Source organism: Rattus norvegicus, chromosome 10, assembly GCF_036323735.1.
Source record: "Rattus norvegicus strain BN/NHsdMcwi chromosome 10, GRCr8, whole genome shotgun sequence".
NCBI classification, from domain to species: Eukaryota; Metazoa; Chordata; class Mammalia; order Rodentia; family Muridae; genus Rattus; species Rattus norvegicus.
Window position 1 is genome coordinate 55434205 of NC_086028.1, and position 67849 is coordinate 55502053.

General features: G+C 48.3%; 5 protein-coding genes, 2 long non-coding RNA genes and 2 other non-coding genes across 26 annotated transcripts in view; 4 read left to right on the forward strand and 5 right to left on the reverse strand.

The window, feature by feature from the left end:
• Window positions 1–2351, reverse strand: part of Slc16a13 (solute carrier family 16, member 13) — an 11923-nt gene extending 9572 nt beyond the window's left edge. For 3 of the 4 annotated variants that reach the window (XM_063268655.1, XM_039085473.2, XM_063268654.1), the window contains exons 1-3: window positions 1758–2351; window positions 1474–1617; window positions 1–636 (exon numbers count right to left, since the gene is read on the reverse strand). The exon at window positions 1–636 is cut by the window's left edge and continues 102 nt beyond it. In XM_063268655.1, the coding sequence (XP_063124725.1) occupies window positions 1–636; window positions 1474–1617; window positions 1758–1956 (979 nt within the window). In that variant the 5' untranslated portion in view covers window positions 1957–2351. The remainder of the gene's footprint in view (window positions 637–1473; window positions 1618–1757) is intronic. The other variant, NM_001005530.1, reaches the window with a different exon arrangement.
• Window positions 2352–5361: 3010 nt separating this feature from the next.
• Window positions 5362–10427, reverse strand: Bcl6b (BCL6B, transcription repressor). The gene is made up of 8 exons (NM_001108279.1): window positions 10234–10427; window positions 9725–9946; window positions 9268–9621; window positions 8867–8979; window positions 8160–8324; window positions 7958–8088; window positions 7736–7873; window positions 5362–7382 (listed from the first exon to the last, which is right to left on the reverse strand). The coding sequence occupies exons 1-8, from the start codon at window positions 10410–10412 to the stop codon at window positions 7266–7268; spliced, it is 1419 nt and encodes a 472-aa protein (NP_001101749.1). The 5' UTR covers window positions 10413–10427; the 3' UTR covers window positions 5362–7265.
• Window positions 8586–9825, forward strand: LOC120095129 (uncharacterized). Its single transcript, XR_005490324.2, has 3 exons — window positions 8586–8918; window positions 9445–9511; window positions 9697–9825. It is a non-coding gene; the product is annotated as an uncharacterized LOC120095129 (long non-coding RNA).
• Window positions 10428–15966: 5539 nt separating the features above from the next.
• Mir497 (microRNA 497) lies at window positions 15967–16035 on the forward strand. The gene has a single exon (NR_032144.1). It is a non-coding gene; the product is annotated as a microRNA 497 (primary transcript).
• A 255-nt stretch (window positions 16036–16290) lies between these two features.
• Window positions 16291–16377, forward strand: Mir195 (microRNA 195). The gene has a single exon (NR_031912.1). It is a non-coding gene; the product is annotated as a microRNA 195 (primary transcript).
• A 66-nt stretch (window positions 16378–16443) lies between these two features.
• Window positions 16444–19205, reverse strand: C10h17orf49 (similar to human chromosome 17 open reading frame 49). 9 transcript variants are annotated; one of them, NR_174343.1, is made up of 6 exons: window positions 19022–19107; window positions 18769–18863; window positions 18118–18219; window positions 17614–17741; window positions 17259–17446; window positions 16444–16703 (listed from the first exon to the last, which is right to left on the reverse strand). NR_174343.1 is itself a non-coding variant. In NM_001127521.3 (6 exons), the coding sequence occupies exons 1-6, from the start codon at window positions 19040–19042 to the stop codon at window positions 16695–16697; spliced, it is 516 nt and encodes a 171-aa protein (NP_001120993.1). In that variant the 5' UTR covers window positions 19043–19107; the 3' UTR covers window positions 16444–16694. The 9 variants fall into 9 exon arrangements, 8 of the variants coding, with proteins under 8 accessions (NP_001120993.1, NP_001386647.1, XP_063124727.1 ...); NM_001127521.3 differs by lacking the exon at window positions 17614–17741 and adding an exon at window positions 16931–17035 and having other exon boundaries at window positions 16444–16699; NM_001399718.1 differs by lacking the exon at window positions 17614–17741 and adding an exon at window positions 16931–17035.
• LOC134480816 (uncharacterized) lies at window positions 17741–19617 on the forward strand. The gene is made up of 2 exons (XR_010055668.1): window positions 17741–18301; window positions 18654–19617. It is a non-coding gene; the product is annotated as an uncharacterized LOC134480816 (long non-coding RNA).
• On the reverse strand, window positions 19357–21075 carry Rnasek (ribonuclease K). Its single transcript, NM_001137561.2, has 3 exons — window positions 20906–21075; window positions 20172–20248; window positions 19357–19699 (listed from the first exon to the last, which is right to left on the reverse strand). The coding sequence occupies exons 1-3, from the start codon at window positions 20981–20983 to the stop codon at window positions 19558–19560; spliced, it is 297 nt and encodes a 98-aa protein (NP_001131033.2). The 5' UTR covers window positions 20984–21075; the 3' UTR covers window positions 19357–19557.
• Window positions 21076–22718: 1643 nt separating this feature from the next.
• On the reverse strand, window positions 22719–35035 carry Alox12 (arachidonate 12-lipoxygenase, 12S type). Of its 7 annotated transcripts, NM_001105798.2 has the most exons (14): window positions 34814–34995; window positions 34116–34317; window positions 32923–33004; window positions 32696–32818; window positions 32481–32584; window positions 32067–32227; window positions 31072–31215; window positions 29750–29959; window positions 27321–27407; window positions 26929–27098; window positions 26310–26431; window positions 24059–24159; window positions 23812–23982; window positions 22724–23702 (listed from the first exon to the last, which is right to left on the reverse strand). In NM_001105798.2, the coding sequence occupies exons 1-14, from the start codon at window positions 34946–34948 to the stop codon at window positions 23523–23525; spliced, it is 1992 nt and encodes a 663-aa protein (NP_001099268.2). In that variant the 5' UTR covers window positions 34949–34995; the 3' UTR covers window positions 22724–23522. The 7 variants fall into 7 exon arrangements, 6 of the variants coding, with proteins under 6 accessions (XP_063124729.1, XP_038941407.1, XP_038941408.1 ...); XM_063268659.1 differs by lacking the exon at window positions 29750–29959 and having other exon boundaries at window positions 22719–23702; window positions 34814–35035; XM_039085479.2 differs by lacking the exons at window positions 34116–34317; window positions 34814–34995 and having other exon boundaries at window positions 22719–23702; window positions 32696–32837; window positions 32923–32987.
• Between the last annotated feature and the right edge of the window lie 32814 nt (window positions 35036–67849).

The window sequence follows — 67849 nt, forward strand, 5'->3', positions numbered from 1 at the left end:
AGAAGGCCACTGGGGTCAGGGCTCCCGAGGTGAAGCCATAGGCCACAGCCAGAACCACCAGGGTTGTGGAAGCCTGGGCAACAGGGAACAGAGCTAGTGACACCCCAGTCAGGGTGGTCCAAAGCATCAAAAGTCTTGCCACAGGTCCTGGGACTGCATCTCCCAGCCAACCAGATGCCACACGCCCCACAAGGTCAGAAATAGCAGCCACTGAAAGCAGGAAGGCAGCAGGCAGGGGGTCCCAACCCAGGTCCTGCAGATGAGCCACCAGATGGACGTAGGGAATGAAGTAGCCAGTGTTGATCAGGGTGAGGGCAACAGTGTATCGGAGGAAGGGACCATGACAGAGGAGGGAGGTGATCTGGGCCCAAGGGCCACCCACAGCAGTGTCTTCAGTCAGGGAGAGTGGGCGGAGGAGAGCACCACAGGCCACCAGGTGTAGGGAGAGGGCAGACACTAACAGGAGTGCTCCCCTCCAAGCGTAGTTGTTGAGCAGCCACTGGAAGAGGGGGGCGAACGCAAAAGAGGAGATGCCCACTCCAGTCAGGGCCAGCCCCATGGCCAGAGATCGTCGCTGAGAGAAGTAACGGGAAAGGCAGGCCAGGGTCGGAGTGAAGGTCAGGGCCCAGCCAGAGCCTGTGGAAAGGAAAACAAGGTGGGAGGCTGTGGGCTTTGGAGGTGTTTAGAGCACCCAGCAATCCCAACACTACTTAGTGGCAGACTAGCCCCTGCTTTGGACTCCCTCAGACCTGGGTCCTCATAGTGCTGGCTTTAACATTTTCTAGCTGTGTGACGTTCTGTGTTCTGCTTATTCTCCCAGGCTCAACCACCTCATCTGCAAAATGGGGTTAACACACTTTATGGCACTGGTGTCTGTCCTTCTTGATGTATTGACTCTTCAGTACAGTTCCTCATGCTGTGGTGACCCCCAACCATAAGATTATTTTCATCACTACTTCCTAACTGTATTTTTGCTACTGTTATGAATCGTGAATGTAAATATCTGATGTCAGGGTGTATCTGCTATGCGACCCCCATGAAGGGATCGTTTGACTCTCTCAGAGGGGTCGCTCCCCACATGTTGAGAATCTGGGAAGACAAGAGATAGTGGTCCTAAAGTAATTAACACAAAACTTTGGCATTAAGAGCCCCATTTCTACTGTTTCTGGCTACATTAATCTTCCTTTGCCCAGGTGTGTAAGCATGGAAAGCTTCATTGTTATTTTTTAAGTAGGCAATGATATCTATTTCAGCCCATACGTAGCACAATCTTAAAGAAATTCTCCCTTCTACACTCCAGCCTGATGGGTTTGGGCTTGTGCTTTCTGGATTATCTCTGACTTAGTCATTCAGCTTAAGAATTTCCTTCAGGGCATAGGTTCTCCCTAAGCCTTTTTGGAAAGAGGAAAGAAGGTGAAAATCCAAACGCTTAAAATCCAGGCCTTGGACTTCTGCCCTTGCCCAGGGTCTCACCTGACAGCAGCCCAATACTCAGGTATAGGTGGGTCAAGGAGGTAGCAAATGAGGCAAGCAGCATCCCCAGCGCAGCCAAGATGCCCCCAGTCATCACCACAGGCCTGGGCCCCAACTTCGTGCTCAGGGCACTGCCTATTGGGCCTGGGGAATTGGAATGGGTTCTGCGAGGTGGTCTCCGCCATCCTCCCTCAGCATCCTCCCGACACTTTTCCCTTTCTGGTCCCCAAACTCCCTCTTTTCTCCGAGGGTGGCAGACCACCGCACCCGAACGCAGCACTCACTCCCAAACTGCTGCACCGCGATCCCTATGGAAGCGATCCAGGAGACTCTGGCTGCCTGCTCCTCAAACGCCGCCACAAATTCCACGAAGAAGACACCAAAGGAACGGAGCACCCCAAACACGAGCGCCGACTGGAAGAACGCTGAGAGCACCACCATCCATCCCCAGCCCCCATCGGGGGGCTCAGTCCTATGCACCATTCCGGAAGGAACAAAGGGGTAGCTCCTAAGAGCCCCTGCTTGATCTGGGCTTTAAACCGCTCACTTTGGCCCTCCCACCAACCCTGCAGGACGCTTGGCGCTAAGCTGGGGCTGGTCGCCAGGAAGTTACTGATAAAGCATGTGGCGCCTGCGCCTTTCCCCAAGAGAAAGGAGGCCTATGAACCGGGACCTGCCACCGACACAGGGCCGGGTTAGCCCGCAGCTGAGACCCAGACGCCAGCCAGATGATTTCTTTAGAGGCCAAAAAGCAAAACCAGGTTCGAGCCACAACCCTAACGAGAGGTAATCTGGTTGTGGATTATGTTATCTTTGAAGAATCACCACCTGCCTAAGTGGGCCACATCCAACACTTGGCTCGCCAATTAGGATGCAGTTCTTCAGAGCAGGGGGTGGGTCCGGAGGGGCTGGGCGGGGTTTACAGCATTGTTCTGGACCTGCAGTGAGAGAGGGGCGCATGCGTAGGGCGGGGCATGAGGAGGCTAGGTCTCACGTGACAAGGGACCTACCGCGAGGGTTCTGCGGGTGCTGGGTCAATCACATTTCCAGACTTGCATCAAAGGGTTGGTTCTGGATAAACTGGTCCTGACCAGGCAGAAACTCACTTGCTTAGTGAGGGATCCAAGAATTGCCAGGCAGCGTGGGTACGAAGGGATAGGTTATGAGGTAAGAGTCAAACTGATAGAGCACTTGAGGCGACTAGAAATGCCCTGAAAAATTCTAGACGACTGAATCGAGGGGTAGGGGGCGAGGAAGAGAGAAGACTGGAAAGCACAGACTGTGATTCCAGCTGCTCTGGAACCAGGGGCAAGATCATGGTCAACGTGGGCAGTTTATCTAGACCCTGTCTCAATTTTTAAAAATTAATTAAGAGGGGGTATACGGAACTATTGAATAGTAGGTCCTGGTTCAATTCCCCGTATTGCTCCCCACCCCACCCCCACCCCCGTTATAAAGCGGGGAGGCAGGGAACTGAAGAACGAAGCCGGTGACGTGTTGGAGTCCTGGCATTCGTTTCTGTAATGAGAATTTTTTTTCCTGCCGTTTCTGACCCCACTAGCAGGAAACTTGCAGGTCACTGAGACCAAAAATAACTGGGGAGAGGAAGGGCGGCTGTCACACCATCCGAGTCCCCCATTCCTACCTACTTTTCCCTCAGCGCTGCTGGAAGCTTTCTCTAAGCCTTCTAGTACTGGCCATTTCCTGAGCAGTTGTTTTGGTTTTTTGATCTTATGCTGAACTACTTAAGAGAGACCATCTATGACCCTGGTCACTGGAGCAATCAGCCTCTTATCTAACCAGGGCTCTAGCAGGAACTTCCCCCTCACCTCGTGAGAGCAATGACTTGGGCTTTTCTTTTACTATACCTCAGGCTCCCCAGGACTCTGACCTTGAAACCTTGGGTTTGAATTCATACGCAGACCAATGGGGAATGAGGCAAACAAGAGGGGGATGGGATAAGAATCTATGCTGTTAAGAAATCATACTGTAGGGGCTGGAGAGATGGCTCAGCAGTTAAGAGCACTTGCTGTTCTTGCAGAGGACCAGGGCTCAGGTCTTGTCAGCTCCCACGGTGTGGTCTGTAACTCCTGTCCCAGGGGATCTGACACCCTCTTCTGGCCTCCACAGGCACTGTACCCATGTGGGTCACGTACATACATGTAGGCAAAACACTACACATTAACATAAATATATAAACCAAGTTTGACTGCACAGACCTGTCTGCAACCCCAGCTATTTAAGAGACTGGGGTAAGAGGGCAGCAAGCTTGAGGCATGTCGGGATTACAGACTGAAATGAAGGCCAGTCTGGGCAATTTAGTGTGATCCTATTTTAAGGGAATAAATGGTGAACTTGGCCGTGTTAGCATGCCCCAGTTACTCTGGTACTTAGGAGGCAGAGTCAAGTTTGAAACCAGCCTGAGCTACATATTAGACCCTGCCTCAAAAGCTCGAGGGGCTAGAGAGATGGTGTAGCAGGTGAAGTGCTTGCTTTGAGGGCCTGGTAACCCGAGTTCAATCCCTGAAACTCAGGAACTCGGAAGGAGAGACCTGACTCCACAAAGTCATCCTCTAACTTTCACACGTATACACGCCATGGTGTGTGCACACGAAAATACCACACATGCATGCGACCATAATAAATTAGTTAGGTTTATAAAATGAAAAGCCCTGTTCTCTAAACCCAAAGGGTTTTGGCCTCTCGTGGAAGTCCCTGGGTTCAATCCCTTGCACCAAGCAAATCCAAACCAACTTATGTTGCATTTCTCAGTGCATATGTGGAAAATGAAATGCTGAAATCCTTTGGGTCTGCAGTTTTGTTATCCGTAGACTCATGAACAGGGATATGTCAATGGTGTAGAAAATACTTGAGTCTCAAAAGAGCCTGGTCTTTAGAACTTTAGAATCAGATCACAGTCCCAATCTTGTCTTTACCACGTTTTACTTGGTCAAGAGACTTAACTTCTCAATTGGTTTCATCTGGGAACTGGGGAGAATACTCCCTACTTTTTTAGAGTTGCTGGGGGTTAAAGATAAGTCTATGCATTTAACATATGGTAAGTAATGATAGCTGGTCCTATTTTTGATAGGGGCCAAGCTGTAACTTCTGCTTAGTTTCTGTATTTTGCTTTTTTAAATAACCTAGGTTATGGACTTTGGGAAAGAATGAAGAAATACAAGCAGCCACTAAAATGAGATTACCAGGGAGAGCATTAGACTAAAGAAGGAAAACAAAAAACCCACAGCCTGTAGTTGGTGCAGGCACTTCAGAGATGGAATTTGTCTTTCCAACATCTGAGGAAAGTCCAGAGGGAGGGACCCTTAGACTTAGTGACCTTTGGCCTTGGGCTGGGACACACCTGTGCACCCTGGACCCACAAGTCATGGGGAAAGACACAAGCATTGAATGTTTAGATAGACGCCAAGATACTACAAATGGGAGGTGGATCGGGCACACAGACACTCAGCTTTCTCCTTGTGGCTGCCACAGCCAGCCTCTCTTGTTCTTATGGGACCCACATCCTACCTATCTTTGGTGATGGTTGCGTGTGAGGAGGTGGGGGTAGGCTGGTCACATGCATTAAGAACCCTGGGCTAGCACAGATGCACTTCCCAGGTTCTTTCCTACTTTCTCCCGGAAGCCTCCCCACCTCGGTCAGGAAGTGACTTCAGACCGGCAGGATGCAGGTGGCTCCGGATAAACTTCATGAAGTCACCGGTTCCTAGACAATGAGCCGGAAGGCTGGGGCAGGGAAGGACCATCGAAGAGGACTAGTGGGATGGAACAGTGCAACGAACCCAGGATCCAAGTCATTAGTTTCCAGAGTCGCTTTCCAAGTCTCCACCCCCAACACATACAAACAAACAGACCTAGGACACAACAGATGGCACAAAGTAGGGCTTCTTTATTCCAAGGATCTGATCTTGCAGAATCTAACCTCTCACCCCGGCACTTCCCATGTGCCTGTCCAGTCTGCTAAAAAGAAATCATCACCTTCTCAATCTCTCCCCTGTCGTTGCCCCAACCCACACACAAGTCTGCATTCATTCAGGTGGTAGGAGAGTTAAATGGGAACTGGAAGAATGGATGGCTTTCTCACCTGTCCCCAGCTGCTGGCCACAAGAACTGCCTTAATTCAGGAGTCTCTGCCCTACAAATTCAAGTCCTTTTACCGTTTACCCAAGTACTATAATCAGATAGGTCCCAAGGCAACGAGAGCAGAACTGTAAATCAAGGCTCCCAAATACTATCTAACATCCCAGACACTCCATCTAACCATGGCACTCCGTCCCTAACATCTTTATCTACATGTTCCCCACCAGAAACTGCAGCCCTCAACCAACCTTGTAACACTTCTGGTAACTTGTTCAAGTGGAAGGAGCCTTTGGCCAATCCATCAGCCAGGTTTTGAAGGGTTTGAAGTATGTAATTCCCTCAATCATTCCCAATGACAACAAATGCAGCGTAGAAAACAGCCCCCCCTTTCCTTCCCATGTAAAGTCCTAGTACATTCACCGGTCCCAGACAGGAATGTAATGATGGGCAGTCTGAGTCTCAGACCCAGATTTTCTAAGGTAAGAAAGCTACCAAGCACCCATGAAAGAGGACACTTGCCAGAAGCTGTCCCAACACAAAACAACAACAAGAAAAAAAAAAACATTCAAAGAAGAAGGGCATATTGAGTCCCAGGGGACATAATCAACCCCAGCTGTCCGTGCAGTAAAGGATTCCTCAGACTCATCGTCAAGGAATGGTATTAATTCTCTCTACATCAGAGCAGTCTCAGAAACCAGACAGATAAGAGATAAGAAAAGGTCCTATAGGTCTCTCCCCATGAGATACTAAGTCAGCCCTGGTCAGAGGATTGTGGGGTGAGTGCAAACCCTTAGGCAGGCTTGGTCTGATAGATGAGCATAGTACATTTGAACCCAGGCAAATAGATCAATGGAATCGTTAATGCTGGGCTTTCTTGCAGGAGGACTCCAGCCCCCCACCTTCCCAGCGTTCAGAAGGAGGAATTTATTATCTACATTCAGAGTTCATCAAAACAAGGTTCCCGTCGTCCTCAAAGAGCTGAGAGTTCTCTTGCCATGTATGGCCTGCCACAGGACTTGCACCACAAAATACCAGAGGACTCCTTACCCAACCTCACATGTTCTCAGGGCCTGGCCCAGGAAAACTAAAGGTTCCAGTTCTAGAACTGGAGGGATAAACTGACAGGCAAACAAAGAGAGGAAAAGAAGGAACGAGTCCAGAGAGAAAAGCTACAAAAGGAAAAAAACCAAACCAAAGAGCCACTGCATGATGCTCAAGTCAAAAGAGAGAGCCAGGCACTCAGTATCTCTGCCAGCAGAGTGGTGCCCTCGCCTTCTGTGTTTCCAGTCTCTTTTGATCACACAGAAGAAGAAAGTCAGAAATGCAAACAGAATAAAGGCCCTGGAACCAACCACAGGCCTCAATAAATTATATTTACAGACAAACCATTTGAAATGGAGGGGGAAGTTCCTATAAAGAGAGCAAGTCCCTTGTGTCTGTCTCTCCTTTCTCCCCCAGCCACTAGCTACCCAATCTGGATTGTGAGGAAGAGGTTTTGACCAGCAAAACAGAGGCAGATCTAGCCAGGATCTGCCACCCCCGCTCTCCCTCAGTACAAGATTAAGGTGTCAGCAGTTTCTGATACCAGGGTGGCCCAGCACACTCTATATCAAGACCATCAAGGAAACCAAGCCTGGGCCTGTAGCTTTCACAGCCCCTAGGGAGCGAATGGAGTTTAGATGGTGGGGACTCAGCTAAGGTCCCCCCAGGATGTGGTAGCGCACTTTAGTGTTGGTAGCAGCACCGTGTTTCTGACGCAGATGCAGCCGTAGTTGACTCTTGTGCCGAAAATGCAGGCCGCAGGGGTCACACTGTGGGAGGAGAGGTCTGTCAGGTCCCAACCCTTCCACAACCACCTTTTAGTTGGGCCGGGAAGAGGAACTGTCCAACTCTCCGCTGCAATCAGCCTTTTGGCACTCATGCCTTTCTGTTTCCTCTGGGGTCACCCAGGAGATGGGCCTTGCCTTACTTAAAAGCATCAACACCTGTTAGGTCCTTGGAATTATGCACCTAGTCCAGGTACATCGTTACCCCCACCCCTCTCCCGGTGCAAGCCTCTGATTCTAGGCTGTCGCTCATTTCCAAAAAACCTAGCACTTCTGGCAAGACTCATCCCTGCGTATATGAGGGATAATTCCAAGATTAGGCTGTGTAGGGTACTCACGTGGTATGGCTTCTCCCCGGTGTGGATGCGAACGTGGCTTTTGAGGGTCTGTAGATGGCGGAAGCGGGTTCCGCAGGTGGGACACGGATAGGGCTTCTCTCCAGTGTGGATGAGCACGTGTGCGCGTAGGTGTGCTACCTGAGGGGCAGAGCCTTGAGATCGCCTCGGGGAGGGGCGGAACCCTCTTCGCTCCTCCCACTTGCGGTCTAGACCGCTCCTTACCTGAACAAAACGCGAGCCACAGGTCTCACACTTGTACGGTTTCTCTCCAGAATGGATGCGGCTGTGTGTTTTTAGGTTAGCAGGTCGGTTAAAACGTGCTCCGCAGACGGAGCAGCGGTAGGGCTTTTCCCCTGGAAGTGAAGATGACAGTCAGAATGCCTCCAAGACGGCGGTGGGCACGAAGACCAAGACCCCCTTCTACCTGTGTGCACCGTGCGGTGACTAGCCAAGTTGCCCTTATAACGGAAGGCAGATCGGCACAGCTGGCATTTATAGGGCTTGTCCTCATCTCCTGGAGCTAAGGGCTCGATACCCGATGAGCACCCAGCCACAGCCTCACAGTTCTGGCAGCTCAAACACTCACTTCCTGAGAAGGGTGGGGAACAATGACGATCTTAGTTATTTACTGAGGACTCTCCAGGTAACCATAAATCTACAGCAGTACACTAGTAGGGTCCGTTGGCCTTTTTAACCCCTACATTATTGTGGAGGCTCTGGGGATCATTCGGCTTACTCACAGCCATACAGTAAAATACATCTGATTTAGTAGCAGGCTTCTAATTTCAATGGTGCTGACAGTATGTGGGGGTTCTTACAAGTGGGTGGAGGTTTCTGTTTCTCTCCTCTCTTGCCTCATTCTGGGTGACAGCCTGCCAGAGAGGCCCTGCCAAACTCTGGGCAGATCGTTCGGTCCTGGATTGGGCTAGGCCAGACATTTCCAAACTGTGCTGTTCTTTGGAAGTACATGGAGAGCTTAAAAACATTCTGACTGACGAGGTGAAAGTTTCCCAGAGGGGCTCTGACTGCAGTCAAGTTTGAGGACTATTAAATAGGTCTTTTCTGAGGTCTTTTGGTCCAGATTGACCTGGATCAGCTACAGAAGAGAAGCCAGAAGTGAAAGCCTTTTACCTGGTGGCGGATGAGCCTGCTTAGAAGTCTCTTGAGCCGGGGGTGTGAAGAGGTAGGAGTTATTCGCTAGAGCTCCACATTTAAATCGTGCAGTGGTAGTGGCTAGGGATAGTCTAGGCAGATGGTAAGAGCCGTGGAAAATGTTAGGGATTGGGAGTGGGCGCTGGCTCCCCACCCCACTGCCCCATTTTCTGGAAAATACAGACTTCAAGGTCTATCTTCTAGAAGTGAGCCACTATTGATCATTAAGTCCCACTGCACTCTGGCCTTTGGCCAACTCCCTAAGGTGGGTTAGTATCTCTGAAACCTGGCCCTAGATGGTGGCACAGTGTCCCACCCAATGGCTCTGTCTCCTAGAGTTGGCCAGATTCTAAGACTCTTGGGAGTTATAGATTCTATACCTGCTCTGAAGACCGGGAGTGGCTCCTTCTTCGCTGCTGCTGCTGCTGCTGCTGCTGCAGGCTTCATCTCCACTAGGGAGCCTGGCTTGGGGGCAAGGTTGACCAGAACTCTCCCCAGCCAGGCTTCCTGCTTGTGAGCTCTGAGAATTTAGCACAATAAATTTGTATTTTTTCCAGTTGCAGGCCTTAGGGTCTGGGCTGGCTGGACTTGGGGAACCTTGACTGCAGCTTCGAGACTCAGTAGGTGGGTCCGGGTGTCCTTCTGAGCGCCTGGGACTGCCTGGTGGAGGGACTGTTGGGGGTCTTGGGGGTTCTGCCTCCATGGGTCGCAGGGAGATGCCTAGAGGTTCATAGCTAGAAAAAGTACGAGGATCATTAACACGATTTCCTAACTGTTGCCTTTGCCCTCATCCCGGGCACTACTTCCAGAGGGAACACAAACCCATGGTTCCTTCACCTGGCTTGGATGAAACGGTGACATGCCTGAACTACGTGTTCCATCTGCAAATAGGTGGCAGCTGCCAGGACAGCTGGTGCAGTGGCTGGAGAAAGGCGAAGCCTTGAAGTATACATGAAGTCCAGAAGAGGAGCGAAGCCTCTGGCTTCCGGTCCCCCAGGCAGAGAGAGTACATCCACTCCGACTCCCGCTCGGCCCCGGAAAATTGAATAGAAGAAGCCACTGGAGAGAGGACACATGGGTCATGTTAGGAGCTGGGTGACCAAAAAGAGTCTTGCCTCTCCACTAGCACTGCTGCCCCAATTTTTGGATGCTCTCCCAAGCTTTTCTCCAACCTCCCCTTCCCCTCCCGCTTCTACTTTCCAGTTCTGGGATTACAGGTGTGGACCACTATACCCAGTTTTCCTTCATGATTATCTCTCAATGGCCACGTTACTCTTTACCCAGTTAGTTCTTTTCCCAGTTAGTTCTTTTCCCAGTTAGTTCCCGGGAGCCCTACCCCCTCGAACCTGCAAGCAATAAGAACTGCCTTGTGCGCTCTTAGGGGTTGCCCGCCAACCAGCAGCGTGACGTCAGTGAGGATCCCGCGCAGGCGCAACTCATTCAGATTGCTAAGCACGTCGGAGGAGTGGCGGGTGAACTCTCGGACGTAGCCCAGAGCTCCCTCTGGGGCCGCTGTGGAACCCATAGCGACCCAGGCCTGCGCCAGCTACTGAAAAAGTTAGAGGATTCAAGCATTACTAATACAGATCCCCCTCTTCTCTGCTGTTTTATTCCTGGTATACCCCTAAAGCCAACGCCATTAGATAGCGGGCCCAGCGTCACCAGCCCCACTTAATTCCTCTCGTTCATTCTGCCCTCAACGGTCGCTTCCTTCCCTTTGCTAGATCGCAGAGCTCTTGGAGCAAGTTAGAAATTCTCCTACCTCCGCCTGAAGGGCGAGCGTGAGGAATCCCGCACTCCCGCGCGCGGTGCGTTGGTTCGACTCTAGTTACCTCATCCACTACCTTCCTTTCCTCTGCTTCCCGGGCGCCTGGCTCACAGGTACCAGACCTTGCCTGGGGACCAAATATGACCAGCAGCCCACGCCCATCTACGCGACTCCTATCACTAGACCCAGTACTCCCCATCTCTTTTTAGCACAATTTCTGGGATTCAAATCTTATTACTATCAACAAAACCCAAGCCCCCTTTGGAGACTCAGAAGTCTGATTCCCCTGTCAAGGTCTGGTTCTTACCCCTGTCCTGCAGGGGCTGCGGCTTCTCTTCTCGAGGGGGGCGGGGTCTCTCTCCTCTTTCGGTCTCTGCTCCTTTATCTGGCCGGGATGGCGGGGGCGGGGGTGGAGGTGGGGTGAACCCGTGGGTCCGTATCCTTCCTTCCTCTGACTCTGCAGATGGTGAGCTCGGGGCGGGGTCTCTGTCTCAAACTGTATCTCAGAATCTCAGGGTGCTCATATCGTGGATGGCTTTGGTCCATCAAATAAGCACCCCAGGATGAGAATATTAGAATTGGGGAGGAGGTTAGTGGTGCGGAGGGTGGTAACATGGGAGGGAGCCTTGTGTCGTCGGAGGACCTGGGACAGCGAGAATTGGAGTGTTGGGTTTTGGAGGCGGGTGCCAACAGCCAGTTGAGGGAACTCCCCCTTTCCAATGTATTGGATTCAGGAAGAAAATAGACAGTCTAAGTGATAACGGGTTTGGGGAAGCATTAGTGGGCTCCCACGGGGTCTCAGGTAGTAGGAGAAGGAGGCGTGATTGACAGGCAGGGTCCAGAAAAGGGATGGGGTGGGGCTCTGACCAGGCGGGATAAGGAGAGGGCGGATATGATTTCTAGTTCGTTTCCTTCCATTGTCCTGAGACCGGACGGCTCCTGCAGCTGCTTCCCCTCGAGGAGGTGGGGAAAACCCCGGGTGGGGACTGAGAGACGCTCGGGAGACCTAGGCGTCCGGCCTTTTACTCTCGACTCTCTTCTCAACCCTTATAGGGATCCAGAGAGACAGACTCCCACCTAAAGCCCTGACGCTCTCCATCAGTCCTAGTTCACTAGGGCTTCGAGCACACCCGCCCGTCGGCTGCGCTTAAGAGTCTGGCGGGACGCCGGGGTCCAGCGCGGCAAGTAGGCAAAGCTCGGCAATGTCTGCATCCTTCCACGAGGGGGCGGACGAGCACCAACCTCGCTTCGCCCCTAGGTCTCCTCCCGCTGGGGATGTGTTCAGACCAGCAAGCTGGATGCATTCAGTTCAGGCTACAGGAAACCTTCAGCTGCCTTCTCTTTCTGATAGTTTCTTCTGCAACTCTGTCTCTTAGTGGGGCAACAGGTAGAAGACAGAAGAGTTAGGGTCTCCGCAGGAAACTCAGGCTAGAACCCCTATGGAATTGGTTTGGGAATGAAAATAGTGGTTAGGATGAGGTGGGGTCTTGAGCCTGGGAACATAGAGCTTTGGGTTGTTTCTTTATTTCTAAAGTGATGGACACTGCTACCCAGTTGAAGAACATTAATATGAGCGTTGGTCGGAGTAAACAGGACAGAGGGGGAAGGGCAGAGGGAACCTGGTAACTAAGACTCAATCCAGAAGCTAGGCAGGGACTACACCCTTAGATTTTGTTTAGGGAGCCTTGGGGTAGGAGAACAAGGTTCCTTTGAAGAAGAGGGGCATTGCTGGACCCAGGTACAAAGCAGGAGCTCTTTGAGTATGGGGTTAGGAGCATAGCAGTTGAGACAGAATGGACCTGTGTGTCTAGGCCTGAGGCCTCTCCCTTCTTGTGTGTGTGTGTGTGTGTGTGTGTGTGTGTGTGTGTGTGTGCCCATTTTGTTTATTTTATTGGCTTTGATATTTTTTCAGCAGACACACAGCAAAACCTCAGACTGACTGGTGATTGGGGATAGCTAGGGTCTCTGGATGATGGTGTGGCTTTACTTTGTGAATTATTTTGGTCTCTATCCAATTTTCATCTCCCAATTTTGAGGTGAAAATGTTAAGGGCTCCCTTTGATGTCAGGACGGAGTTAGCTATTCGGAGTTTTGGGGTGTCACTTGCCATAGACGTTTTTATACTCAGTGAGGCCTGTTTTTAGTCTCCAGAGCTGATAGCAAATTGGAAGTGCAGGGCTGGTTTTAAAGATGCGGAGGGGATCTGATGCTCACATTTGAGACTGCCCATCTCTTATTTTGGTCTACTGGGAGAGCATGGGTACTCAGAATAATTTGGGGGATATCGTCTCTTTCCAAGTGCTGTTCCAAGGTTTGGATGAGATCGTTTTGGGACATAAAGGTCAATATGGGGCTTTACACATGGAGCACAATTACATCGAGTTGGAGGCAGAGCAGAGCTAGGAGTGAGTGCAAAGGCTTTCTGTAGTTGGGGGGGGGCAACGTTTTGTATTTGAATCTTGTGGAAACTCATTTTGAGGGTATGGTATTCCTGTGTTCATGTTTAGCTGTGAAACTCCCACAGAGGAGAAACTGTGAGAAACCCCCCCCCAGGTAGAAGGATAGTTTGGGGGTGCCCAATTTCTGGGTGTTTTGTCACTGGCGACATTTAGTGAAGCTGAGAGATGAATCATAAATTGAAATTGATTTGGAGGTTCACCTACTCTAGAGCACACTTCTGATTTAGGTTATCTTTTACTGATAGTCCCTTCACCCCAGATTGTAAAAAAAATTGTGAACCCCCAAATAAGGCCAGAATTTGAAGGGCAAAGCCTGGAAAAAAAAAGCAGTATGTGTTACATCATAGACTTATTAGTTTATGGCCCATCGAGCTGAGGGGAAAAGGTAGTTTCATACTCTGAACCCCTATTTCTTATGGAAGAAAAAAAATCCACTTGGAGGAGATGGGGTGTCTCTTGTTAAAGTGGGTGCTTCCTGACCAACACAGTACTGCTGAAACTGGCAAGGAGGGACTGTAGTGGTCAACAAGGGGGTGAATTTTGCACCCTGATTTTTTAGGATAAGAGCCCCAAAGAGAAAGCAGACAGAGGATTGAGAATGAGGGTGAACTGAGGGGGGAGGGGTTCCCAACGGCAGCAGGGGCTAGAGGGTAAGCCAGGCCAGATATTCCCGCCTAGGTCCCTGTTCTCTTCGGCTCTCCTCCCCTCTCTCCCTCCCACCGCCCACCCCCCCAACTCAAGGAAAAAAACTGCCTGTGCAATAGCAATGGCAGATTCCAGTCCTCCAGGCTTCCCTAAACCACCACCGAGACCAGCCAGGGGGGAGGGGAGGGGAGGGGAGGATCGGGCTTTCCTGCTTCCTTGAGACAGGGGCAATGAGCTTGACCTCTTGGCCCCTAGCCCTCTAAAGAGTGTCCCCCGGTCTGGAAGCCAGGTGTCCTGGACCCTAGCCCCCAAGCGGGGGGGCCTGGAGAAACGGGGAGGAGGAAGGAGGGAGTGACTTCCAAAATTGGCATCGGGACAGAGCAGGGCTGGCGGGAGGCAGGAGAAAGACAGAATTTTCCTGAAAAAACGGGGGTATCTAAGAACCCCAAATTTGGGTAGCTAGTTCAGGACCGTCTTCCCAACATCCTAGATTTTTTTGGGATTTTTTGAGGGCCCCGGGACCCCTCTAGATGGGGTGAGGAATGTAGTGTTGGGGGAATCTGACTGGGGCATTGCAGCTGCCTCTCCCGCCGAGTTGGAGACGGATGGGCTGGGACGGGTTTTGGGGGGGTGTCCCCAGTTCTGACTGGGAGTGGAGGAACCCCTCCAGAGCTCTCTTGTGGGGGTCCCCCTCCCCAGGGCACTCCCCAGTCCTTGAGCCAGCTGAGAGGAAGGAGGCCAGCGATGCGACTGGGGCGTCTCTTTTCTCCTGCACCCCAAATGTGAGGGATGCACCCCAAAATTTGCTCCTTTCAAAATAGGGGACCAGGATCTCAGGGGAGAGTAGCTGAGGTAAGTGGGGAGGAAAGTGTCCCCTGATTTCAGGAGAGACGTGGCGGCTGGGGGGAGGTTTGGAGGTGCGTGCTGGGGTGGGGTTGCGCCTTGTAACTCTTGGAATTGGGGAGATGACCAAAGAAGCTTTCTCTTGTACCCCTAAGATGTAGCGCCTCATATAGAAACCAAAGCCTGAGAGTCGAGAGCCCCCCAATATCCCCAGACATTAGGATAGTGTTTGATTTTTTTTTTTTTTACCTCCACAAAAGCTTTGCTGGGATGGGACCTGGGGGCAGCAGTTGTTTTGGGGGACCCTGAAGGGTGTAAAGAGCAGGAGGCCTTGGCAAGGCTTGATGTAGGAGATTTGGTAGTCTTGGAGAGGGTCTGGCATACTAGGGGGGCCTAAAAAGACTGCTTACACACACCATCTTAGATCTTTTGATTGCTAAGAGTTTTGGGGGGGGTGTGTCGGAAGCTTGGTGGTGCTAAAAGGTGGAATGAGATACGGGAGGTTAATATCTTGAGTTTTACAGACTTCTGTTTTGTTTTGAAATTTCCAGAAGAAACTTTTGCCTTCTGGGAGGTTCTTTTTAAAATCAAGTCTTGGACAGGAGGAAAGGGCTAAGGGAAGGCCTAAGGTTGGGGGTGGGGAAAGGCATGTTTGTCTTTGCTTAAACGTGGCTCTCAGGGGTGGGCCTGCCTGCCTGGGCCTGGTGAATGGGCTAATGAGTGTTCTGTGTGGGTGGGGCGTGAATCTTGGGGGACCATGGGGAATGGGAGCAGCACTTGGGGTTGAATACTTTGCCCTCTGGTCCAGAAGAGCCTCTTCTTGGGCTCTGCTGCTCCCCTTTCTCCCTGGCCTCCATTTCCTGCCTTTGGCCTCCATCTTGTGGCAGGCCCAGGGCCCAGGGCGACTTCCGGCCCCCCTCTCTCAACCGTGTTCCAGCCCCACCACCTCTGGACTGCCAACTCCCAACCCTGCTGTCCTTGGCCCTGTCTCTTGTAGCATTTCTCTTGGGTTCTGACCTAGGGAGGGAGGAATGGACACAGGAAGCCTTAGGTCCCTGCCTCTGTCGGGAGGCAGTTGGTCTTCCCCAGCCATCCTGTTTCCTCTGCCATTATCCTAAGGATCCCCAGAGCTGAGTCCCTACAGAGGTGAAGAATGTCCCAAGCTTATCACATTGGACTCATCTTCCAAGGTCCTATCCCCCTGATGCCTGCTAAACTACTTTTGCTGGTTCCCGATTTTGTTGTTCCCAATGTTTTTGGGGGCCATGTTTGCCACTCACACCTCCATGTCACTCTTGGTGGGGGTCTTCATGGCACTGTCTTGTGCTGTCTTCCTCTCGACACACCCCAGTCCTGCTCCCGCCCCAGCAGCACACTGTGGTTTGTACGGCACTGTGGCCACGTCCAAACCACACTGTGGTGTTAGAGCGAGGGTATGGGAGGCACCGCTGAGGCCTGGCCCTGGGAGGCCACCATGGAGAACACACACACACACACACACACACACACACACACACACCATCATCATCATCATCTACGGTATTGTGATGAAGCTCTTGCAAGGTGGGACAGGAGACACTGGAAAGAGCCCCTCTAAAATCCCCAGGTAGTCTGATACTAGTTGTCAGGAACTCTGATAATGAGTTCTGGTCCCACAGAGCAAAGTAGAGTCTTTGTTGCCCACACCCAACTCTCCTGGCTCTAGCAGCACAGAAATATTGGCACGGGTAAGTGAGTCTGCCAATATTGGCTGTGCTGCTCCAGGCAGGGTGGTGAGAGCTACTGAAGGGGCTGAACTCCCGAGGGCGAAGGAGAAGAGGAAACAGCAGCTGGCAGCACCATGCTGAGAGAATTATTTTTAATTATAATTTTCTGTATAAAAACGTCCATCAGACAGAAGTCAAAGGGTGAGGTGGTTATCAGGAACAGGGCGGGTAGCTCCAGCAGCCCTCTGACCCTCTCTCGTGCAGTCCTTGCTTAGAGTCCCAGGCGATCCACAGGTCCAGGGTGAACAATGAGGGTCAGAGGTGGAAGGCTCAGCAGGAGAGTAGAGGAGCATCAGCAGAGGTCGAGAGAAGGCCAGAGTCCAGGGTCAGGCTGTCTGGAACAGGAAGTACAATGGACAGAGATGGAGCAAGCACGGAGGATTTTTTTCCAAGAAAACCCTCACCTCCTCGATCGTCGTATTACTGACTGGCCCAGTCCCCTGTGCTGAGTCTTCCTTTTGAGGCCCCTGCACCAAAAAAGGGCTTCTGCTAGGGCCGTCCCCTACCATCCAGGTGAGTACTTTCCCCACCCCAGCCAGTGTGGGAGGAGGAGGACTCCTACCCTGGTCAAAGTTGAGTTTCTTGGCTGGAGGAGTTTCTCCTAGCCCTTCGACATCCACCAGGTCACTGTTGGCGTCGGAGTCGTTCAGAGCACTGAGTGTCACATCTGGGAGGGGGCATAGGCTAGGTTCTAGGTTTCCCTGACTGCTGTCTTCCCCTCCTCCCAGTTAGCCAAAGCTTCATGCCTTACACAACCCTCTACCCGCTTTGGAATCATCGGAGTACAGAAGAGAGAGGTCTCTCCTTCTTAGATCCAGGCCCAATTCTCTCAATGAATCTCAGATAGGACCTTTAACCCCTACCCTAGGCAGCAACTCCACAGCCCTCACCAGCCTTCTGTTTCTTTATGGGAGGACCCCCAGCTTCAGGGACACTGGAGCTGCTGGGCGGAGGGGCGTTTGGAGGTGAGAGGACACCGGATGTCATCTTCTTGGGACCTTTCTTGGGTGACTCAGCTGGAAGGGGGATACCGGAGTCTTCGTATACTTTTCTCTTCACAGTGGTCTTTATCTGAGCCCTGAAGATAAGAGAGAGACCAGATTAGGGAGTCATCAGAGAAGCGGAGGGAAGAGGGGAGGGAAGGGAATAATGGGCCACTCTGAAGGAATTCTAGTTCCTTCATAAATATCCAGGTCAAGGCCTTAATTCATGAGTCATCAGGGTCCCCCACCCACCCCCACACACCTTCAGAACCTTTGCATCCACTTAGGGATAACTGGTTATGAAGAATGGAGTTCCTGAACTGAGTGGCCAGAAAGGCCCTTTTCATGATTCTCTGGGAGATGTATGGATTTGTAGGGCCACCAGGTACGCTGTGGTGACAGAGAGGCAGACTGAGACTTTCTCATAGAACCTGTCCAGCTAATTAGTTCAGAATGCATCCCTGGACATGCGAGTCTCAAAGGATTTATATAAATAGCCAAGGAACCCTCACCATCAAACACACCCATTGTGTATCTGGGGCACCCTGAAAATAAAATTCTCTGCAGGTCCTTCCTAGTGACCACTGCATTTCCTGAACTTCCAACCAACTGCCACATTTATGGTCTTTCAGTCTTCAAGGAAATGCTAACAAAACTAGGAACAAAGTAGGAAAGATGCTGAGCTGGGAGTTCTGAGAAAGAACAATGGGTAAGGAGGAAGAAAGTTGCCCACCCTCCCCTTTCTCTGCCAACCACCCTCCCTCACACTGTCCGTTCCTTGATGACACAGCTGATGTGATTAAGATCGTCCCCAAATCGCTTCACAGCAGCCCTCAGCATCTCTATCTCCGTCTCCGTCCACTTGGCACTGTCGGAAGGGGAGAAGGGTGATAGCAAAAATGGCAGAGGAGTGTGTGGAACCAGCCCACAGGCTATTCCGTCCACAGCCAGTAAGTAGCCTCTTCCCTCTAGTCTCTAGGGGCACCTTTCAAAGATTCATAAAAAGAACCTCCTTAAGAAAAGCCCTGGGGACAAACCGCTAGCCACATGAAATTGCATCCAGGGCCACTTGAAAACATCTCTTCATCATGTAACAGCTTCTATAAACAACCCATGGAAACCAATGCAACAAGTAGGGGCTTTACAAATAGAACCCTTGAACGATGTGTGGCAGCAGTTTGAGGGAGTCCACAAGGCTTGGGGTAGGTGGCAGACAGTATGTCGGTTTGCAGCGGAGGGTTGTGGACCGGTAGTATCTTTACCTGTCATTCACTAATTCAACAACAATTTACACCTACACAGCGCTGGGCCAGGCACAGAGGAATTAGTAAATCTCCCTGCTCTAGAAAGGGTCGTGACTGTGACTGAGTCCAAACGTCTGCTCTCGGCGTCCAAGTCTTAGTCTGGTCTCACGTACCCGGCAGGGGAAGAGTCCGATACTGGATGCAGCTGCATCGTCAACTCCCCGAGCTTCGTGAAGGCGGCGCCGGCCGCGGAAAAGATCTCTCCAACCTGGGGGCGGAGCAGCATTACGGGGGGCCGGCATCGCGCCGTCCCACCCCAGCCTCGGATCCGCCCGCCCCCCGCCCAGCGCGCACCAGCCGGGAGCCAGGCAGGGGGCCCACCCTCCCGTGGCCGCCAGGGAGCGCAGTCCGCGAGGGAGGTCGAACCTTGGTGGACGCTGACGTCATGGCCCCGCGCACCTCCTCACGGAGACGCTCCGCCGCCACCACCACGCGAGCTGGAAACCACGGAGAGCCCGGCAGCCGGCCGCTCTGGCTCCCGCGCAGGAAGTCCCGCCCTTCTTGCAGCTGATTGGCTGAGACACGACCTCTCCCCAGTCACTCAAACTGCCTCGCTGCGCGGAGGAAGACGAGGTGGAAGACGTCGCTTCATTTCCGGCTGGCTTCATTCCACTTCCGTCGAAGGGTTCGGGTTCCTCGTCGAGGCCGGTCTGTCCTTCAAGCCCAGGCCCGCCCCCTCCTTGAAAGCACAGACACCAAACTTAGGAGAACCGCTTCTTTTTATTGTAGTTCAGGACAGGGCGCGGTCACCCCCGGTCCCCTCCAGGGGTTGGGCAGCAGTTTTGCAGGGCCAGGGATGACGTCTCGCCAGGGTAACAGTCCCAAAGGACACCAGATGAGTGGAACAGATGGACTGAGGAGTCTTTAAATAAGGAGGGGAATGGGGAGAGTCGGACTGCGCTCTAGCGCACCATGTATTCCTTGCGCTTATTGAGACGAACTTGGCAGAAGGAGAAGCCCCCGAGGAGGAGGTAGAGGCCCGCGGCGATGAAACAGTTGTAGCTGACTTGCTCGTACAGGTTGTATATGTTCTGAGGGCCGTTCCTGAAGGTGGCGAGTGAGCAGGGAAATGTAAACCATTCAGAGCATCCAATATGCAAGTTCTATGTATCAGACGCCATGCTAAAGCACTTTGACTTCTACTAGTCTTTCCGAGAATCATACCAGCTGAGTTCTATCATGGTGTCCATTTTACAGAGGTAGACTAAGGAGCAGGAAGGCAAAATATTGGAAGAGACCACATCTAAGCTGGTGGGCTGGGGGTAACCAAGGAAACCTGACTTGCAAGACTGCTCCTAAGTCCCCCTCCACCCCTCCTGCCCTCATCCTGGGGTTTGAAAGTAGGACCCTGCGTGTGAAGCACACGTTTGCCATTAAACTTATTTTGTAAAGAGCAGCCCTTGAAGTCCCCAGCCTAGGGCCATAAATGTCCAGTCTTCAGAAGTGTCCTCCACATAAACCCAAACCATGCTACTTCTCATCTACGCCCAACTCGCCCAAGTACCCGACCACTTACTCAAAATCTTTCTCTGTGAAGGGGACATCCTCAATTAACACAGCAGAATGGACATTGAAAAATATCCCGAGCATTATCTGGAAGAGTAAGGGGATAGGTAGGTTGTCAAATTCTTACCTTACGGCTTTGGTTACTCCCTAGGCTCCTCCCATTTCTAATGTTGGCCCAACACTTGCACCAGAGATTAACTAGAAAGGGCTAGGAGCAGGGTGGTTGTATCTGGAATCGGACTCAGCCATCTGTAACAGGGAGCGAGGTAGGACACTGGGAAGAGTGACTGGGTATAAGGAGGTATATAGCAATCAGCTCTCCAAGACGCGTCATTATCATGGGAGCAGATGGAAGAGATGAGGGAAACACACTTCATATTTCTGGAAGTGGCGGTCATTAGAGCCTTGGGGAATCAAGGCCTCAGCTACCGTTTTCGAAGGCAACACACTCCCCCTCGCCCCCACGCAACTCACGCAAGTCTCAGGGACCGTAGCTCTTGTTTACCTTGAGGGGTCCGCAAATTTGCCAGAGCTGGCTCCCATTCCCAGGGTCCTGCCCCAGCACCCTTTCGCTCCAGTTCCCCAGTTGTTTCGATCTGAGTTCTGTCTCGTTTTCCAGCAGCTATTTAGCCAGCCCCTTAATCAGTCTGCTGATTCCTAAGGCCTGCGGGTTCCTCGGGTCCCTGCCCTTCAACCCCAGAACCCCTCAGATCCGCTCCGATTCTCGCAGGTTAGTCCCCTCACCAACATGATCACTCCCCAGGCGCTGAGGACGATGCCACAGGCGGCCAGCTTAGGCCCACAGCACAGGAGCGACGCCATGGAGGAGGAAGGGAGGGATCGCTAGAGACTGTGCGGAGTGCGGCGTAGAAGCAGCAAAAGGGAACCCTGGAGAAGCCGGGACCGGAGCTGGGTTTGGGGACTTGAGCGGCGCAGAGCGACGGGGGCGTGGCCTCAGGCGCGGACCACTCTGAGGGGTGACTTTCAGAAAAGGATGCTGTGACGTGTGGTGAACCAAGCTGGGGAGGGAGAACGCGGTGACGGAAACCAAAGCAGAAACTGTACAAGTCCTCCTTGAACAGTGTGGCAGGGGCGTGAGTGATGCAATAACTAGGGCCTGAGGGTTCTCGCTCATCGCCTACCCCTGCTTGGAATGGAAGGAACAGGCTTCTCACGTGACCTACTTTGGCAGATCACATGACCAGGAACCAGCTGTAACTTGGTGTCAGGAAAGAGTTCAGGAAACCGTTGAGTTGAGTTGTGTTAGGATTGTTGTGTCAGGACGAGAGGCTTGGGGTCGTCTGGATCCTCACATACATTCTTAGTCTTGGGTGGTCTTCTGTGATGGGAAAAACGGTAAGCGAGTCCGGGAAATTCGATGTGCGGGCCTATTGCTTCTATCCAGGTCTCCCTTTTGAAAGATGCTTTGACACTTTGAAAAGAAAGAGTTCCCTCCTGGGGCTGAGCATCCTGCTTTGAGGGACGCTTTTTAAATAGTTGACTTCTTGATCCTGAAATGCTTTACTTGAAACGCTGTATCGTTATAAATGCCACATTGAGGAAAAACAAGGGACTAGGAAAAGCAGACTCACTGAACACATGAAGGAAAGCAGCCTTACTAAGTGTACTGGAGAAAGGAGAAAATAACAGAAATATTGCTGTTGCTTCTTTCTCCACAAAAAAAGCTGCTGCTACTTTGAGTAAGACAGGACACAAGCTGTGACTAGGTTACAGTTCCAGTGCTGTAAGGAGACACCATGATCACGGCAACTCTTATAAAACAAAGGATTTAACTGGGGGCTGGCTTACAGTTTCAGAAGTCTAGTCCATTATCATGGTGGGTAACGTGGCAGCATACACGCCATGGCCTGGAGCAATAGCTGAGGGCTATATCCTGATTGAGGGTGGGGGTGGAGGGGTCAGGACTGACTGGCATGAGTTTTTGAAACCTCAAAGCCCACCCCTAGTGACACACTTTCTCTGACAAGGCCACACCTCCTAGCCCTTGTAATCCTTTCAAAAGGTTCCATTCCTGTTGTTGATCAAGCATTCACCTATATGATCCTATGGGGCTATTCTCATCCAAAGCCACACAAGATGTAAAGATAAGACTAGGTCTTCCTGTCCAGCACAGAAATTTGGTAACTCCGCTAGTAAGAAACATTTGTAGTAAGTATGTGGGGTAGAGATGTTTAAAGAACACTCTCTCCCCTCCAGGGCTGGGGTTCCAGCTTAGGGCCAATGATGAAAAAGAATTTTGCACTTGAGATTGGTGTACCCATCCTAGTACGGACGGCACAGAACTATTGAGAAAATACATTTTAATCTCAAAACCCCAGCACCAAACAGAAGAACACTGTCATGGACTGGAATCTTGTGCCATTTTTTTTCTCTTCATTTTGTGGATATTGTTCTTCAAAGGGTTGGGGAAGAGAACCTTGTGAAGCAGACAGTTGTTACTGGGTGTAAGTGAGCTGGGAGTACTGGATTGAAACAAGGATTTCCTGCCTCTCTTCTGTCTGTGACTGTTGGGCAAGGAAGCAACTTGGTGAAATGGTTTTTATTTGGGACCAGCAACACCTTTATTTAGATCTATTTAGGGTATGTGTTCAAAGTGGGTTCAAAATGGGAAAGTAGGGGGTGGAGGGGAAGAGTCTGGAATTTACACGTTGGCCATCAAGCATGAGGTCTGGTTCCTGGCGAAGGAGAATTAGCTGAAGTAGCTGACTTCATCCAGAAATATAATTTTCCTCTCCTCAGCCATGGCTCTTGGGTGTTTTGAAAATGGGGTCTGAGGCTTGTTTGAGGTTAGACCAAATCTAACCTGAACTCATGCAAAGCACTTTTGTTTTTGTACTTGTTTTGTTTTGTTTGTAAAGACAGGGTTTCAGCCCTGGCTGTCCTGGAGCTCACTCTGTAGGTCAGGCTCTTCTTGAACTCAGATCTGCTGCATCTGCCTCCCAAGTGCTGAGATTAAAGGAGTGCATCACTACGCCTGGCTTTGTTTTGTTTTTAAATGGCAGAACAAGGCGGAAAGACTACCCGGTGACTTGCAAAGTTCATATCTTAGTGTCCATACCTAAAGCTTTATTGGAACGTAGTCACACACACACATAATGTTGGTGGCTGCCTTAGTGGTACAGTGAGAGAGCTAAGTAATTGTGGTAGAAAGTGGGTGGTCCTCCAAAGACTAAACTGTTCCTCTTAACAGCAAAACATTCAGTGCCCCGTAGTAGAATGCTGATGTGTTCGGTCAGAAGAGGAATTTGAGTCTCAGCAGCAGACATAAGAAGGCACATAATCAAGTGGGTAGTGGCGGTCCTAGAGCTGACGAAGTCTTCTGGGTCCCAGTGGCTCTGCCTCAGATGGTGATGCTGTTCTCTATACGGCTAGGCTTGAGGTATTCGTAGGGCAGGTCAAGCTGCTGGTTCCGGGCTGTAATCTCTTTCTCCAAATTTTCCAGATCTGCTTGAAATTGGCTGAGCACAGCTTTGGTCCTTGGGTCTGAGAAATACTTTTCTTTGTGGTGTCCTAGAGGTACCTGAGACAGAAAGGACCGTTCAGGCCCCTGTCGGAAGACAGAGCTCCTGATGCCCAGCCCCTTGCACCGACCCCCCAGTGTTACTTCCCACTCCTTGATCATTACTCACCATGTCTGGCTGGAGGCGGCCCAGGTGCCATGTGATGGTCATCTGCAGACAGGACTTCTGAACATCAGGGAGTGAGCCCATGATGGTCTCCATCGTCACATCGTCCTTGCTGGTTGGTGGAGGCATCCTCATTGTGCATGGAGCATTAGGTACCCAACCGTACCAGTCCAGCTGCAGAAGGAAGCCTTGGCTTTAGGACCCACTCGTTAGGGTTTGAATTCCCGCCTCTCCCTTCAGCTCTCCTCACCTGGCCCTGGTTGATGGCAGCATGCTGGGAAGTACATGTGAAAACACACATGGTAAGGAAATGGCAGAGCTGTGCCCGGGACTGGAAGGAGACAGGGAATCCTTGACAGGGAAAGAGCAGGATTTAAAGAGGAATGAAATAAAGACGGTTTAGCGGGTCTGTATTTTATAACGGGTGTGTATCTGTTTGTGTAGACGTATTTGTATCAGATATGGGTTTCAATACCCGCCTCATCCTTCATCTTGATTACTTTAGACCCATTGCCTAACCTCTCCACACTCTAACTTTTCCATCTGCACAGTGGATGCAGTGGTGCATGCATGTAGCCCCAGCTGAGACAGGAGGATTGGGGTCCCTGGCCAGCCCAGCCTGCACCATTGTCTGGGGCCACACAGTGAGGTCTTCAATTTAAAAAAAAAAGACACCCAAAAATTTTAAATAGTGCTCCACAAATATAGATATTGTTATTATGAAAGGATTAGGGGCTGGGTGATCAGTTATCCCTAGTCGGTGAAGAATTTCTTGATTCTTTCTAGACAGTCTCTCTGTTATAAAATAAAGAATAAGAGATGTCCTGTTGCATGCCTGTAACCCCAGCACTTGGGAGGTTGAGGCAGGAAGAGCATGTGTTCAAGGCCAGCCTCCGGTACATAGTAGGTTTGAGGCCCAGCTAGATAACCCTGTCTAAAAATAAAGTCCTGAATCACCTCAAGCAACTTTATTTCCAGTGCACATGGGAACTTGGGACTTGAGCTGGTACATATACAATTACACCTGGGGAGATCAAACTGCTAGTCAAGATTACCCTGTGGAGGGAAAGCAGAGGCTAGCTTTGAACTCGGGTTCCTGGCTGCTACTCCATTACCCATTTCAATTTTAGCATACTTTCTCTAAGTCCATTAAAGTTAGGCAAAAATGAGCTCTGAGCCTTGAGAGAGAACAGCGAGGAGGGGCCGAGAGCTATTTTGTGAGGGTCAAAGTCAAGGTTTACACTGTGGAATGAATGCTGGCTCCTCTTCCACCCCCGCATTAGGACTTTGAGATCAGCCACTAGTGTGGCTGTGAGGGGTCTTTGGAACGTTATAAGGTTATGAGGGTGGAGCTCTCATGAGCAATGGCAGTGTCCTTATGAGAGAGATGTGATGACACGAAAGTCACCTGTGCAACCTGGAAGAATGTCCCCCAGAGCCCAAACACGCTGGCACCCAACCTCAGACTTTCAGCGTCCAGAACGGTGAGAAATACACCTCTGATACTTAAGCCCCGTCTGTCTCACTTCATTATTTCAATTCAAACAGATTGAAAAACTGAATATTTATTGTAAATTTCAGGACATAGAGACTGCTTGAGGAAACAGCCAGGGAGAAGAAGGGTCTTTTTGGACACATGAAGCCTAAAAGTGAGGACCGAGAAACACTAGAGAAAGCTTGGTCCTAGAAGGGTTGGGGTGGTGAACCCTTTGCAGATTTCTCAAGGAGACGATCTCTCCAGGATATTCCTGCATTGCAGGGTCTGGCCATGATGGTGTCCCTACCCTATAAAGAAGCAGTGGATGGGATGCAAGGTGGTAGTCTTGAGATGGAGGGACCCTCAAAGCCAAGAGGAGGACACCCTGCTTAGATAACCCATCTAGGGCTAGTTCTCTCAGTGTGTAAAGGAGAAAATGGGTAGAAGTTGACTGAAAATAATGGTTGCACCCTCAGTGCTGGTAAGGGAGGTAGAAATGGAGGGCCAGGTTAACCAGAGGATTGACCTGAGCCCCAAGGATCAGGGTGCTGAGTTCAGATTTGAGCATAGCATGTAGATACCGTTGAGATGGCACCTAGAAATGACCTTGCAGCTTGGCAAACGTGCAGCATGCCAGAACCCTCCATGTGTGGACAGTGACAGGCAAGAAGAAAACAGGAAGAAATAGTAGGACCTGAAGGGCTTTTCCCCATTTATGTCTTCAGGCAGGGAACCGTGAGTGCTGGCCATCAACCTCAGCAGGGACTGGGTAGAACTTGCTGGCCATGGCTCTGGACTAGTTGAGCCTCATGCTGTAGCATGTTAGGGACATGATTGACGACCAGAGTGTGAGCGGCAGGCGGGTCTCTTTATGAGCACAACCTGGGCATATAGGATGCTCCTGGGTGTTCACAGGCTTGGCAGATACTTTCATGAACGGAAGGGAAGGTGTGACTGGGGAGTTCGGTCCCTGGGGTCTGGGGAGGGGCACTTGCTGGGTCTCTGTCTCTGGGACAGATCTTACCTCTGTCCTGGGCATGGCACAGCCCCACCTCAGTGATCTCCCGACACCAGGCCTGCAGCTCTGGGTCTCCCCTCACAATATCGTCACTCTGGTAGAAGAGATGGACCATCCCGTTCACATACCTGCCCAGAGAAGGAAGCTGAGCTGAGAGCAGAAGGCTCCTCCTCTCACCTCTGCACCCCTTTCCATGGCTGCCTCTCATCTGCCTCTCACTGTGCCTGGGCCAGATGCTATCAGACTTGTGTTTCGAGGTTTTAATTCTCATGTAAATATCCAATTAGTTTATTGCAGTATCGTCAAAATGAAGGCCTTGCTCATCCTACAAGCATCTGTGATTTACACCCCAGGGCTTGTCTAGGCTGATGTAAGGAGATAAAAGTAATTCTACGACTCTACACCTGGCTGCTATCACTCCTGACAAACCCCTGACTCCTCCAGATCCCCTAGCCTCCCCTCTGACAGCCCTCCTGGTCTGGATCCCTCCCCTGCCCTAGTCCCTTTGTTTCTAAGCCTTACAGCTGACTCACCTGGTCCTTAAGTTTCTCTCTCTGGGGAGATGCTCTTTGCCCCAACCCAGATTTCATCCGTTTTCCTTTGAGTCGCTGGTTCCCTCACTCACCTGGCAGTGACCTCCCAGAGCTGCAAAGCATCCTGAGCGTAGAGGGCACTTGGGACTCTCAGCAGGCCTCGGGTAGCCAGATCATCGGGAGGACAGAGGGAGCAGTACGTCAGCTGAGCCACTGCCCGAGTGAGCAACTGAACATGGCCGCCTCCACCTGTGCTCACTACCTGGGACAAGAGAGTTGACACTTCTTGGTGGGTGGAACCCAGGGTAGAGAACCAGGGCCATAGTGGGCTCAGAGGTGGAGTTTTCAGATTTGTCGTCATGCATGCGAGGGACAGGACTCATAGGCCAAGGTTTGAGATTGTTACGGGCATTAGTCTAGCATCCCCAAGTGTTCAGACTGTCAACGGGAGCTGGAAGATTAGGTGGCTCCGTACCTCCCTTACCTGATCAAATATCCCTCCATCTGAGATGAGCTGGGTCCGGCTCCGTGTGTTAATTTCCATAGTGTAACGGATGTGCGGAACTAGGAGCTGGGTGGAGAGTAGAGGGGCTGTACTCAAGACCTTCCTTGTAGGACTTGATGCCAAGGTGACACCCAGCACCAAGCATAATGTCCTCCTGTCCCTCTGGTGCTTTCATTCAGGTTGAACTCTTGCTTCTCTGGTCACTCATTCATATTCTCTAAATTCCTCAGGAGTTGTCCACTTAGAGCCAATAGTGACCAGGATTTCAACCCACACCTTACTACACAGACACTTGGCCAAGATAATCAACGTCTAATCTGCAATACCCACATCTGCCAACAGGGGGCAATACTAGGCTCTTATCTGGGGGAGCTGTAGCAATGTGTGTGACCTGTGAAGTGTTTGTCTACATAAAGGATCCCCACTAATACTGTTGTTCATTCCCTTCCACCTTGAGTGTGGGTGTCTTGTAGGGGCTCTCAGCCCCTTTTGATTTCCTTATTATAGTCTATCATTTATATCTGCATAGTTTAAATTAGCCTGTATATTCCTTACCAAAACTGTACCGCCAGTCTTTGGTTATTTGACTCTTGGGTTTCTTCAGGAGTGCCTGGAGGGGAGGGTATATGAAGCTGTCTGCTTACACGGCAGAGGTGTTGCCATCCATCCTGTCCCCGGCCTTGTTGGTGCGGTTGGCCTCCCCTCTCCTTTTCCTTGGCTGTTTCAAAATGCCACCTCATTCTCACATACTTTCTTCTGTCTTCCCTCTTCACACAGCTAATATTCATGCTTCGTCTAATCTTGGTATTTATCTAAATTGCTTATGCTAAACATAGGCGTGACTCAGCGCGCTCTCCGATTTTGAGATATCAAAGTAGTTCACACTGATCTGATATTTCTTGAAAAATTCACACAAGATTCAGAATGACAAAGCCCCAAGTCCACATGAGGAGAAAAGATGCCTGGAAAGAACCCCTAACAACAATTGCTAGAACTTTTTAGATAGCATTTAGTGTGTGTCACGTTATAATTTATGTCATTTATCCCTTAACAAACCCACCAGAGACCTCTCATCATTTTAAAAATGTTCACATCTAGGCTGGAGATGCAGCTCAGTTGGGAAAATGCTAGGATAGCATATATAAAGCCCCCAGGTTCAAGTCCCAGCACCCCATAAGCTGGGACACAGGAGGACCAGAGAAGTTCAAGGAAATCTTTGGGTATAGAGAATTTGAGGCCAGCCTGGGTTGTAGGAGCCCACCGTCCCCAAAGCAAAACAAAATGAAAAGAGTAGACATTTGGGAAATGTCCAGGTAAGATTTGAAATTTAGACTCTGACAATCATAAAGACCAAATTAGTCACAGTAAGGAGGCCCTTGGGACATTTGCACATTTAGCCCTCCTGTGTGTCCTGAGAGATGAAGCCATTTGCCATGGATGTAGTTGTTAGGATGGGTGGAGGCAGGAGGCTGGGCCAGAAAGGAGAACTTCATGTGTGGCTAGCGGCTGTGACTGTACACATCGGCTAGGACGCAGATGGCCTCATGCAGTAAATAAAGTCCAAGTTACTATTACTCAGACTGTGTTACCCAAAGGGGTCATAGCTATGTTGGCCAGGCTTGGGCAGTCAGAAGCATCCAGCTGGAGCGATTTAATTGTCCTTGCCACACACCTCACTTGATACCTGCCAACACTTTATATACACCATGTGGCTAAAACTAGACACCTTTGGCCCTTGAACTAGCTCTGGCATATTCTCTAGGTATGAAATGTCAAGATTTTTCAGATCATTTTTATTGTTTTATTTGCTTGTGAGTATGTGGGGATGTGTGAGTCATGGTGCCCACGTGGAAGCCAAAGGAAGTTGGTTTCCTCCTCTCTCTCCTCCCTCCATCACCCTGCTGGGGCTACAGATGTGCCACATTTGGACTTGGCATGGGTGCTGGGGATCCAAACTCAGGTCCTCAGGCCTGAGCAGCAAGCATTTGATCCACCAGCCACCACCTCCATCCCCAGTTGGTTCTTACCCACCTGTCTTCCTTGCTAAATACTAAATTTTCTTAGGTAGGAATAAAACCCCCTCCACTCCCATCTGACAATAGTTCAGCTATGTTGTAAACCCTTGTGAAACTGCCAGATATTTGAGATTTTCAGAGATCTCACTTATAATATTCCCAAAGAGATGTTAAAATAATTTCCAAGGTGTCGATACAGTTTTCTGTGCCCAGCTTCTCTCACAGATAACTATGAGGATTTTTGATGTTGTATCTACCTCCTTTGAGTTGTGGGGGTGTGGAGACAGGTGGATTCCAGGGACTTGCTGGCCAGCCAGTCTAGACAAAATGGTGAGTTCTAGGTCCAGTTAGATACTCTATTTCCAAATAGCTCATTTGGGACTAAGTCTGTACCTTAAAGATAGGGTGTAGTCCTGGGAGGCACCTCATGGTGGCAACAGCAATGACCTCAGCCACCAGATGAGTGTTCAGCAAATGGAATTGGAGCTCCTGCAGTTGGAAATCTGAATTTCGGACCCAGATCTTAGCCAAGAGCCAGGCAAGTGGAGGATCTGAGGGCAGGAACAATGTTGGAGCTGGGGAGCTGGGATTGGGAGGCTGAATCTGGGAAAAATAGAAATTGAGTAGTGACTGATCTCCTACTCTGTGTGTGACATAGTCACAGTTCCTGGGGCGTTGATGACTCAACAGAACCATCTCCTTCCAGAGGCTGACACTCAAGCGGAAGTGATGAGAGACCTGTCCCTCCGCTTTTCTAGGCATAGTACCACGAGGGGCAGGCTGGGTTCTGGAGATGGGAAGCAGGGCGTCCAGGAAGGAGGTCCTAGGAGTGGGTGTGTGGGGTCGTGAGGCTGTGAGGTAAGTGGTGAGAGAGAGCAAGGGCTGACGGTGTGAGCTGGTGTGGTATACAGTGCTTTAACATTCAGGAAGCAAAGGCAGGTGGGTCTCCGTGGGTTCAAGGCTAGCCTGGTTTACATGGTGAATTCCAGGCCAGTCAAGCCACACAGTGAGACCCTGTCTCAAAGGACAAAAAACAGGGCAGAGATGGATGTGTAAGACTACTGACAGTGCTCATCCATGTTTGGTGGGAGCAGTGGGTGAAGAGACAGTCAGGTGACCGTGGAAGTTTAGGAGCAGAGGATGCCGAGATTAAACGTGTGGTCCTCAGCCACTTAATTTGGAACGTGTAAAGAAAGCACTTTCTTAGGCCCCATTTCAGACACACTGAATGAGAAAGTCTTGGGGTAGGACTTAACAGACTTCCTTCCCTCTACCGCGCCACCCAGGGCCTTGTGCATGTTAGGTAAGCGCTGAGCGCTGAGCTACACCCCCGACCCAGAAGCCTGTTTTTAACAAGCACTTGAGGTGATTCAGAAGCACAGTAACATTCTAGAGCTGCTGATAATGGAATGAGGACTCCAGAGGATGTTTGGTTTTGTTTGGTCTAAGATCTTCCTATATCGCTCAGGCTGGCCTGAAACTTGTCAGGTATCCTCGGGTAGTCTTGAACTCAAGATCCTCCTGCCTCCAGAGTGTTGGGATGACGAGTGTGTACCACCACACCCAGCTGCTTCTGTGACTCATGATTAGACACTTTTATTTGGATGAGTCAGGGGGACTGGACTGTGAAATGAGGGTGGGTCTCAGTAGAGACGGGGCCTGGGAGCCAAGCACCCAGAAGCAGCATCAGGAGAGAGACACCTAGGAAGCCTTACCTGGATAGCCATGGGGAGCAGCTTCCCACTGGGGTCCATCCTCAACATGACAAGAGGGGCAGCCAGGTACTGCTGTTCTCCTCGGATCACATTAGCTGGAATTCCATCCAGCAGGATAAAGTCAGCCTCAAACAGGCATCCATCCTGGAGAAAGGAACACATCCAGTGTTAGAGTCAAAGTTCACACAGAAACAGAGACAAAGGTTAAGGCATTTAGTTTAAAGAAGTTGATTTCAGCTTCATTCACCGTCCTCCCACCAGTCCCAGAGTCCTCTTGCAGAGTTATTGTTCCTGGTTGGTTAGGTTCTTCCAATCTTAAGTCAAAACCAAACCAAACCCAGCCTGATGAGATATCGTGTAGCTATCTCATGTGGGGATACATGTACATCCGGGTACAGAATGGGCCTGCTCAATCCAGTTTATATCACAGGCACTATCTACCTGACTCAGTGTCCAGATGGCCAGTCCCCCGTCTTCTCCTTCCTAAGTGGTCTCTCTGCCGTCAGCTTCCACCGCCTCAGCAATCCCTCATCAGCTCCGTAAGAATCTCACCCACCCTGAGGAATATTCCACCGAGCCTCCAGAGCTGCCACTGCCACTGAATACAGTGTGCAGTTACCCTCCTGGTGGCTACTCCTCATACTCCTTTCTCTAAACATTTCCCAGAAAACCTCCTGCATCTCCTACAGCACAGGGTTTCCTGTTTCATCTGCCACGGCCACTAGAGTCCAGAAAAAAACTTCAGCAAGAATGTCATTGTTCCAGCTAACGTCTCTGAACCCAGCCTCTGCCCTCGGACTCCATGTTTTTCCCCTGTGCATACAGGAGTTCCTTGTAGCTTTTACACAACAGTGCCGTTTTTCAGGACCTTTTCTCACTAGATGGAGCATGCACTGAGGGATACTTCTTTTTCCTCACTCAGTGTCACGTCTCAGCCTCCCCAGGAGCTCTTACACACCAGTAACAAGAGAATGATGCCGGCAGGAGGAAGTTACCTTGAGTTCTTTCTCCAGCTGCGCTTGAAGCTCCTCTGTCCCAGGGGGCAGTACCAGTCTGGAGGGCAGAGAGGTGGAGCGTCTCAACAGCATGGGGTTGGCGCCATTGAGAAACTGGTAGCCAAAGAGCTCATCTTCCTGCCAACACCGGTGAACCTTCTCTGGGGTGGGGTCAGGGGACAGAGAAAGAACAAGATTTACCACAGCTTAGATGTTTCTGTTCTTTGCATTGAACCCCAGGGATTTAGACGCTATCCTATGCTCAGCCCTTTTTTTTTTTTTTTTTTGTCACTTTCGAGGCCTCTGAGAATATCAGACATAGTATATCTTAATGTGGCAAGGACCCATGGGGACCATTGTTTGTAATGAAAAGGGGCCACTAGGAGGTTATGGTGATCTGGGGAAGCCACTGACCAGCCAAGGCACTCTTCTGGCCCCAGAAGATCTGATCAAAGTCTTCCAGACGGTTCCAGCTTCTCAGGAGGGTATAAACACGTTTGAGGCCCATTTCCAGAACCCTAGGATGGGTGTTAAGACATGAACCCATCACCTGACCCTCAACTCCTCACGTAGACCTCCATGCTTGGATCTCCCAGCCCCTATCCCATGAGCATCAACCCTCTCCTTACCCCGCCTTCAGCGTCCATTCAAAGTCCAGTCTCTTCTCCTCATGGAATCTCATGTTTGGAGGGAGGTCATCCTTACAGTCTGCTGCTATTGTCTGAGGTAAGCCTTGCTTCCAGGTGGCCCAGCTACAAGTTGGGGACAACACTTCAGAGAGAGTGTTGAGATCAGTGATGGGTGTGGGGTGGGAAGAGGGGGTGGACAGTCGAGAGGTCTGTGGGTAGATGGTTACCGGTAGGTCTGTTGTCTTTCCTTCAGTTCCTTCTCTCGATGCTTCTGGAAGACATCCAAGGCATTGTCTCCTGCCAGACGGGCTGGGGAAGGTTAGAATTAGCTGCACACCTTGTCTTGTTCTGAGCACTCTTCCGCTTCGCTTGTCCCTCTCTCTCTGTCTCTCTCTGTAGCCGAAGTCCATGTTTTCTGCTGGGCTCAGTGGGCTTATCTTTGGCTTTGCCTCCCTTTACTGATCCCCAGACACATTCATCCGGTTCTGGCTGGTTTGAGCTCACAATTTCACTTACTTCAACCCTCATCTTTCTCTTCCGGACCAGAATCCTTTATCTGCCATGTTTCCCTGTTCCTTAAACTCATACTCTCCTACCTGACTCTATCAATCTCTAAAGTGTGTGTGGGGATGGGGTGGGGGGAGAATCACAATAATTAAGGTGATGAAAGCTTTGTCACCGACACCACACCTATTGCTACTTGTTGCTTTGGCTAATCTCACACCCTAAACTTCATCCGCTCATGGTCAGCCATACTTAAATCGCCAGCTTCACTTCTGGAGCTGATCACCACTCTACAGCTACTGACCTGTCTCAGGTGTCACCTCATCTGGATCCAGCTGTCTCCAGGTGTTCCCTCCTGCCCTTACAACCCGGCTTTCACTTGCCTCTGGACATCTCTTTTTCATTTCCCACGGTAAAAATGTGAAGTTTTACAGCTCTTTTGCATGCCAGGTGGTCCTCACAAGCCAATCAAATTAGCTGCCCGTCAGCCCTTCCTCCTTGACCGTCGCTCATTGGCCAGCCCTTGTTCTGTAGCCCTTCACCCGTCCCTGTCCTCACTAGTAATGAATCACAGAACTCCTGTTTTTCTTTGCTTCCCCGTGTGTGTGTGTGTGTGTGTGTGTGTGTGTGTGTGTGTGTGTGTGTGTGTGTGTCCCCGGCTCCATGACCTACTTCCTATCTAGGAGAACAGTCTTCGGATCTCTTACCCCCCTCTAGAATTAAAGAGGGAACATAACTTCAGTTCCTCACTTGTGCCCTGGGCACTCACTGTACGGTGCGTGGGTGCTGACCTTCCTCCATGTTCTTTCCCTCTCCTCTTCTTTAGTCCTATTCCCCCACCCCATCGTCGCCAGCATTCCCCCCCACCCCTCCCCTGCTCTGTCCACTTCCCCAGGGTAGGATGCTGCCTGCTCACCTGTCCCCTCCGGCAGTCTCAGGATTCCTTCTCCCTGCACCCAGCGGTAGCAGGGGAAGACGGCCTCTGCGCTCATCCCGGGCCCCTGAACTGTGATGAGGTTGCAGAACCAGGCGTCGTCCACAACTGTGTGCTCTTTGTGCAGTTTCACGAACTGCAGTGGCCCCAAGTCCTCGGCAACATCGAAATCAAACTCCTCCTCCTGCGGGGACCACAATTAGTAGAAGGGATTGGGAGAAGACTTTCGGTGGCGGAGCCTCCCCTTTGTGGAGCCTCAGTTTACCGCAGCCGTCAAAGAACACACCTTGCCCCTGCTCTCCTCCCCTCTTCCACCCGCAACCTGTCTGGTAGGTCTAAGGTGTTCCATTTCTGAGGGAAGACCAGAGTCTACAGAGCGCTGACCAGAGATTTGAGCTGATGATACGATCATCACCCGTTTCATTCCGTTCACTAAGCTCCCACTGGAGCTGGAGGAGCTTCGTTTGACCACAAGTCCTGTATTTATACCGACTCAGAAGCTGCCTGGGTCGGGGTCTGGGAAAGGAGACCATCCTGGCCCGTAATTGACATCCCTCCGGACGTTCCACCTCCACAAAACGCCACCGTGGTCGTACTATCACAGTCCCTAGCCTCCTGTCCCTTGCCAACCTCCTACTTCCAACTCGGACACTGGAGAGCCCCAGCTCTTGCTCACTGACCTTGCCCCGCGCTGGCCGCAGCTGCAGCTCCAGCCTCGCCTCCCTGTGCGCCCCGACCAGCCACAGACGCACCAGGTTGACGGATCCCGAGAAGAGCCAGGCCCCAGTGACCACGCGGACGCGGTAGCGGCCCATGGCGCCCTCTGGCCTCAGGAGGCGATCCAAGTCAAGTTCAATGCGAAGACCGCCCAGGGCCACCGTCGCCTCAGGGCCAGGTCCAGGGCTTTAAAAAGATGGACCTGTGTCCCCGCCCTCACAACTCAAAGGCACTCCCAAGTCCCCGCCCCAGACGAGCCTGAACCTGCTAGCCCAGCCCAAGAGCAGGGTTTACTTTTGGATCTGCTACAGCGTGAGGGAGAGGCTTAGAGCTTAGATAAGGAAGGGGACTCTCTAGACTTATAGAGAATCCCTCATGCAAGAGCCTCCAGGCCGGAGCTAAGGAGACTTAGGGCCCTTCCCAAGATCTCTGGGCTTGCAAAGGGATTGAAACCATTTTTCAAAAGGAGGAGGGAAAGGTGTCTTTTTTGGGCGGTGAGCCTGGGAGGGCTGGAGGCCCTGTTAGGCCATCTGTGGTCCCCAAACGCCCCCAGTCCTTGCTCTGTACCTCTTTTGAAATCATCTCTTCAATACCACAACCCCCGCCCCCCTGGGATTCCCAGGCTGCCTTGAGCCTAAAAAGAGAGCATTTCCAGACTTACAACCCCACCCCTCCCTTCTTCCCCGCCCTCATCGTCTCTTCCACTCACCTGAACATCGTTAAGGTTTCAAATACACAAAATGTCATGGGCCACACATCTTGAGGGAGACCAAGGACAGTGAATGCCTCATTTTGCCCAACCTCGTTCAGATGTTGGGTGCAGAGTACCACTGTGGATATGGGGGTGCAGTATAGAATCAGGGGTTCAGCAGGAATAGGTAGGTGTCATGCGTTTATTTCTTCCAGAAAAGGAGAGTGAGCCTTTCTTTAGTGGATCCCAGGTTGGGTTTTCTTCCTAAGTTACCGCCTGGTCTTGGGTCTCAGAAAAGGAAAGTCATGAACAGCAGTTAGAACAGTGCTTGGTAGGGACTTTGTGAACAATGGGAAAGCAGTTCAGGACTCAGACTTTGTCACTTGTACAAGTCCCTAACTAGGGTTTTGTGAACTAAGACGTTATGATTTGGTGGCTAGGGCCAGGAGGATCTGTTTTCTGGGTCTAGGATGCTCCTACTTGCAGGAAGGGAGAGTCTGAGGCTTTCTAGGTTACACCTTCAGGCCTCCAAAGCCTGAGGTCCTTAGTGGATTACCACTGTACATTTTCCAGGCCCACTCCTGCCTAAAAATTCCGTGTTCTTGGTTGGGTGTCTGTCAAGTGATAGCCCCCCTTCATTTCCATGTTTTGGGGTCACCTTTTTCTGTACATTCCCCTTGGTTCATGACAGCAGGCTGTGGCCCTCTCCACACACATTTTAGTAGGTCATGTTTTGCCTTCTCAGTTTGGTTCGTATCTACTAGGTGAATCCTTAATTCAAAACTTCTTCTCTAGTGCCTTATGACTAGTTTTCTGCCACTTTGGTGTGCTGTGAGGTGGTGTGTGTGTGTGTGTGTGTGTGTGTGTGTGTGTGTGTGTGAAAGAGAGAGAGAGAGAGAGAGAAACACTAAGAAAAAGAATCTGAATTTCTGAATTGCTACCTAAGCTTAATGACGAGATGTGTGACACAGAGCCCTCTGTGTATTAACTTACTATTATTCATGATGGAATGTCATGAACCCCTCTCCCATTTCTTTTTTTTTTAAGATGTATTCATTTATTATATATAAGTACACTGTAGCTGTCTTCAGACACACCAGAAGAGGGCATCGGATCTCTTTACAGATGGTTGTGAGCCACCATGTGGTTGCCGGGAATTGAACTCATGACCTCTGGAAGAGCAGTCAGGTGCTCTTAACCGCTGAGCCATCTCTCCAGCCCCCCTCTCCCATTTCTTACCCATTGCTTCCTCAGTTTCTACCAGGATGCTCACTTCCAAGTCCTGCTTCCCCCTCATTTTTCAGTTTTTAAGCACATGTAGTATATTGAGAGGATACAGTTAATCTTTAATTGTTCCCTGTAGTGCTGAGTATTGAACTCAGGGTTAACATATTTCTGTCTCTAAGTATCTTGTGTCAATCTACAAACCTATACAAGACTTGGGCCAGCTTCATTACTTGGAAACAGATGAGAACTTACATGTTTCCTGATATACATTCTCTCAGATTTCTCTCTCTCTCTCTCTCTCTCTCTCTCTCTCTCTCTCTCTCTCACACACACACACACACACACACACACATCTGCCTATCAGAGAGAGAGAGAGAGAGAGAGAGAGAGAGAGAGAGAGAGAGAGAGAGAGAGTTTTTACTCTGTAGGCCATGCTAGCTTAGAACTCACAGAGATCTGTCTGCCTCTGCCTCTGGAGTGCTGGGACTAAAGATGTGTGCCACCATGCCCAGCTTCTTTCCTTACATTTTAATAGAGAGAATTCAACATCATATTTTAAATCCACCCTCTGATGCTATCATCTACCTACATACGGCACAAGAAGGAACAGTGCCTTTTCTTTGTCTAGGACCTTCAAAGCTAACCTCTCCTGGGCCAGACTTCCAGTGCCTGCTGTCTGGGCCAGAGGCGTGACCTGTGTCTGCAGCTTTTAACATCTGGATCAAAGCATTTCTCAGTGGGTTGTGCCCCGTGGATGTGGTCGAGCACAGCGACCCTTGCATTATTCCATAGCTAAGATGCTTCTTAAGACTTTTTCTAAATGTAACACTTCCATCCCTTTTCTTTCTCCCATGTCAAAATGCCTCACTTTACAGTCACTTTTTTTTTCTGTCTTTTTGTCTTTTTGGATGATGTCTCTACCGTCTTTGCCGTGTTACTTGGAGCTTGTGTATGGCACAGGGCTATGTAGACTCATATAAGTTTCTTGAGGCATTTACTCATCAGAAATTATCTAGACATTATTAGCCATGTAATTCTAAGTGTGTGGTCATAGAACATGATTTCAAGGCAGATAATGTAACATTTACTCTTCTAATTAGTAAGTTGAATACCCACCTGTCTCTACTTACAGGAAGACTGGAACTTTCCTCTCTGAGTGTGGTCATTGCTATCTGCCATTTTCTGATGTGACAGGGGGACCTTTGTCCTGTGAAATCTAATGAGTCACTTCCTAACACTTCCGAGATGATTTGCATAGGCCTCAACAGGGACACAAACTAGAGCTTCCAAACTCTGGGTTCACACAATTTTGGACAAGGTCTCCAAGAAGACTGTGGTGCTGGGGGCGGGGGCTGTGCCAAGGCTCTGTCCATCCTTAGTCTCCTGTACCCTTAGGCTTGGAGTTGAGTTCTGGTCATGGAGGATTCTCCTTTGAGATCATGGGTGTTCTTTCCCTAATGCAGACCTCCTCTGAGACCTTCTCAGACTTTCAGAGAGAACGTAACATTGGATAATGTAAAAGAATGCCATTGGCTGCCTTCTTTCCCTTTCCTGTACCACCCACTCTGTAGGACAGGAGTGTCAGAGTGGAGAAGGGGCACGGAAGCAGGGACCAGGAAGGAGGCAACTGTCTACCTTTGGCGGATGCACAAGGTGGGGGCACTCAAGTCTCAGAGAAGAAACCAGGAAGGCTTGTTCAGGATGGTTGGTTTTAATTATTTTAAAGAAACAAACCTGTGCTATTCTCTCTCTCTCTCTCTCTCTCTCTCTCTCTCTCTCTGTGTGTGTGTGTGTGTGTGTGTGTGTGTGTGTGTGTGTGTGGTGTGGGGTTCCCCTGAGGCTTTCCTAGACAGCATGGTTGGTTCACACCTTGAATTCCAGTAGTTAGAAGTCAGAGATAAACATGTCTCCGGGAGCTCAGTGCCAGCATAGGCTGTGTAGAACCTTGTCTCAGCGAGAAAGGGTGTATGTCACCTGACTCACCTCATAGAACTCTCCGGAGCGCTGTAGGTGGGGTGTGTGTGTGTAGGCCAGAGATGATTGACACCAGGTCATCTTCTTATGTTTTCCACCTTATATGAGACCTGAAGAAAAGTTGAATGTCTAACAGTGAATGGTGGCTCCTGGGAGCTGGAATGTCCTAGTCTGACTTGTTGTTGCTATAACGGAACTCTGACCCTAGGCAGCTTGGGAAAGAGAGGGTTTTTTTTTGTTGTTGTTGTTTGTTTTGTTTTTTTTTTTTTTTGTTGGCTCATATCCACCATTGAGGGGAATCAGGGCAGAAATTCACACAGGAGAAGACTCAGGAAACAGCCTTCTCACATCAAATCGCCAGCGAAGAAAATGCTCCAGAGACAGGCAGACCTCCATGAGTTCGAGGTCAGCGTGCTCTATAGAGTGAATTTCAGGATAGCCAGGGCTATACAGAGAAACCCTCTTACAAAAGAAGAGAAGAGAAAAGAGCCGCAGAGGAACACCTCAGAGCGGTCTGATGGACGCCATTGTTTAGCTCAATTCCCCTTAGCAGATGCCATTTTATAGCATGTTGACAAGAACTAACCATTACTTAGAGGGGCTGGAAGAAAAGGGGAAATATTGGTCAAAGTATACAAGACCTGACTTATGAGTGAGAATCAGGGACACAGCACAGTTCATAATAATGTATATCCTAAATTTACTAAGAGAATTAAAGTGTTCTCATATCAAATAAGTATTCATTATAATGCCATTATAATGCCAGGTGATGGTGGCGCATGCCTTTAATCCCAGCGCTTGGGAGACAGAGAATGGATCTCTGTGAATCTGAGGCCAGCCTAGTCAGCAGAGCAAGTTCCAAGACAGCCAGGGATACACAAAGAAACCTTGTTTTGAAAGCCCCCCAAAAGAAGTTTACATTATAAAATATTCATAATAAATATAAACAATAATAGGTATACATGGAACGAGACGGTGACTAGATGAGATGTAGATGTGTTAATTTTTTAATTACAGCAGTCATTTCACAATGTGTACATAACCATCGCATGCGCTGCAAAACGTACAACTTTCATTTTCCATCGTGCCTCCGCAGAGCAGGGCAAAGTTTCAGCCAGCACCTACGTCCCCCCTCCGCTAACCCAGCTAACAATCTTAGACCTGTGCTCCCAGACTAACGAGTCTGTGTGTGGGTGAGGCAGAGCACTGAGCTCTTCTGTGCATGGAGGAGCACGGTTCAGCAGAGACAGAGGCAGAGGCATAATGAGCCTTTCAGGTATGAAGGACCAAGGGAGAAACGGAGCTGGAGAGGGCAATGCGGAGGGCTAGCGAGAGGGAAAGCCTGAGTTGCTGGAGAAGGGGCGGAAGACCCGGTAGACCAGCAGTTCTCAACCTTCCTAATGCCGCAACCCTTTAAGACAGTTCCTCATGGTGTGGCGACCCCGGACCATAACATTATTTTTGTTGCTACTTCATAAATGTAATTTCGCTATGGCTATGCGTCATAGTGTAAAAGAACTGCGTTTTCTGGTGGTTTTAGGTGACCCCTGTGAATGGGTTTCAACCCACAGGTTGAGAACCCCTGGTGTAGAAGAAGAGAAAATCCTGAGAATGTGTGGGAAAATGGGTCTTCAGTGCTGCATTCTCACCAAAGGGGACAGGACACAAACATCTTACCTAGTCCAAAGGCAGCACATATAGCAATTAGAAAATAATGTCTTAAAGGCCCCACAGAGCAGGGCAATAATAAATGAGAGTTAGAGAAATGTGGCCCTAAGAAGCAAGGGGATACCTCCTCCCTCGTGACTGGAAAAAGGGAGATGCTCACAGACGGCAGTACATGGGACGATAGGTACGGGCACTCGTAATCTGTCTGGTGGCTTGTGTTTTTCTTTTTCCTATGAGATTGACAGGAAGGTAGTGACACCCAGGTGTGCAGTTGCCCTCTCTATATATTTAAAATGGTTCGAACCATTCCTATAGTCAGAAATGTTCCTCTGGCTGACTTAGTCCACAACACCCATATCTCCCACACCACAGATGCTTTGTCCTGAAAATGTTTTACTTCTCTGGTCCGTTTTCAGACCTTCTCCTCCGTAATGGCACATTGAAGGCAGATAATGCCTTTGGGGCCAGGGGAGGTACTGAGGACCTGACCCAGAACCTCATGAATGCTAAGTTTGTCCTCTACCTCTGAACTGTACCCAAGCCCTAATATTATTTTACTATGTTTAAAGAACCTTATCTTTTAAAGTCTTGTTTCTTTTTTAAGGCCTTCCCTGCTCCCTGTGTTTCCAAGCTTAGCTCACTAACAGCCGACTCACTGATTTTCCAAAATGAAGTCCTCTGATGTTAACTGTTTTCTCCCAGTGTCTATACAGTAAACAAAGTAGGGTATGGTGCTGAATGTCTGTAACTCTGTGATTCAGGAGGCAGAGGCAAGGAGGAACAGGAGTTCAAGGCTAGGCTAGACTTGAGACCCTGTCTTACACATAAACAAACAACAAACAAACAAAACAAACCACACACTGCTTTCTCCAAAGGGCACTGAGGATGTGTTTGAACTAAGAAACTTAATGCGTCTAATTTACTCCTATGAATTTCTGATAAACAATTGTTATCCTAGCTTTATACTTAGACACTGAATGAAGCTTAAAGAAGGGTGCCAAGTCCTGATCAGCCATGGCAGGGACAGTGTGATGTGACTCCTGCCCCTGGAACACAGCCAGCAGGCCTCTGTGAGTGTCAATAGTTGCTGTGGGCATAAGGCTTGTGTGTGTGTGTGTGTGTGTGTGTGTGTGTGTGTGTGTGTGTATGTACTGCATTTACAGAGGGTAACTGTACGTTTGTGAGCCACCGTGTAGGTGCCGGGTGTTAAAGCTCGATGCTCTGCAGAGCAGCAAATGTCCTTAACTTCAGAACCATCCTTCCAGCCTGTGTATAAATGACACGCTTACATTTTTATGACAAATTTATTGGCCTATACAAAGTATGATGACTTATTAATGAATATGTAGAACAATGTGTATTAAGAGGTGAAGTACTCTTTATATCTGCGATCTTCAGATGCCCATTGCACCTGGTGCTTGGCATCCATGCCTGATTCAGTAACGTCTTCGAGAGGCACTGAAGGAAGAAGACACTTTGAGACGTTCCTCTTTGAAAATACCTTCACTTGACTCTTCTTTTATTGGCAACTTTGTATAAGAAGGGAACTGTGGGTGAAAAGTAAAACTCCCTCAGAATTCAGAAGGTAGTTTTATAGGTGGACGTGTAGTAAGGCTTTTGACAAGGGAACCTTAAAATATGGCAACTTAGACACGTGACACAGTTCCTGGACTGTCTTCGTTTCTTCTGATTGTCACCTGCCTTTGCCCATCTATCTGTTGGTTTTAATCAAGTCTATTACGAAATTCCCTCTGTCTCATGTTGTGTTGTTTTAAGTCCCACTCTTCTGTCAGGAGTCTGCTAAGTCTTCCCCAGTCATTCTTAATATAGTAGTTGTGGTTAAAGTTGACTCCTGCTTCCTCCAAGTCGCTTTCTTTCCTGTCTGGCTGTCCTTAGCTTCCTCTTTGCATTTAGGAATGAGTCGCTGAGCGAGGTAACTCTGTAAGGCAGGGGTCCTGTCGTGGTTGCATTAGGTCACTTGTGGCCAGGATCTGAGAGTTCTGTGGCCAGGTCTCCACTGCAGAAGTTGGATTCAGCTCGCCCACTTCCCATTCCAACAGCTGTCATCTTTTTCTTCCAAGGCATCTGACCATTTCATTTAGTAACTTCCAGTTCCTGTGTCATAATTATGCTGCCCACCATTTATTTATTTATTTATTTATTTATTTATTTATTTATTTATTTATTATTTTAATACATTTAAAACAAAATAGAATTGCATCACTTTATCCCTCCCATGTCCCCTCCCTCCAGCCCCTCCCATGTCTCCCTCCCTCCAACCCCTCCCATGTCCCATCCCTCCATCCCCTCCCATGTCTCCCTCCCTCTAACCCCTCCCATGTATCCCTCCCTCTAGCCTCTCCCATGTCCCCTCCCTCCAGCCCCTCCCATGTCTCCCTCCCTCCAACCCCTCCCATGTCCCATCCTCCATCCCCTCCCATGTCTCCCTCCCTCTAACCCCTCCCATGTATCCCTCCCTCTAGCCTCTCCCATATCCCCTCCCTCCAGCCCATCCTATGTCTCCCTCCCTCCAACCCCTCCCATGTCCCCTCCCTCCATCCCCTCCCATGTCTCCCTCCCTCCAACTCCTCCCATGTCCCCTCCCTCTAACCCCTCCCATGTCCCATCCCTCCATCTCCTCCCCTGTCTCCCTCCCTCTAACCCCTCCCATGTATCCCTCTAGCCTCTCCCATATCCCCTCCCTCAAGCCCATCCTATGTCTCCCTCCCTCCCATGCCTCCCATGTCCCCCACTCTCAAATTGATAGCTTCTTTGATTATTATCATTATATACATGCATATTTGTGTGTAAATGTGTTCAGAAACATGTAACTACAACCTGTGAAGTTTGTGTGAACATGATTTCAAGGATGACCTTTTCCTATTGGGTAACCAATAAGGGGGCTCATCCCTGGCAGAGGTGAATTCTCCCACTCCCAGCAGTCATTAGTTGCCAATAATTTTTTGTCTAGGGGTGAGAAGAAGGAGGTGGGACAATCCCCCCCCCCTCCAAATCTACCCTTACTTTTGATGATGAGTTATATTTATTCTGAAGTCCTTCTGGGTTGCTGGAGAGAGAGAGAGAGAGAGAGAGAGAGAGAGAGAGAGAGAGAGAGAGAGAGAGAGAGAGAGAGAGGATGTCTTGTGTGTGCCTACAGAGCACTAGAGAGCCCATGTGTGCTCCTTCTCTCGGATGATGCAATTCTGAATAGAGTCTCCTGTTTTCCACAGTCCAGGAGGGAGGAGGGGGGAGGGGGGCGATGTTGCTGTCAGGTTTTGGAGCCATCTTTGTTTCCACTGAAAGCTGGAACTGGGTGGGTTGTGCTGTGAGGCACCTGAGTTTATATACAGGGTGCAACTGCTCCTTCTTCCCCGTGGCTACATAGTCCTGTCATAGCTGAGCAGGAAGTCAGTCTCTTTGTCCTCCTTTTGATGTGCTGGGCTACAGTTCCCTGTGTTAGCCTTATCTACATGCATTCTGGGAAGGATCCATAGTTTGGCAACATACTATCAACTTGGTCATAAGTCTTTTTATTGTTAAATTGATCTAAAACATGTTTTAAAAGGTCATGTTTGTGTCTGTGTGACTGTGTACCATGTGTGCTACTAGGGCCCAGAGGATCCCTAAAAGCTGAAGTTACAGGCACTTGTGGGCTACCTGACATGGAGACTGGGACCTAACACAGGTCCCTTGCAAGGGCAGCATGACTCTCACCTTTCTAACCGGGTTTTGTTGTTTCTGTGGTTAGAATTGACATAGAGTCTGTCTTGTAACCAGTATTAAAGATTTATTCTATACTAATCTGTATTCCTGATTAAGAAGACTCTTCAAAACAGTCTTGTGGTTATTAAACTATGAATCAAAACAGCAAAAAGGAGTTCAACCAGTATATCTTGTTTTTCCAGTTTGTTACAAAGCAGGTCACACTCCTAATATTCAAACTCTTCTGTCCTCCGCTCTCTCTCTCTCTTAGGAGAGGCCCCTTCTTTCTCCGGGGGGCCTTTACTCATGCTGCTAGCTCCAGTGTGACTCTGGCTTTGGTTGTTTGTTGAGACAGGATCTCACTACGTAGCCCGGGCTGTCCTGGAACTCACACGTGCACCAGTTTGGCCTCAGAGTAGCAGAGATCCATTGGTGGTCAAAGGCAAATGCCACCATTCACAGCCAAGTCAATCTTATAAGTGCTTTTTAAAATATTAACCCATGACAGGGTCCTCAGGGCTGCTTATGAGATTTAATGGACAGGTACTTATTATTGTCTTGGGGAGAATGAGGTCTGAAGACCTGTTTAGCCAGTCCGCCTTTCTTTGTGTTGCCTTTGCTCTCTTTAGTGCTGATGTTGACTCTCAGGCTCCTTGGTGGGCTTGCCCACCCACTGCTCATCAATCCACGGAAACCGGCAATGAAGGTGCCACACCCTCTTGGATAGTATAAGATGAATGTGTGGTCAGCATGGGCTAATTATAGCCCAAGAGGCCTTTTCTGGAACTTTAGTGGAAATAGAATGAAGTGTTAGTTTCCGCTGTGGCTGCCAAGTTTGTAGACTATAGACCTGTTGAATCCAGTTGGCTCTCTCTGCTCACAGCCTGCCGGAAAGGAGGAGGGAGAGGAGGAAGAGGAGGAGGGGGAGGAGGAGGTGGAGGAGGAGGAGGAGGAGGAGGAGGAGGAGGAGGAGGAGGAGGAGGAGGAGGAGGAGGAGGAGGAGGAGGAGGAGGAGGCGGCCTTTCAGGAGCACAGAGAAAATTCTACCTTCTTCCCCTGACTCCAGTAGAAGCAAGACTGGTACCTTGTTCCTGCTTTAGTGGAAATGGAAACCCCATGTGGTTTCCCTTGACATTTTAGAGACAGTAAAATGGGGAGGAAAGAAAGGAAATCATGCAGGGAAGGAAGGGAAGAGGTAGGAGGAGATAACTTCATTTGAACCCCATGATCCTGCCATGCCTGCAGTCAGGCCTGCCCTAACCTTTTAAATTACAGAAACCAGTGCATGCCTTAAAGAAATAAAAAGTCACTTTGTCTGCTCTGTTGCACATGCATAAGAGTTGTGGATAGTTAGAGTGGTGAGGCTGGGGAATAGTCTCCAGGTCAGAGCACCTGACAGCTTGGGCACTCAGGAGGCAGAGGCAGGAAGATCTGTGAGTTTGAGGCCAGCCTGGTCTACACAGCAAGTTTCTGGCCAGTCAGGGCTACATAGTGAGACTTCATACAAAATAAAAGAAAGTAAAATGGTGAGATCAGACATTTAAATTATTGAGATTGCTTGACTGTCATCCACAGATGTCACAGCAGTTTACACTCCACTAGATCCCATGAGTTCCCCTGCTTCCTCACAGATATGACAACTGTGCTACCCATGAGTGGCACTCTTCACAGGTGTCCAAGATCTGGACCAGTGAGTTTGGCTGTGAAGTGACTTCCGATGTAATGGATAAGTCTGACAACTTAAGTTTAATTTGCCATTCTATTTTGTATTTTTTTTCTTTTTCTTGGTTTCCTGTGAGCTTCTTCAATAACCCTAGAAATCAGTTTTGGTTATTGGTAGTGCTTTGGTGGAATTGTCTTTTTGTGTTTCCATCGCATATCACACATGTAAGTTCTTATCACACATCACACCACACATCTAAGTTCTTACATTTTACTGGAGTTGAAGTCAGACCATTTGATGGAAATGTAGAGCATTTCCTTGTCTTTCCTAACGTACCACACCACTGTTTTAAACACTTATTTTATATACATGTCAAAGTGTTTTCTTTGTATGTATAATTCTCTTCATACACACACTCTCTCTTTGTTTTAAAAAGTTTGGGTTTAGTTTTTAGCATTAAACTATTATATGTTCCGTGTGAGATTTTATATACTTTTTCGTATGCTAGATCGTTTTATCATGCGTTTTGGTCTGAGATTTACATTTTAAATCTCTATTTCTGGCTGTATTCATTCTCTGTCCCTGTTTCTCTTTCTCTGTCTTTCTGTCTATGTCTCTCCCTGTGTCTCTGTGTCTCTCTCTTCCTACCTCCCCCACTCTCCTGATTGTCATGAAATCATGGCTTCATGTATGTTAGGTAAATGTGTATACCCTAAACCCCATGATAAAGCTCTGAACCCAGACTGCCTGGAGATGGCAAAGCGCCTGCTCACTGCTCCCAACACGGCCTCCCCTGATGCAGCTGATGCTTCCCCCTGGACCTCCTCTGACTCCTGTGAGAAGGGATAGTAATATTTCCATTCTGCTTAATGGGAATTAAAGTCAAGGATCCCCAAGTGGTTCACCCTGACATTTTGCAGGAGGTTTCCTCATTCCTACCAACAGGGATAAAATGATGGATCTCTACTGAGTCGTTCCTGGTATCACCCTGACAAGGAAAACGTTACCTATGATGTTGTAGGTGATAGGAGTCTGACTCCCCACTAAGCACTGGCTGATGGGGTGACAAGGCTGTGGTTGATTTCTGGGATTTGCTGGCACAGGGTGATTATTATCTAAAAGGGTTTTTGTTATTTAAATCTTTATTCTTTGGGACTTTCACACATGAAGGCAATGTATTTTGACCACGTCACCTCCCTTCTTCCTCCAACACCTCCCCAACATCCCACAACTCCCCCTCACGACTTCATGTTCTTGTAAGTTGTCTTTATGTGCATAGGAGTAAGGCCATCTGTGGGAGCATCAGTGTCCTAATGGGCCACATCTTTGATCAAAAGCTGACTGTCCCTACCCCAGACTTCAATTGCCAAAGCTCTGATGGACCAGCCTGAGTCCATCTTAACATTAAAAGCCACCTTGTTACAAGGTCACAATTAGTTCATTCTTGTTTCACCTTCTATACCCTAATCCCCACCCTGATAAGATATTCTGTCAAATTCTTATGTAACCAAACACCCTGAACTCCCCACCCCTAGCCTTATAGCTTTGGGGCTAATGCAAACCCCACCCTCTCCTGTGTGCAGTACTATTTTCTTTCTTCTTCTTTTTTTTTAATCTATATTTCATCTTTTTTTTTTTTTTTCCGGAGCTGGGGACCGAACCCAGGGCCTTGTGCTCACTAGGCAAGCGCTCTACCGCTGAGCTAAATCCCCAACCCCCTATTTTCTTAAATCCCGCTTTAGGAAGATAGCCCTGTCTGACAGAAAATAAAGCTTGTGTAATTTGAGCAAAGAATTTAGGTAATGGTCTTCACTCTCATTCGGTGGGATTAACAGCTCCTCAGCTAAGGGTTGGGTTTGTGAAGCCTTTCCCCCAACTCCCCACCCCCCACCTCGCTCTCTGATGTTCACCGACTGCTTGTGCCTACTGGTCACCAGTGTCCACAGAAGCAAATCTAGTGTCTAATTCCAGATATGTAGGGCCCAGAGGAAGGACTAGAGAGACAACTCTCCGATAAGAGTGTTTGCTGCTCTTCCAGAGGATCCAAGTTTGACCCCTCCGTTAACTCCAGCTCCAAGGGATCTAACCCTTCTTCTGGCATCTACGGACTCATGCACACTGGCATGTTCACACACACACACACACACACACACACACACACACACACACACACACTAAAAAAAAACAACTTTAAAATGAACAAACACTTCATGATTACCTGCTCTGTATACAGCTCAAAGGGGAAGCGGATACTGATAACCTGAGGCATATACAATAAGCCATTAAAATTTAAACAACTATAATCAACCAAACAGCAAAGAAACAAACAACTTGACAATCAAGGGAACTCAAGCCATGCCATTCCCGAGATTTTCAGGTCTCCATCTGTCTTAGTTTGGCTTTTACTGCTGTGAACAGAAACCATGACCAAGGCAACTCTTTTTTTTTTTTTCCTTTTCTATTTTTCGGAGCTGGGGACCGAACCCAGGGCCTTGCACTTGCTAGGCAAGAGCTCTACCACTGAGCTAAATTCCCAACCCCCCAAGGCAACTCTTATAAGGACAACATTTAATTGGACCTGGCTTACAGGTTCAGAGGTTCAGTCCATTATCATCAAGGCAGGAACATGGCAGTGTCCAGGCAGGCATGGTGCAGGAGGAGCTGAGTTCTACATCTTCATGTGAAGGCTGCTAGGAAAATACTGACTTCCAGACAGCTAGAATGAGGGTCTTAAAGCCCACACTCACAACACCACACCTCTTTCAACAAGGCCACACCCCTAATAGTGCCACTCTCTGGGCCAAACATATACAAACCATCACGCCATCTCCACTTAAAAATTTAGAGGGAAAAGTAACTTTCCTTTTTTGTGACAGAGTCTATATAACAAGGGTGGCCTAGAACTCATTATCTTGCCCAGGGTAACTTGAACTCCTGATCTCCCTGCTTCCACCTCCTAGGTTCTACAGTTATGGTGTGTTCCATTGTGTCCATTTTCCTGTCTGCCATAATGTCTCTACTTTTAATTTATACTTGGTGGCAGACTTAGAAAGGAGTGCTTTGATTTCACTTATAGCTCATTCTTTATCTCCTTATTCCTTAAATTAATGTATGTATGTATGTATGTATGTATGTATGTATGTATGTATTTATCTATCTATCTATCTATTTTGAGAATAGTTCACACTATGTAGCCCTGACTTGACTGGAATTTACTATGTAGACCAGGCTGGCCTTGAACTCACACTGATCTGCTTGTCTCTGCCTCTTAACCGCTGGGATTAAAAGTGTAGTCACCATGACTGACTCTTAAAATGTTTTGTATATGTTTATTTCATTTTTTATTTATGTGTGTTCTGCATATATTTATGTCTGCATATATGTATGTGTTCTGTGTGCTTACTGCCCTTAGAGGTCAGAAAAGGCTGTCAGATCTTCACCCGCAGGCCCACGATAACCTTGAACTTGCTCTGTTTCTCAGACAGTCCTTGAACATAAATATGATCCTCCTGCCTCAGCTTCCTAAGTGGCTGGTATTGCAGGCCTGTACCTTCATTCCTTATATAGATGGGCAGAATTGCACCATATAGAAACACTGCAGTTTGTCTATTCATTTACCTGTTAGAAGCATTTGGACCGATGCCACGCTTTGGCTTTATGAAATACTGCTGCTTTGAACAGTTTAATGCTGCTATGAAGACATGTCGTCAGAGCTCCGTGTGGGCATATGTTCTCATTTCTGTGGGGTAAACACCTGCCAGTGAAGGACTGAGTCATGTGGCAATCCTGTCGAACTTTATGAGAAACTGTCAAGCCGTTTTCAATAGATGCTCATTTCACTTTCCCACTGGCTGAGTTCCAGATATACAATGGCCCCAGCAGTGTTTGGTTTTGTTCTCAACAGTCTTTGCATTTTAATCATTCTACTTTTTATTTGCATTTCCCTGGGTAATATTAAACATCCCTTGATAGACGAATTTACCTTTGTTGGTCAAGTGTCTATTATTAAATTGTTTGGCCTAGTTGGCTTCTTTTTAATCGGGTTGTTGATCTTTTTGCTTTAGAGGTGTAAGTTTTTTTTTCTCTATCTCTCCATATCTATCTATCTATCTATCTATCTATCTATCTATCTATCTATCTATCTAAAAGATCTATTTATTTTAGGTATATGAGTACACTGTCACTGTCTTCAAACACATCAGAAGAGAGTATCAGATCCCATTACAGATGGTTGTGAGCCACCATGTGATTGCTGGAAATTGAACTCATGACCTCTGGAAGAGCAGTCAGTGCCCTTAACCTCTGAGCCATCTCTCCAGCCCTGCAAGTTCTTTATATATTTGGAATACAAATTTAAGGTTAGATGTGTTTTACAAGTGTTTTACATCAGTCTGTGACTGTATCTTCATTGTCTTGACAGTGGCTGGTGTAGAGTAACATTTTATCATTTTTATTGTTTTATTATTATTATTATTATTATTAATTGTTCATAGTTTTGTGTTCTAAGAAAACATGACCAAAGCCAAAGTCACAAATTTTTTTCTTACATTTTTGTCTGAAAGTTTTATAGACTCTACCCATATATATTGAGGCCATGAGCTGCTCTGACTGACTTTGTGTGGTGAGGTAAGGGTTAAAAGGTATCCTTTGCACAGTCCTGGTCTGATATTCCAGTGCCTTTGGAAACTCAATGGCTATATCTGTGTGGGCCTAGTTTTGGACTCTGTTTCATTACTCTAAGGGTCTAGTATGTCACAATTATGCTGGTGAAAACATGCCTTACTAGTTGAATAGTTGAGATGTTCTATCGCTATTTGATCGAACACTAATGTGCTAGCTCTCCACAGGCCTGGACGCCAGCAGTATAATTGTTTCGGGTCTTTTGGATCCTTTGCCTCCATCTTTAAAAATTGAGATTCTCTTTTTCATCCTTAGAAAACAGCCACCTGGGGTTTTGTCTGGTGTTAGTCTACGGTGGGAAAGCAATGATACACTGAGCCCTTTGATCCCTTCACTGACTTAAGCATTGCTTCAAGTTGGGTATATGTGCGCGTGCGTGCGTGCGTGCGTGCGTGCATGTGTGTGTGTGTATGTGTGTGTGATTTTTCTCCTCCTCTTTCTACTTCTGTCACTCTGTTTAAAAAAATCCTTCTCTCTTTTTAGTAGCCCCCCCCTTTTAAATTCGGTTATATTTTACATATCTTGATCTTTACTGTCCTGCCTCAATTTAATACATCTTAAAATATGTTATATATGCAAACATAGTTGGGTAATCTTAAAATAGAATTAGTCAGAGAGTGCAGCTAATAGCCAGCACTGCTACACGGGGGCGGTACAGACGTGGGGGTGGTACAGACGTAGGGGTGGTACAGATGAGCTGAAAACTCAGACTCTGTCCACACTTTCTCTAGATGTCACCTTAGGCCTCAGTTTCTTCACTTGTAAATTAAAAATAATAGTACCCTTATCTTATGGTTTGGGGGAGGATTACAAGTCAATAGCTTTGAGGAGATTAAAATAACACATAGGGATCCCTAAGTTAGTGTGTAGTGACCGTGGTGCCTGCTTGAAGAAGCCGTTCTGTGGTAACTAGGACCAGTGAGTAAAAGTGTGTGCTGCCAAGCTCGAGAATCTGAGTTCAGATCTTCATAACCCACGTGATTGAAATAGAAGACTGCATCCCACCATTGTCCTCTGGCTAAATGTGTGTCTCCTGCATGAGCATGTGCCGGTGCGTGCATACACAGAGAAACACAGACAGATAAGTATAAAAAGGAATTCTAACAGATGCCCAGGGATGTGTGTGTGTGTGTGTGTGTGTGTGTGTGTGTGCGTGCGCGAGCGTGCGAGCGCACGCCTGCCTGTGCTATATCTGCTCTCCCTGCTCCAAGTGCTTCCCAGATGCTTAGCTATGTTTCTCCTAAGTTCCCAGGTCAAGGGAGGCAGCAAAGGGTCTGTTAAGAAATCGTCATCGCCCCTAGGCTTCACTGACTGGCCACAGCGAGCCCAGCTTGAGATTGGGTAGGAGGTCTCTGTACCACGATGTTTGTACTCTGCCTGCCTCTCCAGTCTATTCCTCCTTAGGAAGGCGCTCTTAGACCCATGAGCCTTTTCTTGACCTCACAAAGTCGGGGTGGCTGGCGTGCAGAGCCCCCAGTTCACGGCCCCCACGGCGGCCCCTGAAGTTTAAATGTTTTCATTTTCTTTTAACTCTACAAGGTTGAGGTTGTTGTTAAGATAAACTTGGAAGCTAAGCATGGTCAGATGTCTGTAACCCTGATGCTTCAACATTAGAATAATTACAAGTTTAAGGCCAGCCTGGGCTAGAGAGTAAGGCTCCATCTCAGAATCAATCAATCAATCAATCAACCAACCAACCAACCAACAAACCGAAACAGAGAAAGACGAAGAGAAAGAGGTCTGCTGCCGCTGTGGAGCAGCTGTGGGTCACGCGTAGAGATGCACTGGAGCCCATTCGTAGGGGCCAGACACACCATTGGGGAGGTGCACATAAGTTACTTGGGGTGTGGTTGAAGTCAATTTATGTCAAGAACAGGGAAAAGGGGAGAAGTGTACAACAGCCACCGCATCATTCTTGGAAGCCCCTGCAGACTTATGGAACCTCCCACAATCATAGCCCCAGCCACAAACTCTGCCAGAACCCTCCCCCAACCCACCCCCACCATTATTCAAGTGGTATCTGCTCACCCTGGTGTGTCTCCAGCAAGAATCCTGTTAGGACAATGTAGTCAGAACCTCCCATAGCACTAATGCCTCCTCTTAGTAAGTGTCCATTCCTGGACTCCAATGGTGGTCCTTGGCTGCAGAGTCCCATTTCCTGTCTGAATGGAGCCTAGCCTTTCTGTCATTTTAAGACTGAACTGCAGTGGCCCCTATACTTACCACACTGTGGTCTTAAAGAAGCTCTTCCTTACCATACCTTAACAGGCATGGTTGGATAACACTTAATAGTGTACTTAACAGAAGGAAGGGATTAGTTGGGGAGTGTTCAGTATTCTTTGCGGGAGTCAGCAGCTCAGAGTGGTCAAGCTAAGCAGACGGGAAACAGTCCAGTGGTGGTGCCTTCTGGAAAGAGACGCTAATGCTCTTTGAGCCAGATGCAGGTGGAGCTGCTGACACAAGCCAGATCAGAAGTCTGATGAAAGGTTCACGAAGCTTGAGCTTCATCCCGAGGGACTGGGAGGTACTCAGGGTGACAGCTGATCTTTGTCCCTTCCCTGGCCATCCTTCCTCGCTGACTCTGGAGGAGACAGAGAAAACCAATAAATGGGAGAGGAAGGAAAGGAGGAGATGAAGAGAAACATTAGAGACACAGACCGCTCCTCTGGGTTCCCTTTTACTGGGTTCTGTCAGCCAGGTCTGTGCTGGGGATAGAGGAGTAAGTTTGAAAATGAATGAAGCTGAAAATCTGTTAATTCATTAAGCAACGGAATGATAATTTGTTTTTGTTTTGAAACAGGGTCTCACGTAACCCAGGGTGACCTTGAAAAGCTGCTTTTTTTTTTTTTTTGAAATTTTTAAATTTTGTGTCTGGGCATTTTGCCTGCATGCGTATATGCACACCATGTGTGCTTGCTGCCCACACAGCTCAGAAGAGGCATCAGACTCCCTGGAACTGAAGTTACAGATGGCTGCGAGCCACTGGGAATCACGTGTGGCTGCTGGGAATCAAACCTGGGTCCTCTGCAAGAGCAACAGTGCCCTTAGCCGCCGAACCGTCGTGTCCCTCCAGTCCTGACCTCCCAAGTCTCCAGTTTCCTTTTCCGACCACTGGGATTACAGGCATGTGCCATCATGCCTGGTTTTATGGAGATTTTTACACCTGAAATTTTCATTGTTCTAATAGCCAAAAGGACATGAAAAGCTTTAGGATCTTTGATGTTAATTATACAATTATATTAATCTTGTGAACACTTATTGAACTGTATACAAAAGATATGGACAGTTTTCTGTGTGTGCATTTTATTTTAATAAAACTTTAAAAGAGAGACAGAGATTGCAGTGGAATCCAGGCGTACAGGCTTGAAGATAGTAGAGATTACAGCGAAGTGTTTTGATGACTGACTCTTGCCAAGTGCTGCCTGTTTGTGGTGGCGACAAGCTAACTGTGGTCTGGTCTGTCATTGCTGGGAAAATGTAGCTCTGTATTTTTATTTATTTTATTTTTAAAGTTGATCGAACAAGTTTAAACCATGTTGTAACATATAAAGAAATTCACTGCTACTGTGGAGAGACCAGTGGGATCACAGCATAATGTGGGGGGAGGGAATTAAGAGACCCCCCAGTCCCCTCCAGCCCAGACCTCTGTTCAAGGATCAGAGCCTCTCATGTATGCTAACTTCTTAGTTATTTATTCTGGGTTCTGAGGCAGCCTGTCATCACGTGTTCCTCACCGTCTTCCTGTTTCAACCTCCCAAGTCCTGGGATTACAGGTGTTTGCCACCCCATCACACAATTTGCAGATGATAGAAGACACCTCAGACTTAGCCTGTTCGACCCACAAACATGATTTCCCCTCCTCAAACCTAATCTCTTTCTAGCAGCCTCTGCCACCCCGAGTCCCTTCCACCATGTATCTAGTTACATGGCAGTCATCCATCCCTCCTCTGTCCGTTTCCAAGTTTCATAGACTACATTTCTCTTTGGTTTTTTTATTTATTTATTTATTTATTTATTTATTTATTTATTTATTTATTTTATTTATTTTTTTGGAGCTGGGGACAGAACCCAGGGCCTTGCGCTTGCTAGGCAAGCGCTCTACCACTGAGCGAAATCCCCAACCCCTTTTTGTATTTATTTTATGTATATGAGTTTTTAGTAATCTTTCCCACCCTCTGCTGGCAAGCGGACAAGTGAAAGAGCCTGGTTCCTGCCGTTCTGTAGCTGATCAAGCTGCCTCTGTAGAGATGAGCACTAAGGCGGCCATTCAGAGTTAAGTAGGACTGAGGTTTCAGTTCAGAGAAATGTTCCCTAGAATTGGTGAGATATAAACTTGGGACTGCTGGTGGCATTGACTTTTTTTCCCACTAAGTTTTGTGTTGGTGGGTTTTGTTTGTTTTTGTCGTCTTGTCACAAGTTGGAGTCATCTGGGAAGAGGGAACCTCAACTGAGAAACAGCTCCGTCAGACTGGCCCATAGCCGGGTCTGTGGAGGTATTTTCTTGATTGATGGTTGATGTGAGAGAGCCCAGCCCACTGTGTGTGGCACCATTCCCCAGGCTGTGGTCTTCCACTGTGTAAAAGGTTAAGCTGAGCGGGCATAGGGAACACGACAGTAGGCAACACTCCTCCATGGCCGCTGCTCCAGCTCCTGCCTCAGTTTCCCCTCATGATGGGCTGTCACCTGTAAGACAAATGAGCCCTTTCCTCCCCAGCCTACGCATCGGAAAGTAAACTCACACAATGGATTGAAAAAACAATAGTAACATATGTTGCGACAGAAAAACAAACACAGCAAATACAAAGAAGCGCAGATACACCGTGAGATAAGACCTGTTCCGCGTACCTGAGTGGCTCCAGTCTCACAGAGCCTGTTTCTGGCACACGGCATCGTCTTTGTTCTTGGGTTCTCTGGGAAACCCCGGGATCTCTATAGTACAGCGTCTCTGGTAAATTTAAACTACTTTAGGCTTTTCACTATTATCAGGACGTAAGATACTCCCGTTGGTGGTTGTCAGAAAACACCATTTACATTTCTTTCCTGAGCCTAAAAATTACTTAGTTTTAGTCATAAAATTGTGGGTGTCCTTTGCTTTGTTGAAAAAAAAAAACATGGAGGTCACAGACTAAATATTAAGCAAGTTATATAAAGTTTCCCTGTTCTCACAAAAGCCCAGTGGTAGACAGGAGGAAGTCCCTTGTCTTATAGAACCTTTGACACTGCGTCACGGTCCACTCTGCTTGCTTGTACTTTCCTGTTGCTGCCAAAGAACATGAGAAGTTTTGCTTAGCGCATGCCCACCCCTCAGTGTCTCAAATGAAGGAATAACTGTGAACGCATGTTCAGACTCAGTGTCCCAAGGGCTGTCACTGCTACCAGTCCTTGCCATTGAAGGATTGATTGACAAGCCTAATCCTTAGGAACTCATGGGCAGTCCTCAAGGAACATCAATAAAACATGAAAGGAGGGGAAAGCCACAAAGGGTTAAAACTTGGGAGGGTACTTTTTATTTTTTTGGATACCTGCTCCAATTTAGCAATAACGAATGAGAGAATATTAGGGAGAAAAGCTTGTGACTTGTAAATGTGTCCCTTTTAAAATCTTGACATACGGAAGCGCAAGGCCCTGGGTTCGATCCCCAGCTCCGAAAAAAAGAACCAAAAAAAAAAAAAAAAAACTTGACATATTAGAGGAAGGGAAAAAAAATCAAACCATGGCTGGAAGTGATGGTTGGCTTGCTTGGGGCTAAAGCAGAAAGCTTAGAAGGCTAGGAGAAGGAATGCTGGGAGATTCTGCCTTTCCACACACTCCTCTTCTTCTGTCCCTCCTTCCCCTCCCCCCTCCCCTCCCTTCCCCCTTCTTTCCTTCATCTTTTTGCTGTGGGAGTTGTATTGGTTTATAGACAATTCCACTAGGCCCCACCCAACAGCTGCTAGCATCAGCTGCTACTTACCCCTCCCCACCCACCCACCTCTCTCCTCATCTTCTCTCTGTGTTCCCACATGTTCCCTGTCATCCTCTCTGTCTCTGTCTCTGTCTCTGACTCTGTCTCTGTCTCTGTGCGTGTGTGTGTGTGTCTCCTCTTTTTCTGTCCTTCTCTGCCCTCCCCCCTTCTCTGGCTCTACCCTTCTCCTGCCAATAAATATTTGTCATTGAAGTCTGATGCATGGCTTGATTGTTCAGGGAAACAACTTGGCCAGGCTGCCAGGTTGCTCTGCACATTACACCACCATTTTATAAAACACAAGTTGACTTCATTATTTGATGGCTACTGTCACTTAAGGTATGGCGAGGAGACGCTTGCTACCTCCACAGTTTATTCTTTATTTATTTATTTTTTTATGTAACTGTTCTTGGCTTTAAATATTAGAATCTAGGGCTGGAGAGATGGCTCAGTGGTTAAGAGCACTGACTGCTCTTCCAGAGGTCCTGAGTTCAATTCCCAGCAACCACATGGTGGCTCACAACCATCTATCATGGAATCCAATGCCCTCTTTTGGTGTATCTGAAGACAATGACAGTGTACAGTGTACTTACATAAAACAAATAAATAATCTTTTAAAAAAATTAGAATCTAAAACATGCTCACAAGAGAATGATTGAGGAAGACACCCAGTGGTAGTCACAGACTTGTGCCCTCATGTGAGAATGAGCCAGAAACACACACACACACACACACACACACACACATGCGTGCGCGCGCACATGCATGCATATATATGCACCCTATGTATGCACCCGCACTTACATGCACACACATGCTCCCTATGCATGCACACACATGACACACATGCACACATGTGCTACAGACAATGCCCACACCCACATGCTCACCATGCACATACAGATGTGTCACACATATGTACACACATGCAGACCACACACATGACACACACATGTGACACGCATGCATACATGTGCTACACACATATGCCCACACCCACATGCTCACCATGCACATACAGATGTGTCACACATATGTACACACATGCACACCACACACATGACACACACATGTGACACACATGCATACATGTGCTACACACATATGCCCACACCCACAGGCTCACCATGCACATACAGATGTGTCACACATATATACACACATGCACACCACACACATGCCACACACACCTGCAGGTGCCCACAGATACTGTAAGAGATAAATTGTTGCTGTCCATCTTCAGGACGAGGTACACGTAACAACTCATTGAACTACCTCAGGTAGACAGGAGGCACTGCATCCCGCTCTTCCCTGCTGGTGCCTGGCACCTGCTGTCTCAAAGCTCTGGGTTGCAAAGTTGACTGAGCTCAGGTTCAGAACAGGGGGGCAGACTGAATCCTGGGATATTTGTGTCCTGAACCAACAGGATGGGCACGTGGAAAGGGGCCATGCTATAAGAGCACTAGTATTGTCCTCTCAAACCTTCCTATAGTTCCAGCCAGTGCCTAAAGGGGGGTGGAATGGAGTTTCTCCTGATGTGAGGCTTTATAAACCACCGTCTGGCCTGGTGACACTCTCCTTTAAATCCCAACAGGAGGCAAAGGCAGGCTGTGAGTTGGAGGTCTGTTGAGATCTCTGTGAGTTGGAGGTCAGCCTGGTCTACAGAGTAAGAGCAAGTTCCAGGGCAGTCAGGGCTACACAGAGAAACCGGGTTTGGAAACACCAAAAACCATAACCAAAAACTGCTACGGGGTCCACTTAAGATCTAACACAACTCAAACACCAGGTCAAAGCAGACGACAAAATTTACTGTAATCAAGCTACTGTTGATCAGGGCTGTGGAGCTGAACTTCGATCTTGAGCCACAATGTTACATAGCTTTTAAGCTTAAAAATTCACAAACATCTGGGCCTAGTTTCAGTTGCATTTTCCCATCAGTCCGATTTCGGGACAGGGGACTTCCTTCAAAACATATCTCTGTGGTACATTTATGCTGTTCTCATTGGTCGGTTTATTCAACTCTTTTGGGGTAAATAGATTAGCATTCAAGTCTCAACTTGTCAATCTGGATGTCACCCATGTATTTATCTCTCTCTTTCTCTGCCAAGCAGGATATCAGTTACCCAGGGAGATCTTGGGAACTTAAACTTTGTTTGACCCCTATTCAAAATGGAACCTTTGCTCAAAATGGCTTCAGTTTGGTTCCTTCTTACAAAAAAACAAAACAAAACAAAACAAAACAAAACAAAAAAACCCAAAAACCCAAACGCACTGCCTTTTGGCAGATCACCACAGCCAGCCTTTTCTGCTCTCTCTCTCTCTCTCTCTCTCTCTGTGTGTGTGTGTGTGTGTGTGTGTGTGTGTGTGTGTGTGTGTGTGTGTGTGTGTGTTCAAAATGTCCATTGTAGGCATTTATACCAAACTGTGGCAGAAACGATGAGTGAATTCCGAGTCTGCTGAGTTTGCTGAACACTTGTTTGGTGCTCTCTGAGCTATGAGTCTAGGCCCAGGACACAGAGGAGAGGCATGTATGGATGATAATTAAAGGTAACTCCAAGTTCTCCCAGTTAGGATTCAACTCCTGACGAGCATGTGATGCCACCGACGTGAATCCAGCCTCTTCTGGCAGTCCCGCCCCCATTCTTCCCCAAGAGGCCCAGGATATCATGGAGAGAGGGGACTTTCTACTGCGTTCACACTGCAGTCTTCATGCTGAGTCCTTGGCAAAAGCTAACTGTTTTTAGAACCTTTTTTTGTTGTTCTTGTTTTCAAGACAGGGTTTCTCTGTGTAGCCCTGGCTGTCCTGGAACTCAGAGATCCCGCCTCTGCCTCCGAGTTGCTGGGATTAAGGTGTGTGCCAGCACTGCCCAGTGGTGAGTGGACTTGCTACGCCGCAATAGCGATCACACTCTCCCAGGTCGAGCCAACCTGCCTTTGCTGGTTAGCTCAACTTGACACATAATCTCCTGGAAGGGAGAGACTTCAACTGAGGAATGTAACCACGGGCTGTTCCACCGGCTCCCAGCTCCCAAATAACAACTTGAAAACTTAGTATTTATTAACACACTAGGCCTTAAGCTAGGCTTGTTTCCCAATCAGCACTTAACTCAGTCAACCATTTATACTATTCTATGTCTGCTGAATGGCTCAGTTTCATACATCCAACTTTCTCTCAGTCTGGGTGGCAAATCTCCCGTCCCCGACTCTTCCCAGAGTTCCAATCTTCCTTCTACTTCCTGCCTTTTTCTAACAGGCCATCAGCTTTTTATTGGCAGATGATGCTTTTACACAGTGCATAAGAAATTATCCCCACAGAGGAAATGCCTGCATCAAATTAGCCTGTTTGTAGGCCTATGTGGCATCTTCTTGCTCATTGATGGATTTGGGAGGGCCAGCCCCACTGTGCATGGTTCCAGCCCTGGGCAGCTGGTTCTGGAAGGTATGAGAAACACGGTTGTGGCTTCATGTATCACCTTTGTAGTACCTGAGCCCCCACCAGCTGGGCTATTCCAGCTTCTTTGGAGTTTCACTTCCTCCAGGTCCCCCCTCTCTTCTCAGGATGAGGATTAAGTTGGCCAGAATCAATCCACATCTGTTCATCTCCAACTCTCTGCATGCCTTCTTCTTCTTAAGACTTATTTATCTATATATCTTATGTATATGAGTGCTCTAGCTGCATGTCAAAGAGAGCAACAGATCCCATGGTAGATGGTCGTGAGACACCATTTGAGTGCTGGGAGTTGAGCTCAGGACCTTTGGAAGAGCAGCCAGTGCTTTGAACTTCTGAGCCATCTCTCCTGCCCAAATACCTGTGTTTCTATTTTGCAGAACTAGAATAGAGCCCAAGGAACTTCAGCAACAGAACAAAGGAAGAACCAATTGCCAGGTCCTATAGGTAAGCCTATGGCACAGTGTGTGCTAGTCTATGGGTGGTGACTCACATAGGAAAGAAACACAAAGCAAAATGAGATAGCATTTCACAGAGTCTATGATTATGTGGCCGACTGTAAGGTATTAACCACTGCAGGCGATGACAGAGGAAACAGGTGTTCTCTTATGCTCGTGGCCTGAGGGCGAACTGGTTTTACCTTTCCAGGGGAGCGGTGCCAATTTTTCTCCGTGTAGCACAATTCATAGTATCTTGGGCAACTTTTGACCTGGAAGGTCCTCCTTTGGGAGTCTATTTTTAGGAAACTGTAAGGCTACGTCCAAAACTTAGTGACGTCCTCATTCTAATGTTGTTTATAGCATTGAAGTTTTAATACAATAGCTATCCATTAATATGAGCATCACAAAGCAAATCCAAGACATCAAAATAGTGTTGGAATTAATTTTAATAAGATGAGAGTATGAAATATCACATCAAGTTTAATATCTAGGCTTTAAAACCTATGTTCTCGGTTTTTTAGTATTACAAAAGATTCTTCTTGGAGCAAGCAATGAAAATTCAACAACAAAAAAAATGGCTTAAGAAAGAGAAAGGAAGGGGTTGGGGATTTAGCTCAGTGGTAGAGCGCTTGCCTAGGAAGCACAAGGCCCTGGGTTCGGTCCCCAGCTCCAAAAAAAAAAGAAAAAAAAAAGAAAAAAAAAGAAAGAAAAAAAAAAAAAAGAAAGAGAAAGGAATGTATTGACCTATAGTGTTGGAAAGTCCAGGAGTCACGATGCCTTCAGGCAAGGCTGGATCATGATTCTGCAGCCCCTCCCCAGCCTCCCCCTAGTTGAGCAGTATCCCTCTGCCCTTCGCTCAGTTTTATTTTAAATTGGTTTTCTTTTGATAGACTTTATTGTATTTTATTTATTTTGCACACTAGCCACAGTTTCCCCCTCCCTCCTCTTCTCCGAGCCTCTCCCCCATCCCCCCTCTTCTTCCCTCCCCATCCACTCCTCCCCTTCTCTCCAGAAAAGGGCAAGCCTGGATGGATATCAACCAGCCACGGTATATCAAGTTGTAGTATGACTAGGCACCTCCTCTTCTTTTAAGCCTAGACAAGGCAACCCAGTAGAGGAAAGGGTCCCAAAGGCTGGCAACGGAATCAGAGGAGTCAGAGGCAGCCCCTGCTTCCACTGTTAGGAATCCCACAAGACCAAACTACACAGCTGTAACAATGTGTTTCTACAAGTGATGTTAAAGATGACTGTCAGCAGTTCTAGGCTTGTGGGTTTTGTCTGTGTTTTTAAGACAGGGTCTTCTCACTGTCCTGGAACTTACTCCGTAGAAGCAGGCTGGCCTTGAGCTCACAGAGATCTGCCTGCCTCTGCCCCCGGAGTGCTGGTCTTAAAGGCGTGAGCCACCACAGCCCTGCCCTCCGGTTGTCTTTTCACCAGTTTAATAACCTGTTGAAAAATCAAAAGACTTTCAAGCTCACTCCTGCAGAAGCCGGTGTCGGATTGCATACTCCTCTCTCCAGCGAGAAGTGCATGAATCCCACCTGAACTTTGTGATAATGATTACAGCTGACATTTATTGAGCCAGTTGTGTCCAATTATGAGTCTGAGTTCCTCGGTGCAGGGTGAAGCTTGGGCAACCCTCGTGAAAGGACTTCCATCGCTCCCAGTTTATTAGGGAAGAAGTTGAAGCCCATGCAGGTCAAGTATGTTATAAAGATAAAAGAACCATCACGCGGTGAGTTCACCCCTGTGAACTGAGAATATGGGGTGTGGCAGATCTTCAAAGAGACCAGATGATAGAGCCCTCAATAAAAGCAAAGCCCTCAAGTTGTTAAAATGCTCAGAGCGGTAAGAGAATAAGTTATGTCCATGACAGCAGGACGTGGTTGTGATAAAGCTGGTGAAAATCGTCCTTAGTCCTAGAGAAGGATAACAGCTGGGAAATGGGCTGGAACAAGGGCCATCAAGCTAATCCCAGGAACCCATGATGGAAGGACAGAACTGACTCCTGCAAACTGGCCTCTGACTGCCACATGTGTCCCATAGCAGGAATGCACCTGTGTGCGTTCTCTCTCTCTCTCTCTCTCTCTCTCTCTCTCCCCCATCCCCCTCTCCCTCTCTGTTTCTGTTTCTCTGTGTGTTTTTCTCTTTGTCTCTCTCTGTCTCTTTCTGTGTGTCTGTATGTGCCTCTTTCTCTGTCTCTCTGTTTCTGTCTCTCTCTGTCTCTCTCTGTGTCTCTGTCTCTCCATCCCTCTCTATCTTTCTCACACACATGCACAGTAGGAAGAAGACTTCTACAAGAAGACAAAAGAGACAATGGAGAGAAGAGATAAGACCAGAGTCCTGCAAGGCTCAATGTCTGAATGACAGGTGTTCAAGAAAGAGAGCAGTAGGTGTCACACAACACAGCCCAGAAGTTGGGGTTCAAAAAAGAGAACAGGAGAGTGTCACATGGCACAGGCCAGAGGCTGGGGCAGATGATGGCAGAGGATGGATAGGAGCAGCCACTGTCCAGAAAACACAGCAATGTGGTGGCGGTCATACAATTCCAGGCAGAGGCGGGGGTCTCTGTGAGTCAGCCTGACCTGTCTACATAGTGAGTTTGAGGCCAGCCATAGCTACATAGTGAGGCTCTGCCAGAAAGAGAGAGAGGGAGGGGGGAGGGAAGGGAGGGTAGAAAGAGGAGAAGGAAGAGGGGGAGGGAGAGGGGGAGGGAGAGGAGAGGGGGGACAGGGGGATACCAGAACTGAAGGACAAGACTTTTCTATGAAAGGTCCTTGAAGTGTCTAGAAAATAAATAAATAAAAATGGCTCATCTAGGCTCATTGTTTGAAATTTCAGAACATAGCTGGTAGATCTTAAAAAGCCAGAGGTGGGGAGGAAGGGAAAGGGAGGGAAAAGAGAACAGAGATCATATACAAAGGAAGAGGACTCAGGTTTGGCTTTCTGTACTTAAAAGAAGACAAGGGCAATGTTTTCAAAGTTCTGGAGGAAAATAATTCCCTAGAAGTTTGCTCCTAGTTAAATTATCGATCATATATAAAAACAAAACAATTACATTTGTCCATGTGTGAGCATTGCTTCTCATGTAGTCTTTCCCAAGAATTTTCTGGAGGCTGAACCTTTTGGATGAGAGAAGAGAGCCTGAAAACAAGACATCAGACATAGACAACATAAAGAGGATCCTCAGAGAGAGGTAAAGAGAGTCCAGACGACAGCTGTGTACTGGGTCCAGACTCCCAGAATTCCAGGTATGTGGAGGTAGAGATATATAAAGGGATGTAGGGGCCTTCCCATCAGAATCTCTGCTACTATTTCTACTTCCTTCCTTCCCTCCTTCCTTCCCTCCTTCCTTCCTTCCTTCCTTCCTTCTTTCCTTCCTTCCTTCTCTCCCTCCTTTCTTCCATCCCTCCCTCCCTCCTTCCTTCCCTCCTTCCTTCCCTCCTTCCTTCCTTCCTTCCTTCTTTCCTTCCCTCCCTCTCTCCCTCCCTTCTTCCATCCCTCCCTCCCTCCTTCCTTCCCTCCTTCCTTCTTTCCTTCCTTCCCTCCTTCCTTCCTTGGAGACAAGGCCTTACTTTATAGTCCAAGCTGTCCCTGAAATCATGGTCCTGCCTCTGCTTCTTGAGAGCTGGCCTACAGTCATGGACCATTCTGAGTTCATCGTGCTAACTTTTAGACCTAGGACAATGTACGTTGAATGCAGCCCAGGGTTGTTCTCTGCCCTATAACCTACTTTCATCGTAGGTTGAAAAGGCCTGTCTCTCTTCTAGGCTGGGTGTGTTGTTCATATTGTCTAGAAATAGTCAGCTTTGACCTCTCCTGGTAGGTAGAGGGGCAGTCACAGTGAACAGCCTTGTCTCTCTGACAGCAACCTGGCCAAACATCTGAAGCCTGGCCCATGCTCCTTGGTCACTGCATGTCTCAATGGGGCCCAGCCCTGTCTCCGAGCGAGCGTTACTCACCGCCTTGCTCAATGCCTTTCTCATAAAAGGCTCTAATAAAGGCTGAGGAGCCCAAGCCAGACAACCACCCAGAGACTGACTGCTCAGTTTACTTGCCCCATTCTGATCCTTCTTCTACCAGTGGAAGCATCTTTCCTTTCTCTCCTAGGTGTGTGCTTACCGCTGTTTTGTAAAATTAAGTGCTATGTTGCCTATAAAGGAAAAATGGCAGTGACTTCACACAGAGGTCATGATGGGTTATCTCCGAGGGTAACCAAGGAGGACCAAGCCCTTCTAAAGAGCTCTCATGTTTTCTAAACAAAGTGGGAAGAAACCCAACATAACACCCTCTTACCCTGCTTAAACGGGGCCACTGATTTCATTCCCTCTTTTATCTGTGTGGTGCAATCCATAGCTCATCGTTCTGAAACCAGGTGCTGTTACCCAGTGCAGGGTGAATGGGCAAAAGACAAGAAGAAATAAGAAGTGTTCATTCAGGAGCAGGAGGGATGGTTCAGTGGTTACAGCACTGGCTGCTCTTCCAGAGGAAGCCTGGTTCAATTCCCAGCACCCACAGGGTGGCTCACAGCCATCTCAACTCCAGTTACAGGGGATCTGATGCCCTCTTCTGTCCTCCACAGACACCGCACGTGGTACACACAAACATGTAAGCAAAAACACTTCAATATAAAATAGAACCAAATTTAAAAAAAAAGATATGTGTGTTTAGAATCTGTAGAAAATAATATTTGCAAGAGGAGAGGACAAGAAAGGCCACTTGTTGCTGGTTCTTTTTATTTATTTATTTATTTATTTTATTTTATTTTGGTTGCAATGAATACAAGCCCAGTCAGTGTTAACCAAGAAATGAGTGGAGGCTATTCTGAGCCAAAACAGGATTAGTAAGAACACTAAAAGCCAGAGCCTTCTGCCTGCCTCACAGGCACCTCTGTATGGCTGTGTGCTCGGGGGCTTCTGGCTGGGTCAGGAATCTCCCCACCGTTCGCTGGTTTAAATAGCAAGCAACCTTTTTATTGACAGTGGTGGGTGCTGTAGTGTGAGGAGGGATTAGCAGGAGCACCTTGTCCTTTGCTCTGAGGTGATGGCTGGCTCGGCTTCGCTGGGGTGTGGTGGGGCCCTAGCTCTGGCTGAAGTGTGAGAACAGCTGAGGACACTGGCCTCAGACTTTCCAGTGAGACAGCCTTCCTCAGAGGGAAAGAGGAAGATGGGAAGCTCGCAAATGGTCAGGAACTAGCAAGTGGCCAGTTCTGCTTTGTTCCTTGGGTCAAAGCAAGCTACGGGGCTGCAGGTCTGAGGTTGCTTTTCAAACAGTGTGCTGGGTTTTGTGTTTTTCCTTTTACGTAGTCACTTTGTTTGATGAGTTTTCCCTTACTGGTGCCTGGTTCTACTCACTTTTACCTGTTTTCTCCAGACTTAGCTGCTAGCCAGCAAATCCTTTATGGATTTTTCAGTCTCAAATTCCCAAGGATGACTTAGTTCAGTCTTGTATCCCGTGCGTACGAGCAGTTGAAGGTCTGTTACCAGGCCCGTTCTCTTTCTTTCTAGGGCGAGAACATCAAGCCCCTGGGATAGATGCAGAAGTGGGGCCGTGAGTACCTGGGCCAAACCCTGACCTTTGCCAGGCTTGGTACCCGCCATCTGTCCAGCCTCACGTTCCCTGACACCCCTTGTTTGTATAGGGCTTGGAAGACCGCCATCTTGTTTGTCCCTTCAATTCTGCAGATCTTCCTCCTGAGATCAAGGTCACTGTCTAACATAACCACAACCAAATTACCCCACACCAGAAATGTGACTTTTATGTGTAATAGCATCTGGTGCTGTACCTTCTTATTGTTACAATCGCCCGTAACACCCTTTGTATCGGAATCCTTTTGACCCAGTATTCAGTCTGTGGTCTTGCATCGAAATTTCTCGCCGTCTCCCCCCAGCGACCTCAGATTAGATAAGCGCTCATCTTTTTTGTTATTAGCATTGTGGAGAGTGCAGCCATGTTGCTTTGCATCTGTCTTTTTTTTAAAGATAGAATCTCGTGTAGCCCAGCGTGGCTTCAGATCTACTCTATAGCTGAGAATGACCTTGTACTTCTGATCCTCCTGCCTCTGCTTCCCGAGTTCTGGGATTAGAGGCTTGTAGATCAGGGAAAAGTTATGCAGTGCTGGCAATGGCACCCTGGTCTTAAGGGTGCTAGGTAAACCCAGGGTCCTCCTCACCCTGCTCACGTGTGCAACAGTAGTGATTGGTCGCCTTCTTTAAAGATTAATTAATCCATTTACTTTATATCCTGATGGCAGTTTCCCCTCCCTCCTCTCCTCCCAGTTCTTTGTGTCCTCCCCTCCCCCACTTCCCCTCCTCCACCATTTCTCTTCAGAAAAGGGGGGCTTCCCATCAGCCAGCCTTGGCATATCAAGTTGCAGTAGGACTAGGCACCTCTTCCACTGTGGCTAGACAAGGCAGCCCAGTACGAGGAAAGGGTCCCCAAGGCAGGCAACAGAGTCAGAGACAGCCCCTGCTCCCGCTGTTAGGCGTCCCCTATGAAGACGACTGCACAGCTGGAACCCATGTGCACAGGGCCCGGTCGTGATGTCGGCCCCTTGACAGTTGCTGGCAAACTGCTTATTTTCGCTCACACCCATTCCATCCCCTATAGTTTCCCAAGGTCCTCTGGCCAGTGGCTTATGGGTAAGCTTGGATAAGGAGACAATGGTGGTAATCGGAGTGAGAAGGAGAGAAGGGCTGGGTTATCCTTTCTTCCTCTGAAGTCTTCAGCTGTGGTTGTTCACCTTCTATGCCTCAGAACCCCCGAAAGAGCCTACCGGTCAGGTTCCAGTTACAAGTAGGAATTCCCCCTTCTCTTCCTTCTGACTGGCCACAACCGCACTTTGATACAACTGCTTTCTCGTTCCTTCAGCTCTGGGGCAGCGCTTGCCTCTCTGAGCGCCGCCTCTGGGTGCCTCTCCACTGCTTCACGCCTCTCAGCATTTCTACTTCCTGTGTCACCGCTTTCCTTACGAAAGCTCTTCTTCATTTGGCCTGAAGAATCTCTAGGGTGGTGTTTTCTTGACTAAACCCTGACTAATACAGATAGAGACAGTCATCATTGTCCTAATCCGTGCGGCTTGTGGAATACGGTCACAGGCCACTAAAAGCAGCCACATTAGTGTTCGAGCCATAAAAGGGGAATCTTTTATAAGGCACAGTCAGCCCTGTTGGCTTTCTTTCCAGTTTCACAAATACACAAAAAACACAAAAGGAATTAATTTTAGGGTAGTAGAGTTTTTAATGATATATATCATTTTTTCTTTTTTATTTATTCATGCTGCCTAATGCTTTTTTTTTTTACAAAGGATGTGAATTTTTGGCATAAAGACATTTTACTGGCATGCGATATTTAGTAAATCAATGAGGACTAATACTATATGTACTGTGTACAATTTGCTCTATCAGATTCAGAAGCAGCCATATACCTCATGAAATATTCCAAATATTCTAAAGTGGAAAAGCAAGAGGGTCATGGTGGGCCAGCCTGACTCCATTTAAGATTAGAAGCCACTTTGTCACAAGGTCAAAATGCGTTCATTCCAGTTTTCTGTAAAACTTTGA

Coding starts and splice junctions, on each gene's coding strand:
- Bcl6b (NM_001108279.1), bottom strand. CDS start 10,412: ATGGGTTCCACAGCGGCCCCAGAGGGAGCTCTGGGCTACGTCCGAGAG. Junction 8,325..8,866: donor GCAGGCTCATCCGCCACCAG/GTAAAAGGCTTT, acceptor CACCCTTCTCAG/GAAGTGAGTGTTTGAGCTGC. Junction 7,383..7,735: donor CCGGGGAGAAGCCATACCAC/GTGAGTACCCTA, acceptor CTCCTCCCACAG/TGTGACCCCTGCGGCCTGCA.
- C10h17orf49 (NM_001399718.1), bottom strand. CDS start 19,042: ATGACGTCAGCGTCCACCAAG. Junction 17,447..18,117: donor GTCATCAAGGAACGGACAGT/GTGAGGGAGGGT, acceptor TCTTATCTTCAG/GGCTCAGATAAAGACCACTG. Junction 17,036..17,258: donor CATAAAGAAACAGAAGGCTG/GTGAGGGCTGTG, acceptor GCCCCCTCCCAG/ATGTGACACTCAGTGCTCTG.
- Rnasek (NM_001137561.2), bottom strand. CDS start 20,983: ATGGCGTCGCTCCTGTGCTGTGGGCCTAAGCTGGCCGCCTGTGGCATC. Junction 20,249..20,905: donor CCTGGGGAGTGATCATGTTG/GTGAGGGGACTA, acceptor TTACTCTTCCAG/ATAATGCTCGGGATATTTTT. Junction 19,700..20,171: donor TTCACAGAGAAAGATTTTGA/GTAAGTGGTCGG, acceptor CGCCACCTTCAG/GAACGGCCCTCAGAACATAT.
- Alox12 (NM_001105798.2), bottom strand. CDS start 34,948: ATGGGCCGCTACCGCGTCCGCGTGGTCACTGGGGCCTGGCTCTTCTCG. Junction 26,432..26,928: donor CTCTGGGAGGTCACTGCCAG/GTGAGTGAGGGA, acceptor TTCTCTGGGCAG/GTATGTGAACGGGATGGTCC. Junction 23,703..23,811: donor GCCGCCTCCAGCCAGACATG/GTGAGTAATGAT, acceptor TTTCTGTCTCAG/GTACCTCTAGGACACCACAA.